The sequence below is a fragment of the Cynocephalus volans genome, chromosome 17 (genome assembly GCF_027409185.1).
Source record: "Cynocephalus volans isolate mCynVol1 chromosome 17, mCynVol1.pri, whole genome shotgun sequence".
NCBI classification, from domain to species: Eukaryota; Metazoa; Chordata; class Mammalia; order Dermoptera; family Cynocephalidae; genus Cynocephalus; species Cynocephalus volans.
In genome coordinates, this window is record NC_084476.1 from 25,152,818 (window position 1) to 25,224,906 (window position 72,089).

The window sequence follows — 72,089 nt, forward strand, 5'->3', positions numbered from 1 at the left end:
CAATGATCTTGAATAGCCATACTCAGAAAAGGGAATCAAATCAGTTAACAAAAATGGAAAGACTTAGTTTTACTAGTAGTCATAGGAGTGCAAATATTAACCACAAATTATCATTTGCCTGACAAAATTAGCAAAGTTTGCAAAATTTGCAATAGCAAGGCCTGTGAAAGAGGAAAGCTCACACTTTTCTCAGGGCTGCATAAATTATTGATTGGGATAACTTTTCATAAAGCAATTTGGTGATTGTAATATCTCTAATAGAAGAGCCCAGGCATTGTTTTAATTTCCAGAAAGTATTCATAGCATTTGACTCAACACTTTTCTATATTAAGAAAATAATTTATATCCAGAGGAATGAAAATCATCATATCGAAGGGATTTCTGAATTCCCATGTTCATCGCAGCTCTATTTACAATAGCCAAAATAAGGGACTAACCTAAATGTCCATCGACAGACAACTGGATAAGGAAAATGTAGTATATATACACCATGGAATACTACTCGGACATAAAAAAGAATGAAATTCTGCCATTTGCAGTAACATGGATGAGCTTGGAGAAAATTATGTTAAGTGAAATAAGCCAGGCACAGAGGGAAAAATACTGCATGTCCTCACTCATAAGTGGGAGCTAAGAGAGAAAGAAGGAAGGAAAGAAAGACCACAGTGGTGTGTTGGATTTGCAGAGGGAGAGAACAAACCTAGGGTTGCTGGGGGTGGAGAAGGGGAGGGAGGGAGGTCAGGGAGAGGTTGCATGGGGGATATAGGGAATAATTGCAATTTTGGGTAATGGGCATGCTTGAGCACAGGTGGTGACGGTCAACTTTGTGCCCTATGAATATACATGTCAATTAAAAAAATAAAAAATTTTAAAAACTAAAAAAAATTTAAAAATAGAGAAAAGAATGTTTGCACAAAGATGTTCATTCTGGCACTATGTGTCGCCCAGGCCACACCCATCTAGAGCTTCAAATTAGGTCCACATAATAACAATAAAGAGTAATTATCTAACTGTCCCCATCAGCTCCATAGAGTCTCCAGTTGCCTGCAAATTTTTGTGAAGACCAGTGTGTTCCGTCACCAGGTCATCTTGGCTACTCAGTGGCGTCTCTTCTGCTTCATTCTATGGCTGCATTTACCAAACAGGTTAGCTGTGCTGCCCATGCGCACTGCAGGTGTCATTGTTGCTGCCACGACCGCAGGTACTGATGCTACTGCAAATGTGGCCAGCGGTCAGTATTGAAGGTATTGGTGTGGCCACCATTTTCTGTCTTGGCTGAACTGGAGTGACAGCATACATGCCAGTGTGACTTATGACGGCAGTGATTTATTAAGGTGATTGCTGCTTACATTTTGGGATCTCAAAAACATCAATGATGAAGACAAAGAATTTTCAGCCAAGGGAGGGAAAACTGTGTAGTTTCAATTTACACATGCTGTGTCTGGTGTAAACAACTGAAGGACTTTGTAAATATCCTAATCATGGAAGTTGTAACCCCAAGATTATATGTAATTAATATGGGGAATTATACTTGGTAAGCTAATTTTTTCACTCAAAATGATCAGCTTTGTTTGTCATAGGATAGTGAATGTGTTCACTAACATTGTAATCATCTCTGCCCATGGCCTCTCTGCTTTTGCCTAATTAAGCTCACCAGTATGTCAACTGTATAAGATCTCTTGCCAGACAGGAAAAGTTCTCCAACTGTGAAATCTAGGCTTTCTTACTCGAAGGCTGTGCAAGTAAAATAAAATTGTGTTTATGGCTTAATCATTTTGAACACAATGTAAAAGTCTTGATTTTCTCCAGGATAGAAAGAGGCTATATTAGTCTTTCTTAAAATGTGTGAAAAGAAAATCTGAGGACTTACTCTGTTGAGCATACAAGATGAACCTCAAGTTTTCTAGGCATTTTGTACTGGAAAAGAAAACATGCTGGTAACGATTCTATATCTAACATTCCCATTTGTTTTTCTCTTTGCACAGAAGTATTACTTTCTATCTTTTTCACGTTTTGCTCTCTAAAAGAGAAAACCATCTGGTTCAATGCAAACCTACAAATGCCTCCTTTTCTCTGAAACCCTACAAAAAATTAAAGTTGAAAAACATCAGCAAAGGAGCACAAGAGAGATGTAACTCACACTGTGCAGTTTTACCCTTGTCTGAGTATTCTGAGATCAACAATGTAGATGGAGGCAGAAAATATGGTTATTTCATTCAGTTAATTCATTGGTGGGTGGGGAGGGTGGGAAACTCAGCTCATGCTTCCTCAGTAGTTTCTACTCTGCTAAAATCTTGCTCCAAAATTGGCATTATTTAAGCACAAGTGTTAGAGCTTCTGGCTTCTATTCCATACAGTTTGGCCACTAAACTCTACATAATGTGATTCTCATTCTCCTTGACTTTCTGTTCCAGAACATTACTTGGCACATTCAACCTGAGTTCAGATTCTTCCCCCACGGGAATAGCTCTGCAAAAGTCCGGGTTTAGCACCTGGCTATTAGCAGCTGCTTGTTTTGTCCAACTTGTCCTAGGTCCTCAGCTTCTTTCTTTCCCCAGGACCAACTTTTTTTTTTTTTTCTTTTAAAATTCTGGGTTGGGGAATGCAGGGGTATAAACTATCTTCCATGTGTTCTTTTGCTCTAATGTTTTCTGCAAGCAATTTCCCTCAGGGAAAGTCCTGGTAAATTCAAAGTAGTTACTATTAGCTTTCTGCCTGAAATATCCATCCTCAAACCTTCTGGTGGCCCAACAGCTGTAGTCCCGTGACCATATCTGTCTCTACTGCGTCCTTCTACTTTGAGAGGGAATTCCTAGTGCCAAACCTTTCTGCTTGAATTCATTCCACTCCTTTGAATCCTTCTGTTAGCAGTTTAAATGTTATAGTGGACATTCCTGGCTATGCTGTGCCAGATTAAAGGCCAACCCTCAGTGCCCTCTTCCCTGTCTGTTTATGTAAATCAAAGCCACCTGGCATGTTGTCTGCCTGGGTCTCAGCTGTCCCCCTGAGGTGAGCCACCCATCAGGGAGGGTTAATCTTCAGTTGTGCTTGCAGGGACAAATGGTCAAAGAATCAATTACCTCCTCATTTGCAGTTGGCTGTGTTCTTTTTCCTTTGCCCTGCCTTGAGCTATTAGAAGAGTTGTCAAGCTTTAACATATTCAGTCCTAACTTCTGCACACACACCGTACATTAGCAATTCCATTGGAAAGTTTTCAATATGAACTTTCTCTTAATGACTTCACTGTTGCTAGGGGTTTTACTGGTGTACAGAAAAGTTAACACAGCAGGCCTGAGACTGCTATCCTTAGGCCTCCTTGCAAGGTTGGTCTTGGGCTGAATGTCTGGGAACTTGGATTTGGAGAGTGTCCCCACCACTCGCTGACTGATAAGCATGGCTCATTGTGCCTAGACTGCTTGTACAAACAGTGTGGCTTATGCTGAATGCCTGCTTTCCTTCTGGGGGTCTGGAATTTTAGGACATGCAGAAGTTTATAACAGTCCCTGGCAAAAACTTTGTGTGCTGAGACTGTAATGGACTTCCCTGAATAGACATACTCAGTGCTCGTGCTTGGGGAACACATTTTCATCGCTGAGAGATGAGGGCACTGTGCGATCCCTCATGGGAGGGAGAGAGCATAAGAATGACTGGCCATGGATTTCTCCAGACTCTACCTGAGTCTCTTTCCCTCCTTACCACGTTGCTGTAATAAATCATAGCTGTGAGTACATTGTATACTGAGTCCTGTAAGTCTTTCTAGGGACTCTCTGAACATGGGGGTAATCTTGGACACCCTCAACACAACAAGTGCTTAGACTGATTAATCCCAACGTTTCCAATATGGTCACAGTCTCTGGTGCCATCTACCATCCATGTCAAAGCTTCTTAGTAGCAAGGCTACTCAGTATGTCTCTCAGGAAACAGAGTTTAGTGAGACCACTTGTTTAAGTCTTCGCTTTTTTATTTTATTTTTTTTCTTTCACAGACCCCAAGTTTTATTTTTTTCTTTGTTAGAGTCCCCCCTGGGCTGAGGAAAATACAAGTTACCAACACCAAGCACCTGCCTTTCCCCTTTGGCCGTGAACCACTCACTGTTTTTTGTTAGCCTTGACTCTCTTCTATACAAAACACTTTTATTTTTTCTTTCTTCCCTTTATACTGGCCAGTAGGGGGATCCGAACTCTTGACCTTGGTATTATAAAACCAAGCTCTAACCGACTGAGCTAGCCAGCCAGCCTTCATATAAAGCATTCATTTCCTACAAACTTCTCTGCCTCTCATATAGATATTTTTTAGTGTGAATGAAGAAATCGGGACACCACTGAGTTGCTAAAAAGCTCCTCCTAAGCCTCCTTCAACCTTCTCGATAGAAATCAAGCTTTCCTGGATAGAAATCCAAGTAAGTAATTCATATCAGCAAGTCCTGCTTATCTTTGCTTCTCCCACATAACTCATAAGACCAAGGTGATAAGACCCCAGTGAAGGAAAGGCTTCCACTTTACAGTTCAGCACGACTAGTTGCTGGTATCTAATCAATGCTCCCAACCTGGCAAACGAAACTCAAATATAATCCAAAGCCAGCTGCGGGTGGCCCTTCTGCCCTTCAGAAGCTGGCTTAAATCCTAGTTCCGTGTTGCAGGATAGTCCAGAGTCCTCCCACAATATCTGTGAGCTCCTTGGGCTTTATCAGCAAGCTCTATTTTTTCCCACGATAACTATGATAGGATATTCAGCCAGTTTCCACAAAAAAATGAATTATTCCAACATTTAAAAATTTTTTATAATTTTTTTTATAATTATAAAAATTTTTTATAATTTTTAAACATTAAAATTTTTTTTAATGATTAAGGGATCTTGGGAAGGGATTCCATTATGTAACACAGAGCCATTCTCTCCACTCTTTTCTTACTCTTTACTTCTAAAATGGGGAGTTCCAACTAATTTTTTTCTCTTTGGCAAAGCAGTTTATTTCCTTCCCTGAAGTTTTAGTATCTGCTGACACCCATTTCCAGAAGGAGCTCAACTCTTCAACCCCATAAGTAGTCTTTGTAAGAAAAAAGTATTCCAGCTTGTTATACAGGTAGTGGGGATTTTTGTATAGGGCCCCTTGGCCATATACAGAATCAAAACCAGTTCCTCTTAAGCCCTTGTCAAGAAAAACCATGGTTCCATTGAAACTTCAGCACATCTGCTTATGAACTAGGAGAGCTGGTGTAATGCTGAGAGATCATGTGCTCAATGAGTCTGAATTAGGAGCCTTCTGTGCGACAGGCCCTGGGCTGGACACTGGTGCACAGTGGTAAACAAGACAGATGCTGTTGCTGTCAAGGAATATGGGGTCATAGACAATGAACAAGTAACCAAATAATTAAATAATCACAAACCATGGAAGGGTGTGGAGACAGAGTAAAACCGGGAAGTCTGGGACGGACTCTGAGGATTAACATTTAGGCTAAAACCTAAGGGAGGAGAATGAGGAGCCAGGCAAAGAGAAAGAGAAAGAGTATTCTAGGCAGGACGAACAGTATGTCCAACGCACCAAGGAGGTTTGAAAGAGATTACTCGTCTGAAGACATGAATGAAAGCCATCATGGCATGAGTGGTTGAGTGGGGTGGGAGGAGTGGCACAGAGATTTGGAGTCAGCTGGGGGCCGTGGAAAAACACTTCAGAATATATTCTAAGTGCTGAGCAAGGGAGGGCGCTGAAGTATTTTAAGGAAGGGGCTTACATGATTCAGTTTCTGTTTTTAAAGTTCCTTCTAGCTGCTAGTTGGTGAAAAGATTGGAAGGAGGCAAGCGGAGATGCAAGGGGACCTGTAGAAAGTTATTTTGAGATATGATGGTGACTTCGAGCAGATGGCAGCAGGGGTGATAAAGACAAATGCATGATCAAGAAATGTTTTGGAGGAGATTCACCAGTACTTGCTGATAGATTGGACTGGGGGTGGAATGTTGGGAGAAAAGAATGCCAGATGACTTCCAAGTCTCTGGGTTTGGGGATGGAGGTCCCAATTACTGAGAATGGGTTTAAGTGGTGTATAGCTAAGACTTGGTTCAGCTGCATGCAACAAAACATCTGATATACATAGTGGATTAAACAAGTAGAGGGTCATTTTTCTTATGTAACATTCCAGAACTAATGTTGCAATCTCACGATAGTATTTGTTTCCCAGGATCCTTCTAACTTTTGACTTTTTTACCCTTAGCCTGTGAACATCGAGGTTGCTCTAAGAAGGAGGGTTGATTCTGCCCACTTTTAAAAGCTTTCCTGGAAGCCCTATCCAGTAACTTCTGTTTATATCTCAGCAGAATTGTCATGTGATCACCTCTAACAATAAGGGAGCTTGGCCAATGTAATTTTTAGCTAGGCCTGTTGCTGTGCCAAACAACACAGGGATTCTCATTAGTAAGGAACCAAGAGAGAAAGCAAGTAGAGAAATCTGTCCCAGGCAGAAGTCAAGAATGCAGTTTAGAGCATGTTAAGTTTCAGATGCCACGGGAAGATGTCCAGGACACTCTTGAACACATAATATATGGAGATTGGAAGACGGCCTGAGCAGGAGATATAAATTTGGGATCCTTCAGTCTTCAAGTGGTTTTTGTCTTTTTACTTGCAGTGGAAAGCATTCTGGTTGGTACAGAAAAGGTTGATTATTCAGGGGAAAAGAACCCAAGTAGCCAAAGAAGGTTCAAAAAAATGTGATCCAAGTACATCAAGCTTTGGTAGGAGGAGAGACATTTCCTCCCTTATCACAGGCAGTAAAGAGAAGATGGGTACAGATGGAGAGAAGTCTGTAGTTTTGACCTTGGAAAGACGAGGTCTCCGGTCTAATGGCTTCTATTCTCTCAGTGAAGCATAAAGTAGGATCATCTGTGGTTGAGGGGTGAGGTCTGAGAACAGAAGCAGAAGTATGGAACTGTTACCAAGTTGTAAAAAAGCAAATTTATTAGAGAGTTTCTGTGGTTGCTGGGCAGCGTTGAGCGTGCCTATATGTTGTTTGTGATCATTACAGTAAAACCAGCCAGTCTAGTTATGCAGTTTTCTCCAACAATGCTCAGCTGCCCATGAGAAAGTGCAGATAAGGCATCCTTTGCTTTTATTCAGAGTTAAGGTTAAGCCAAGGAGTGACTGTTGGAGGAAGAGAAAAACAAGAAAGCTGAAGGCATTTGCCAAGGAGTAATTGTAATGAAGCAATTGGAATCATCTCTGAACTAAATTGAACTGAAATTCATACCTACTCTGATAATGGTAGTAAAAGGCCAGAAAGTCAGAGTCAGGGGAAAGAGAGCACAGAAATAAAAGACCCATAAATTGCTAAAATTGAGCTCTGTGCTCCATCAACTCGGCCAACTCCTCATTCCTGATTCCTTTCCTGGCAAGACACTTTTCAGAAAGCCTGGCAAGTGCGTGGGGGATTAGCAAACACCAGCATTGCATTTCAGCTCCAGGCAGAACCAGCAAGCCCAGAAGTGTCCAGGCAGAGCCCTCAGCCTCTGCTATGGGGGCCCAACCAAGAGATGTTTCTTCTTTCCAGACTTCCAGAAAGATCAAAGCATATAGACCGCTCACATGCTGATTCAACTTTTCCTGGCCAAAAGCTCTTATGGGATTAGAGGCCTAAAAGATCTCTTACCCCTTCCACCATGTGAGGACACAGAAGGTATCATCTATGAGGAAATCGGACATCACTGGACATCAAATCTGCAAGCTCCTTGATCTTGGACTTCCCAGCCTCCAGAACTGAAAAATAAATGTTTGTTGTTTGTAAACTACCCAGTTGATAGTATTTCATTATAGTAACCTGAACAGACTAGGATACCCACATAGAAAGCTTTAATACAGTTCTTCTCAAACTGTAAGATGTGCATCAGGAGGCTGGCCAGTTAGATCACTTGGTAGAGTGTGGTGCTGGTAACACTAAAGTCATGGGTTCAGATCCCCATACCAGCTGGTTGCCAAAAAAAATGTGCATCCGAATTGCCCCCTGGATCTTGTTTAAAATGTATATACTGAATTAGTAGGTCAGACGTGGGATGTGAAATTCTGCACTTCTAACAAGCTCCAGCTGGTCCCATGTTGCTGGTCGAGGGACTACACTTGAGGAGCAAGGCTCTATTCATTTAAGATTGATCATCCCCAGGACAACCATTCCTCTATGTCCTGGGCCTTGCCATAGTATTACTATGAGTTCAGCTTCTCCTGAATAACACTCTCTTTTATCTATTCTGAGGCCCTGTGTATGAAATGGGACCTCACTGAGCATGGCATGGCAAAGGATGGTAAAATGCAGGGTAGATACACTTGGGTCCGTAGGGCCTTGAACTGACAACTTCACTTTGAAATAATCCAAGACACCGTCCTCCAGCTTCAGGCTTGGACATAATGTAGGTCACAGAGGGAGAACCAGGCAGTGTTTTACCACTTGGATTTTCTCCCTGGAGCTAGTGCCAGTCATCATACTTCTAATAGTGTTTGTCCTCCCGGAGGGTTTCCTGGGTGTCCTTCTTGGTAGCTTGTATTTCTCTTAGGAACAAGTCAGCCATCAGGATGTCAGCAGTACTGAGTGGATTGAGGAATTAATAGGGATGAAACTAGCTGCTATGAAATGGGGTATTCTGCAAGAAGATGTTGGGAATTATGCACAGATGCTGAGATGGTGAAGATAGAGACCAATTGAGGTATTGGAAAACTACAATAATGGAAAATTATCTCCAACCTTCTGTGGCTCTATCACTTGGCCACTGATTAATGGTTTTGGGTAATGGACAGATAGATTTAGACTCCAAAGGTCATTAATAGTACTCTCCAAACCAAGAGATAAGCTGAGCACCAAGGCTGCATTTGGGGAGAGGCTGGATGTTGCATGGTTGTGCATTAAGGTAATTTTGAACTGAATCCTTTTAAGTATTTAGAAGTGAGAGTGAAAAATGAAATTACTTTTTAACTACTTTTGGCTGTCAAACTGTAGTTCTTTAAACAGACTGCATACTTTTGTATTTTATAATTGTTAAGAACTGTGAAGTGGCTGAGATTTTTACTTTCATTTGCAGTCTAACTAGTCAGCCAGCCACAGTTTTGTGAATGCTGGCAGAAGACACGAGACTCCTGGGTCAGAGACAAAGGACTTTACCACTTATGGCACAGCAAACAGCATGATATTCATGCTCATGCTGGTTCTCCTTTGTACCCACAAGTCCACAGAGGCAACACAGATGGGCAAGTGAATGATCTGTATGCAGTGGATTTGCACCACAGCTGAGGAACACTGAACTTAGAGAACTGAATCACTTATAATAGGTTACAAGCAAACCTGCCTGACCTTTGCCTCGAAGAGAGATTTTATTACACTAGACAGTAAACAAACCTACCCTCTGCTCTGGAGGGAGACACTATATCTTCCAAGGCTGGTTGTTCACAAATGTCCTGGAAAAGATGACCCAGAACAAAGGTGGTCAGTGCCTCTGGTCACAAGATGTGCAGAAACATGGAGAATTGTCTCCCAACAATAATAGGAGTAGCTACACTCACATAGTGCTTACTATGTGTTAAGAACAGTTCTAAACGCTTTAGAGCTCCATATACATTATCTCACTTAATCCTCACAATAATTCTGCAAGGTTATACCCATTTTACAAATTAGAAAATGGAATTTTATAATGACATAGAATTGCAGAGAGTCTATAAAGATTCAGATCAGTAGAAACTCTGACCCATGAGGTCTGGAAGGAGCAAGATATTTATTTTTAACAAGTTATGCTATGATTCTGATAGACACCAAAGCTCAAAAATCACTAATTTAGAAGGTGAGCATCACCTTTTTAATTCTCTAAAATACTTAGCAAATATTTTGTCTTCTATATTTATGCCTACCTAATAAGTCAAGAATTTTGTTTCCTCTTAAGACACAGAAATTTGAGTTCTTACTGGGTAAGAAAGACTCAGAATCAAAAGAAAAGGAAAAATTGTTTGCAATAAAGATTTTTAAAAGAGAATACAGGCTTTCAAAGGACTGGTTCATTAAAGGAAAAAAATACAATATATATTTAAATGAAAAAAAATTACAAAATTGCCAATGTTGCCAAGTTTACATTTAGTATGTTCTTAGTGGAAAAACATACTCTCACATGGTTTCCATAGTTATGAATGTTGCAGATTCACAAAAGGTCATCACTGAAAATGTCTGAAATGAAGTTGCTTTTGTTGGGGAGTAACTTACAAGAAAAATTCAAGGTTCATTCATTTCGGGGACTAAAAGTATACAGAGTGATCACCCTGTATTTTCTTTTCATTTGCATGTCAGAGTGCAAAACATTTCTTTATATGATTGAGAGATGTGATGTGCATATTTACCCACCATGGTGCCAGGGCAAGGTGTCATTTACTTCTATATGCCTTTTTTTCCTGGGGTGGGGGGGAGATTCCTTTTCTGATTTTCATTAATTTAAACCGTTTGTCTAGAATATCCTTTTTACTGATTTTCTCTTTCAAAATCAATGTGCTTTCAACTCTTTTGTTTGTTTACAATACTCATAAATACATAAGTTAATCAAACTGAGTAGTCTCCCAGCAGGAGACAGATGACATGCCCACCCAAAGGACGGTGTGCAGGGAAAAGGGAAACCAGTGGAATCTGGAAGTCGTCCTTGGGCCTGAAGGGATGCAGGGGGAGGTATGCTGAGGGGCAGCCTGAAGGAGCTGTGGCTTTTGCTGGAGGGACACTGCCAACCTGCAGTAACTACAGGGAGAATGAACAGCAGACCTCCACCAAAACCAAGCAGAAGCTGGAGCCGGAGGGCAGGAGGCCGGTTTATGTTGAGCAGGGTGGAGAGTGGACGTGGAGGGCAAGTGGAGAAAATTGAACAGGATCAGCTGCTCCTGTCTCTCCTTGGAAGTTGTATTTTTCTATCACAGAGCACTTTGGTCACTATATTAATGATAATAAACCCTTATTTGTATAGTTCTTTGAAGTGGGAAATTGTTTTCCTATACAGATGCTCATTGACTTATGATGGGGCTACGTAAACCCATCATAAGTTGAAAATATTGTAAGTCGAAAATGCTTTTGTACACCTAATCCACCCAACACCATAGCTCAGCCTTGCCTAGCTTAAACATGCCTGAACACTTACCTTAGCCTACAGTTGGGTAAAATCATCTAAATCAAAGTCAATTTTACAATCAGATGTTGAGTATCTCCTGTAATGTATTGAATTCTATACTGAAAGTGAAAAGCATAATTGTTGTATGGGTACTTGAAGCGTGGTTTGTACTGAATGCATACTGCTTTCACACCATCATGAAGTCCAAAAACCCAAAGTCGAACCAGTGTAAGTCAGGGACCATCTGTACATTGTCACAACTCTGTCAGGCACATGAACACATATTTATTATCCTGTGGTAAGATGAAGCAATGGACCCTGAGAAAGGAAGTGACCCAAAGGCTAGCACTCAAATCCAGTTTTTCTGCTCTTCCCACCACAAATACAAATACCTGCTGGTCTTGCTGCACGGTCCTTACTGAGAAAAGTACACATTATTTTCATACGCTCACAATTTAAAGCAAACAAATTAAGAAGTCAAAGGTGGTTGGGAAAAAGAAAAACAAACTTGGTGAACATGATTCCTGATTTACTCTCTAAATGAATTTCTTTCATAAAAAATTGTCAAATCAGAGTGTGCTTCAGAGAGATTTTGCCTGCACTTGATTAGAACCACAGGGAGGCTCCCAATTTAAATTTACCTTCTGTTCATCCAGCAAATGCCTGATCACAAAAACCTAGTTATATTATTCATTTTATGTCATTTATTTTAATTCATTTTATTTTATTTTTTAATCAACAAGTAAAAATTGTTATATTTATGGAGTACCACATGATGTTTTGATATACGTGTATACCTTGTGGAATGGCTGAATCAATCTATTTAACATATGCATTATCTCTGAAGGGGTTAAAATAGGCTATTCTGACATATTGACCACTTAAGTTCAAGGCACTTGAAAGACAGCAAGAGCAACATGCTGTTCTTAAAAATAGGAGTGAAATTCCTGTGTGAAAGATGCAACATTCTTATCCTCAAGGAAAAGAAGTTGAGATGGACAGAATTCCATACAGACCTTATTAAAATAACTCTTGTCTTTTAAGCCTCTCCACCTCATTTAGCGGCTTCTCCACGACTTCCTGTTCTTTGCCCAATTCAGTATGTGAGTAACTGACTCTAGCTGCTTCTTTGGGTCTTCGTTTTCTTATCAAGGCTCCCGAACCATGTAAAATTTGTATTAAGTAAATTTGTGCGTTTTCCTTCTGTTAATCTATCTTAAGTCAGTTTAATTCCTGGACCCAGCTGGGACCATAAGAAGATGGAAGTGGACTTCTGCCTCCCCTGCACGTCACGTACTTATCTTTTCTGTAGTGAGGATGCTTAAAATCTTAGCAATTTTAATAACAATATGTTGTTATTAACTGTAGATGTGTTCAATAGATTTCTTGAACTTATTCCTGCTGTATGACTGAAATTTTGTGTCCTGTGACCAACATCTCCCCAACTCCCCTAGTTACCCTCAGGCTCTGGTAACCACCATTTTACTCTCTGTTTCTACGAGTTTGACTTTTGTTATGTAATTTGTAATACTATAATAAGAAAAAACAAGTTGCTACTGTATAATCTATGAGCTCTCTATCACTAGTAACTTCAACATGAATAACAAGAGCATTTTGAAAATATTTTGCCTTCCCCCAGAGTTCTTTTGGATTAAAACAAACTAAAGAAAATTTGGGACAGATTTCATTCTACAATAATGTGAATTAGGGCTGATTTGAAATGTCTCTTATCCCTGCTTCCTCATCTTCCAAATATGGGGTAATTTTTTTCCCCCCTCTTTCTGACTCCTTTCCTCCCTCCTTCCCTCCTTCCCCTCTTCTCTCCTTCCTTCCTTCTTTCAGTCCTTCATTCCTTCATTCCTTCCTTTTTTATTTTCTTATACCTACTCTTGGGACACAAGTTTTCCTGTGAACTAGGTGGATACATCAAACGTTCCCATTGAAAGGTGACTCATAGTAATCAATATAATAGTAACAATCTATGATCTGTATTTTTCTGATTATTTGAATGAAAATTCAAAACTTGGGGTTCCTTTTGTCCTGCGCTCTCACACTTCTCTCTTGAATTCATTTGTACTCCAAAAAATTGGTGGAAAAATTAAATTTAAAACAATAGAAAATTTTTATAACCTTTTTGAAGTTCCCTTGTATATATTTTCCTTTTGGGAATGTTCTAATCTTTGGCATTCGGGACTGCCTTAAGGACATTTTGGTATATAATAGAGACTATAATGAAACCTTAATGTCTGATAAAGCTGTCAGTCAATCTTGCCTTTGACAGCCACTGTTTTAAGCACTTTTTATGGGGAGATATTTTTGAAAATTTAAATTCAAAGAACCACCTATTCTGAAAAGAATTTGCAACATATCAATTAAATATGAAGAATTGGTAATTTTAAAAAAGAGAGAAAGAGACAGGAAAGAGGAAAATGTAACTAGACATCTTGTGGCTTGGTTACTTGAATCTAAGTTTCTTGGCTTTAATGTAAAGCAGGAAATCATGTCAGGTTTTGTTTATTTATTTTATTTATTTTTGTTGGCAACTGTCTGGTGCAGGGATCGAATCCTGGACCTTGGTGTTATCAGCACCACACTCTAATCAAATTGATCTAATCAGCCAACACCCATGCCAGGTTTTATATATGTATGTGTGTACATGCATGTGTGTGTGTTTTCTGTTTGTTTTTTCATTTTTTTAACCCACCCACCTACTCCTCCCAAAAGGAAAAAGATCTACAGATAACATCTTTGCAGAGACTAACTTTGCTGGAGTCTAATAAAAATTTATTGCTTGGGAAGACAATATTTTCAACTAAAATTTTATAAAAGTTCCAGAAAAGCCAGTCAGTAGTAAGTTTCTGTTATCAGTCCACTGTAAAGATTGAGTTTTAACATTTAATCCTTATTGTTAAGATTTTTTATTTTGATGTAATTATGATAATTGCACAAAGAACTTCCATACTTTTTATTTAGATTCACCAATTATTAATACTTTCCCCATTTGCTGATCATTTGTGTTCTCTCTCTATGTGTATGTGTTACACATTTTTCTGAATCACTTGAGAGCAAGTTACATTCATCATGCCCCTAAACCCCTGAATACTTTAGAATGTATTTTCTAAGAACAAGGACATAATCTCTAATAACCACTACAGAATTAACAAAATCAGGATATTTAAAATAGATCCTATGCCATTTTCTAATCCAGGAGTCAGCAAACGTTTCTGTAAAGTGTCAGAGAGTAAGTATTTAAGGCTTTGCCAGATGCTTTCCATCTCATCTACTCAATTCCACCATTATAGTGCTAAAACAGGTATAGACAATGTACAAATGAATGAGCATGGCTGTTTCAATAAATCTTTATTTATGGATATTGAAATCTGAATTTAATATAATTTTCATATATTGTGAAATTCTCTTCTGATTTTTTTCAACCATTAAAAATGTAAAAACTGCATCAATGGAAACAATCAACAGAATGAAATGCAACCTATGGAATGAGAGAAAATGCTTGCAAATCATGTATCTGATAAGGGGTTAATATCCAGAATACATAAAGAACTCCTATAATCAACAACAATAACCCAATTAAAAAATGGGCAGAGAACTTGAGTGGACATTTCTCCAAAGAAAATATGGAAATGGCAAACAAGCATATGAAAAGATGAGCAACGTCACTATCACCAGAGAAATGAAAATCAAAACTACAGTGAAATATCACCTCACACCCATTAAGATGGCCACTCTCAGAAAATAACAAGTGTTGTCAAGTACGTGGAGAAACTGGAACCCTTGTGCACTATTCGTGGACATGTAAAGTGGTCCAGACGCTGTGGAAAAACAGTGGAGGGGCTTCAAAAAAATTAAAAATAGAACTACCATATGTCCAGTATCCCACGTCTGGGTATATATTCAAAAGAACTGAAGTCAGAACCTCAAGAGATATTTGCACACCCATGCTCACTGCTGCATTATTCACAATAACCAAGGGTGGAAGCAACCCAAGTGTCCATGGATGGATAGGTGGATAAAGAAAATGTGTTGTATACATATAATGGAATATTATTTAGCATTAAAAAGGAAGAAAATCCTATCAAATGCTACAACATGGATGAACCTTGAGAATATTATGCAAAGTGAAATAAGCCAGTCACAGAAGAACAAATACTAAATGATTCCACTTATATGAGGCAATCTTAGAAACAGAAAAGTAGAATCACGCTTGCCAGGGCTGGGGAGAGGCAGGAGAGGGGAGTTATTGTTCAATAGGAATAGAGTTTCAGTCATACAAGAAGAAAAAGTTGTAGGGATTTGTTGCACACAGGTTGAATATAGTTAACATTACCAAACTGAGCACTTAGAAATGGTTAAGTTGGTACATTTTATGTTATGTTTTTTACCACAATTAAAAAATATATATATAAAAACCATTCTAATCCTGCAGGTTGTACAAAAATAGGCAGTAGGCTGGATTTGGCCAGAGGGCCGTACAGTTTGCCAACTCCTGATCTCATCTATAGTCCATATAAAAATTTCACCAGTTATTTCAAACATATCCTTATCGTTATCCTCCCACCCACGCCCCCCCAAAACTAATTCACATTCATCTAATTGTCATGTCTCCTTAGTCTCCTTTAATCCCAAACAGTTCCTCAATTTTTCTTTGACTTCCATGACCTTGATGCTTTTAAAGATTAAAAACCAGTTAATCTGTAGAAAGCCCCTCAGTTTGAGTTTTTCTGCTATATCCTAATGATTAGATACAGGTTATGCATTTCTGTCAGGATAGCAGAGAATTGCTGTGTCATTCTCAAGGCATAACAATGTTTTTCTCATTAGTCATTATTTTGACATTGACCCCTTGTCTGGCAGGTTTTTCCATTGTAAACTTACCTTTTCTCCCTTTGATAAATTATTCGTGAAGAGATACATTTAAACTATGTAAATATCCTGTTCCTTATCAAGCTTTCACCTACTTATTTTAGCTTTCGTGATTCTTGCTTGAAATAATTATTAATACAATAGTTGCAAAATGGTGACAGTCTAATTTCATCGTTCATCTACATTTTATTTTTATTTTTCTGAACCTGCTGTGCTTCTGATCTATCCACATTTATTAGTTGGCATTCTACTGCAAGGGAAATCTTTTCCTTGTCTCTGCATTTATGAACTCATGGTAACTTATTTTATGGGTGATAAAATATGCTAATCATTAACATATTAATTCTTAATTGTATGGGTGCTAATAGGTTAATTTTATTATTTGTTTTGATGTTCAAATTGTCTTAGATTTGGCCAATGGGAGCTCCTTTAGGGTGGCTTTTGTGTCCTTTTGACATGTCCCCTACCATTTTTGTCCCCATCATATTTTGCACACTTTTTCACTTACTGGTACAAAAAGATGTTTCAGATTCTTATACTTTCCCTGCCGCAGTCCCAGCCCCAGTCATCATGAGGCAGAAAGAAGTCCTGACACAGAATTACATCAGACACTAGCCAAGTGGAGATGGGAGTGTGGGAAGAAAGACTAGAACGTGAAGACAGGGTGAGAGTATGATGTGCAGCATATTTGCATGTCAGAAATAATGACCTGGATAGTAGTTTACAGAATCCCATAAGTATGATTTTCCCTAAGTTTGTTATTAACCTATAGTAGGAACCAACTTCACCTTTATTGGGAGGTAGAATGGAACAGAGAAAAGTATAGAGATTTGGAGTGCACTAACTCAGATTCAACCCTGCTACCGACTAGCTCTGTGACCTTATCTAAGTTATTTTACCACTCAGAAGTTCAGTTTCCTGAGACTCTGAGGAAGATAATAATACTATGTGCTTCCTTGAATTGTTACGAGGACCAAATATTCTAGATAGCAAGCGCTGCCCTACTGCAAGTTCACAGCTGGTGCTGTACCAGCTGCATCTCATATGTGCCATGGGAAGAGGCATAATCATTTTCTCTCCAAATGTAGTGTCCCGCAGGCATTAAGGGGCTCTTGCAATTATGGGAATAATATTACTATTCAGTTTTTTAATTATTTTGCAAGCATTATTTCACCACACCAATGAAATGAAAGTTGTAGAGAAGAAAGGATGCATTGCCACAGAAAAACATCTGGAAGAAATTCCCACCAAACAGATAACAATGACTTTTGCTTTTTATAGTGTACACATCTGTATTGTCTGAATTATTTGATAAGAAACATTCTTTTATTACTCGTGTGATTTTGTTAAGTGAATTGGTCCCTCAGGTAGATATATCAGAGCTCATTGGAACCTAAGGTCAGAAGACAAGATTAAAATAAGGTTTGTCTCAGAGCAAAGAAAAGGAAAATCTTTTTTTTTTTTTTTTTTTTTGGATCCTTTATTCCAAATTCTAACTCTCTGTGTGTGATTAAGTAACAGCCATCACTTATCCTAATCACCATGACTTGGCAAACTGCAGTTATCAAGACTGACTGAGTCACAATGATTGGGAAAGAGATCTTGTTTGACCTGACGTGGCTAAATCTTATCCACACCTTCCATTTAATGTCAAGTGAATTAGTATTTGAGGCATTCTGTGTTCCTGGAACTTTATTTCTATAATTCTGACTTATTTTGCAAAGATTTTTCATACTGCAGTTTTGCCAGTTCTTCCAGTATCCAAAAGAAACAGAAGGAGGCATGAAACCCAATACCATTTCTATACATTGAAAATCTATGCCCATAGTGCACATTATGTAAGAACATGTAAAAAAAAAAATCTACCTACACATTAAACACATCACAGTAGTTTCCTGTAGTGGGAGAAGGAGAAGAATAGGGAATGAGGATTTTTTTTTTTAAGGCATATAAATTAATGAGAGACAGAGAATAAAGAGAATTCAGCAGGCCAGTGGTGATAATGTGCCATAAATTCTGATGAGTCCACCCTGAGGTCCAAAATCAAGTATGAACAGTGAAGAAAGTATTCTCACGCAGCGCTGAGTTTTTAGGATCCATCCAAGTTGCTATACGTACATTGAACCCAGTGCTTCTGCTTGCTGCATGTACCCACGGTGTGCATCTGCCACATTTCGCCCGTACACTCTGTTATGGGCTGAATTATGTCTCCCCCTCCCCAATTCATGTGTTAAAGTCTCAACTCCCAGTACCTCAGAATATAACTGTATTTGGAGCTAGGGCCTTTACAGGGGTAATTAATGTTAAATGAGGTCATATCAGTGAGCCCTAATCTATGTGACAGTACAGTCATGCACTGCTTAAGGACATTTCAGTCAACGATGAACCGCATATACAACTGTGGTCCCACAAGGTTATGATGGTTATACCACATAGCCTAGGTTTGTAGGAGGCTATCCCATCTAATTTTAAGTACAATCTATGATGTTCACACAATGACGAAATCACCTAACATCGCCTTCTTAGAACGTATCCCCGTTTAAAGGACACATGGTGTATTTGACGATAGGGCCTTCAAAGAAGTGATTACATTAAACTGAGGCCACTGGGTGGGGTTCTCATCCAATATAACAGGTAACTTTGTGAGAGAGAGAGACACACACACACACACCAGGGATGTGCACACAGAGAGAAAAGGCCATGTGTGGACAGACGCTGCAAGAAGGGAGCCATCAGCAAGCCAAGGATTGTGGCCTCAGTAGAAACCGCACCTATTGACACCTTGATGTTGGACTGTCAGCCTCCAGAACTGTGAGAAAATAAAATTTCTGTTGTTTAAGCCACCCAGCCTGTGGTATTATGTTATGGCAGCCCTAGCAGACTGATATACTCTCTTTCAGAGACACCCAGATTTCTTTCAGCTCTTTTGTTGAAAAGCTTTTGAAGTCAAGAAACAACCTTTACTGCGAAACTGACGATACTGTACAGCTAACATCTGATTATTACTTACAGCTATTGAATGGAGAAAACTAAGAAGTCTGTCTCTCGGAGATCTAAATCTTTCACTCAGCGCCTTGTTAATTGAAAGCCTGGCAAGGAGAAAAGAGGAATCCTATCCCCAATGACACATGATTGGTTTAGGTGACCCAGGCATAGACTCCTCAGCCTTTAATTAGCCAGAGATTAGTTTAGAGACAGTCCAATCAGAGAGAGTTGGCAGACTTTTGCTAGGAATTCTGGGACATGGATATTTTTCTCCTTTTTCTCTTCTTTAGGGTAGTAAAGCTGCTGCAGCCTTTTTGGCACCACGAGGGAAGCAAGCCTTAAGGATTATGCTGATGCCATGAAAAGCAGTGTATAAGGATGAAATAGACAGGTCTTAATTGAGACCAACCCTGAAGACAAGTCTTCTGGATTTTCAGTCACATGAGCCAATAAATCTGCCTTCTTTTGTAAGCCAGTATGAGTCTTCTGTTACTCTCAAGAAAAAAATATCATAAATGATACACGTAGGTGCAAGAGTACAAATGTGAATAAAGTGAGGGCTCAGCCCTTGAGGGGGTGGGGTGTATAAGCTCATTTGCACTCATCAGATGGGCAAAAAGTAAAAGCAGCAATAACATCAGTCCTAATGTGGGCTTTAAGTAACAGGAACTGTCATAGATTGCTGGTAGAAATGTATACTGCTACAATATTTTTGGAAACCAATCTGGCGATATATTAGATTTAACCTTATTGCTGTTTCTTTAGGTCAAAGTGATTGAATATCAACAGTTTCAGTTGATTCAACCAAGTACATTAAAAACATTCATTCTTTGACCCAACAATCTCACTTTTGGGAATCTAGCCTGTAGAAATGAAAGCATTAGAATGTGAAGCTCTTCAAACAAGGATACTTATTGCAGCATCGTTGATAGTGACAAAGTGAAACAAAACTAAAAACAACCTCAACATTGGGGAATAAATTCTTGTACACCCAAACTATAGAACATTACTCACAACTATTTAAGTAATGAGTTATGTCTGTACCTGTTCACTTGGAGAGATGTCTGTGATGTTAAATCAGAGAAAAGGTGCAGAATACTTTCCTTAGAATGATCCCATTTTGGTAAAAAATGGAAAAAACAAAAAACAAAAAGAAAAAAGAACCCCCCCCAAACCCCAAACCTCCTATATGTATATGTATGCATGATTATGGAGAAGAGAGTGAAGGGTAAATACTGCACTGGTAACATCCGCTACCTCAAGGAGCGGGTAAAGGAGGAGATTAAGGGGAAGTTTTTAAAGTTTTTAAAATATCTGCCTTGCTTTTCTATATTACATGACTGACAAGGATTGGGCTAGGGGTTGAGGAGTTATAATTGAATTAGATTCAGTGTGGGGTGCCTGGGACTTAGGGCCAGTGGAGAGGTCAAAAAATTGCTACTGAGAGCTAGGTTTTGTTAAATATTTACCACGCGCCTGTACTAGTCTAAGCACTTGACATTTAATAACTTTCTTTAAATTTTTTTATTTTTTTGGTGGCTGGTGGGTATGAGGATCCGAATCATTGACTTTGGTGTCACAACACCCATTTTATTCCTTAAAAAGACATTTACCCCGTACCAGCCGGCCACCACCAAACAAACAAACAAAACATTTAATTTTCATAATAACTCTAGGGGCTAAGCACTATTCTTATCACCATCTTGCAGATGGGTAAACCGAGGCAAGGAGAAGTTAAGTAACCCCCTCCAAGCTACACCACTAGCAAGTGGACATGCATGCTTGAAACCAGAGGGGTGTAAAACCAGAGACTTCTCTGCTCACAACCCCTGCCTTGACGTCCTCCCCTCGCAGGAGCCCGAGAGGCCCTGCCAAGGGCTTGTCGTTGCAGGGGTGTGATGGGTGGGGTGCCTCTGAGGCGGGAATCTGGGAAGGCTTCACAGAGGAGATGGCCTTTGAGTTGGCTCATGAAAGGTGAGTAGGTATTCAACAGGCAGACCGGGGTCATGCAGGGAGGGGGTCAGCAGCACGCGGGGACAGACTCAGGCCGCGGCTGCTCCGGACCCCTGCCTTGGCCCCTTCCGGCCTGCGAAGCCGGAACTGGTTCTCCCCCAGAGCGTCTTTCCGCTGGGGTCCCAATTAGGACGCGGGGCGCAGGCCGGGCTCCAGGAGGGGCTCTTAGAACTGGGAGCACCCGCAACCCCCTCGCGCGCACACACACACACACACACACCCTACACACGCATTCCTCGGACCCTGATTTTCCGTCCTGACACACACACACACACACACACACACCGCACACACACATTCCTCGGACCCTGATTTTCCGTCCTGCACACACACACACACGCATTCCTCAGACCCTGATTTTCCGTCCTACACACACACACACACACACACACACACACACACACACCGCACACACACATTCCTCGGACCCTGATTTTCCGTCCTGCACACACACACACACGCATTCCTCAGACCCTGATTTTCCGTCCTACACACACACACACACACACACACACCACACACACACACACACACACACACCACGCACACACACACACACACACCGCACACACATTCCTAGGACCCTGATTTTCCGTCCTACACACACACACACACACACACACCGCACACACATTCCTAGGACCCTGATTTTCCGTCCTGCACACACACACACACACACGCATTCCTCAGACCCTGATTTTCCGTCCTACACACACACACACACACACACCCCACACACACATTCCTAGGACCCTGATTTTCCGTCCTGCCGCCTCCTGGGGGCCGGGCCTCCCACACTTGCAAGTCTAGCTCCGCCCCAGAGCCGCCCCGTCCCCCCGGCCCCGCAATAAACCCAGGCCCCGGACGCATGCGCGGCGCACTGGTTGCCGCCGTCGCTGGCTGTGGGACCTCGGACCCCTGTGAGTATCCCCCGCTCCTGTCTTTCCTTTCTCCCTCTCCGTCTTTCCTCCTGCCGGGTTTAGACTACCCTGTTGAGGAGCCTTTGCGTGCAGCCTTCCCTCTTCTGCAGTACAGCCTCTGGGTCTTGCACGTGGAGACTTGGGAGCAGATGTCCCGACGCCTCTCGGTCCCCGCAGATTCTTGGAGAGGTCGGAGACCGGTACTGGAGAGAAGGACAAAGCCTGGCCGCATTTCCAGGGCCCCCATGGCTACTGCACGGGGGCAGGGCCGGGCCAAGGAGCTTGCGAGACTGCAAAACTGGGACAAGTGTGGCAGAAGAGAGAGGGGTGGGAATTCGGGCACGAGCACGGGGCGCGGCGCGGAGGTGGGAGCCCGGGGCGCGCGGGCACCGCACCAGGGCCCCTTCCTCCGGTCGTGGTACCCGCCGGCACCGCGCCTGCCTCTGCCGCCAGACCCCTCCACGGGGCTTCTGGACTTGGGGCGAGTCCACAGTTCCCAGCGGCTGCCTTTTTTGGAAGAGGGACAAGAAAATGTGGAATCTAAAAAAGTCGAACTCAAAGAAGGACAGAGTAGAGTGGCGGTTACCAGAGGCTGGAAAGAGGGAGTGGGGAGTAGTCGGTCAAAGGGTGCAACGTTTCCCGTAGACAGGAGGAATAAGTTTTGAGATCTGTCGCACAGCAGTGACGATAGTCAATAATAATGGATGGTATGTTTTTAAATGACTAGGAATTTCAAATGTCTCACCATGAAAACGATAGGTCAGCGAGGGGATCGATATGTTACTTAGCCTGCTTTAATCATTCCACGTTGTATACATATATCAAAACATACTGTACCCCGTAAATGTGCACGATTATGATTTTTCAATTAAAAATAATATTAATTTAAAAAAGAAAAAGGAACAGCCGGTGTGCGGATTGGTCTGTCCCAGTGTCCCCCCAACTTGCAATGCGTAAGGGTCCTCTCCAGGCTACAAGTGTCCTCTGTCCCCGGCACAGGCCGGGGGACAGAGTGAAATCGCCCGCCGCTGCGGGCTCACTCCTGGGGAGGCGCGGCTCCCAAGTGATGCGGGGGGCTCGGTCCGAGCCGAAGGTCTTGAGCCGAGAGCTCAGGGCAGCCTTTATCATCTCCTCACGGTTTTGCGCGGGGGCAAGTGTAAAACTCAAATCCTTTATTTCCCCGCTGGGGTCAAAGAAAGTTCGCACCTGAAAATGGGGCGGAGCAGCGGCGCCACCCGGTGGTTTTCTGGTGTCCCTAAGGCTGTGTGCCTTAGAACGCGTGGCTCTATGCATCCGAAAGAGGTGCCTGGACTTCTTTCTATTCGGTTATCTGATGCTTTTTCTTGGGATTCGCTTCATGCGAGGTGAGCAACTGGGAATATTGGCACGCCCTGTAGCTATTCAGTGCCCTAGAAAAACTCTAGCAGAGAAGTGGCTGTGAAGAATTCGTGTGTCAAGTTACATTTTTTCCTTGCCTTAAAGGTTTCTTTAAGCCTAGGCTTTCTCATCTGTATACTGGTGTATTAGTCCTTTTCTGTTGCTTATACCAAAATACTTGGAACTGGGTAATTTATAAAGAAAACTACATTTATTGCTAACAGTTTCAGAGGCTGGGATATCCAAAGTCCGGGGAACACATCTGGTCAGGGTCTTGGCGGTGGCGACAGTGACCCAGGGGTCTCACATGGCAGAAAATGGTGGAGCAGAAAGAGACTAACCTCTCATGTACTCTCCTTTTAAAGCCCTCAGAACCATGCCCCTGACCACCATTATTAATCCATTCACTATGGCATGGTCCTACAATCTAATCATCTCTTCAAGGCCCCACCTTTCAATTACCGTAATAGGATTTCCCACCCTCATCAGTTACAGTGGAGATTAAGTTCTGGGAGGACATTCAAGCCAAGGCAATTGGTAATGACAACAATGCCTACCTTACAGGGAAGTTATGAGGATAAAATGAGATAATACATATGAAGTGCTCAGAGCAGCACCAGAAACATAGTAAATACTAAATGAATGTGGTTGGTATTAAATGATAATGATGGGAAGTATTATGGCGGCGCTGTCTGGCCTCAGTGCAATGGCTAGGGAATGGCAAGAATCCAGTCGCTTCATGGCAGTTGACTATATGTTTACTGTGTTCCAGGTGCTTCGAGATGGTTCGTGCTAAGAGCTGGACCCTGAAGAAGCTCTTTGTAGGCAATCCTACTAGTAGTAACTTTGAGTTGAAGACGACTGAGCTCCCACCTTTAAAAAATGGAGGTAAGTCATACTAATAAGATTTCATAGTTGGAAGGGACCGTATCAACCTTTGCTGCATAACAAACTACCCCCAAAGTTTAGTGACTTCAAACAACAATCATTTATTAGTTTATAATTCGGTGGGTTGGCAATTTGGTCTTGGTTAAGCTGGATGGTGGTAGGTCTCATCTGGGCTAAATGGTCAGTTTAGTATGGGCCTCACTCACGTGTCTGGTGACTAGCAGGCTTTCCACTGGGTGCATGCCTCAGCTCTCCTCTATGTGGCCTTTCTACCAGGCTAGCTTAAGCTCTATTCTCTGTTGGTCCCACAGATCTAGAGCAGCAGAAGTTGACAAGCTCCAATGTGCAAGCACTTTTCAAACCTCTACTTGTATCATATTTGCTAATATCTCATTGGTCAGAGCAAGTCACATAGCCAAGCCCAGATTCAAGGGGTAGGAAATAGATTTCTTGATGGGAGGAGTGGCAAAGAGGCCAGCACACAGGAGTGGGAGGGATTTGTGGCCATTTTGCAATCTGCCACAGAGACCTTTTCAGGATTCTCTGTGTTATGCCTCAATGTCATGTTGCAGGATCCCTCTGCTTCCATTGAAAATTGAAACTCACGCCTAAGTGCATTACTCTTTATGGCTTTGACAGACTGTGGGGAGGATGTCCTCTCTGTCCTGGTGAGCCCAGTGACAGTGGGGTAAGCACTGCCCAGCAGCCATGTGCAGAGTTCAGACTATAAGGGGTGACTATAAGGGGTGTTCTCAGGTAGGTAAGCTTTTGAGGGAAGGGGATGCAAAGGGGTAAGCATGGCAAAGCTTTCGGTCCCGTCTAAGTTGTGATGGCCCCACTTGGGTTGAAAATTGCAGAGAATGTGTGCATGATGCTTATGCATATGCAGCCACATATTCTTTAATACTAACTGAAGCTGCTAATGAAAGCCTATGTGAGCCCTGTAACATAATGCTTATAAATGTAGCTCTGGGCAAGTTACTTAACCTAAACTTAAATAAAACAGAAGCAATAATTGTTGAGAACATCAAATGACATAATCCACGTAAAGCATGGAGTAAGTGCTGAGTAAATTATATCATCAGCATCATCGTCATTAACTGGGCTGGGCTAAATGTGAGGATCTTTCTTGTTTCTTCAATAGAAAGCACAGATGAGAGGGTAACCCTTAAGCAGAAATAGTGTCTGTTTATTTAGAGTGTCAAAAACAGCAAAGGCATCAGGACTTTAGTTTCTAATTGCCTGTGGAATGCTTTATTTTGTAGAGGTCCTGCTTGAAGCTTTGTTCCTCACGGTGGATCCTTATATGAGGTAATATTTTCTCCAAAAAATTCTTATGTTGTGTGTTAGATGCTATTTTGAAGCTTTTAAATTATCCAACTGGGGGGCTGACCAGTTAGCTCAATCAGTTAGAGCAAGATATTATAACACCAAGACCAAGGGTTTGGACCCTGTACCAGCCAGCTGCCAGAACAAACAAACAAAATATTTTTAAATGCAAAAAAAAAAAAATTAAATATCCAACTGATTCAAAACACTGCCATTTTCCTTTTGTGTTTCTCCCAGCATAGCAGCACTGATGGGATTCATGGATGCTCATTTTTTATAGGTGAAGGTCTGAGAAGCTTGGTGAGGGAATCACCTTGGTCCTTTTATTTTACAACCATCTCCTATCTGCTGTGCACGGTTTGCCTTTCATTGCTCACCAAAATTGCTTCCAGAAAAAAATTAAAAGAAAGAAAGAAGCCAAAGCCCAATTTGTCCATTTTACTATTAGCAAATAATTTGGATAGAGGAAGATGCTAAGACTAAAATCAACTTTTCTTGCCCTCCATTTACCCGTATTCTTTTAATTCAGGTAGTCTGCACTTGACTCAAATGTGTACTCAGCAAACAAGTCAGGGAGGGGAGGGAATAAAAAGCCTTCACGGGCCACTAAGTCCTTTGTAATCTTTTGCCTAGGTAAATATAGCTGTCATTCTTTTAAATACTTTTTTCATAACTAATTGATAAATATTCAAATTTCAAGTGAAAAATACAGTTTAAAAATGTTGATTAGCATCCCTTTTTGTGTGGCCATTGTTTTGGGTAACGTGTATCCATGTTACCAGACTCGGGTCTGGCTGCCTGCCCCCTTGAAAAGGAAAGCAAAAAAACTCAGAAGTCAAACGGTTGGTGTTAGAAGAGCAGATGTATTCAGCTGAAGGAGATGGTAGGCTATCCCATCTCAAAGATTCACATTTACTGAGGGGTTTTTAAAGGAAGGGTTGAGGGAATGGAATGTGGGAGGTGAAAAGCAGGAGAGCAGGAGATGTGTTATTAGTGGTCCATTTCTATGGGTCAGGTACAGGATCTTGCCAAGTCCTCATCTGGTTTCTGTTCTCATCTCTGCTGTTATCTCAGGACCCTGCAAGATTTTGATTTGTGCTGGTGTACCTGGCTGGTGCCCAAGGTCAGCTTCCAGTCATTTGGCCTTTATCATTTCTCAAAGCTCTACAAGTCTCAAAGAAAAAACTGTTAGCTTTGCAGAGTACTAATTAGCTTCTTGGCCCTGTTTTCCTACTTAGCCAGCAAGATACGAAAGTCAGGGGATGGGAAGAAAGAGTGGAGAGAAAAAATTGTCCTTTTTAAAATCCTCTCCCCCTCTGCAGCCCAGGCAGCTTTAGGTCCCATCGTGGCTTCAGTCCTGTTCACTACAACACCCAGTGGTGCCTGGGTTATATTTTTAAAGTCATTGGTAGAAACTCATCTACAATTGAACATGCTGATAAGATTCTCATGTTCATTCATAGAAAAATACTATCGAGTGATTCTTCCGGGGTCACAGACTACCCCTAGCAGCTTTCCTTCTACATTTCACCTAGTTGCATTGCCTTCTTGCTTCTGGGTTTTATTGCTGCATCTATTTATCCAGTGGATTTCCTTTGGCTTGAAAGGCAAGACAATTTCCCCCAGATGTTCTTGGGTATAAAGAATAGAATTTTTTTTTTTTTTTTCAGAGTGGCGGCCAAAAGATTGAAGGAAGGTGATAGGATGATGGGGCAGCAAGTGGCCAGGTAATTATTTCCATTTGTCCCAATGCTTGGAAAATATGCCTCCCCTTTACCTCCTGCTGGTCACTGTCTCTCTCCAGTGATCCTACAATTTCTTCAAGCTTTGTGGTTCACTCACTGTTTGATCTTAGAAGCAACTTAGGAAATCTGCCCGCTTCCTAACTAATTAGGAGGGAGGGAAGGATGTGAAATTGTCATTTCAGCCTCACTTGGCCATTCTTACTTTTAATTACTAAAAAAATACATATTCATCCAGTTCATGATTATTGTAAAAATCAAATAAAACAAAAACTTTTATCTTGGAAACTGAAAGTTCCCTCATCATCTGAACCTTAAAGAGGACTGTTTTTAGTGTATTATTATTTCAAAAACTGGGCTGGCTGGTTAGCTCAGTTGGTTCGAATGCAGTGTTGATAACACCAAGGTCAAGGGTTCGCATCCTCTCCAGCTGCCAAAAAAACCCCAAAATTGTTCAGTGCACATACCTTTATATATATATATATATATATATATATATATAAAAAGATGTCCATAACATAGTGAGAAAAAGCAATTTGCTGAAGGGCACACAAGCCCACTAAATATATATATTTAATGGGATATATATATATATATATATTATATATATATATATTTTATATATATATATTTAGTGGGCTATATCTATATATCTATATATCTATATATATCTATATATATTTATATATATTTAGTGGGCTTACTATGTTATGGATATCTTTTGTTAACAGTACATAAATATACCACCTACCTTTTAATAGCTGCAAATTATTCCATTGTATTCTGCCATTTAACTAATCTGCTACTGATAACTGTTTCCACTTTTTTCTACTACCAATAATTCTTCAAGGGTCATGTATGTATCTACATGTGTGTGTGTGTTTATCCTTTGCCCACTTAGATGAGTATTGCTTTACATTAAATTCCCAGAAGTATAAATTCTAGGTCAAAGGATGTATTAGTCCATTTTTGTGTTGCTGTAGCAGAATACCTGAAACTGGGTAATTTATGAAGAAAAGAGGTTTATTTGGCTTACAATTCTGGGACAGCTGCATCTGGCGTGGGTCTCAGGCTGCTTCTACTCATGGTGGAAAATGGCAGGGCAGCCCGTGGGTGAAAGGAGACCACATGATGAGAGGAAGCAAGAAAGAGAGGGAGGGGAGGTGCTGTGCTTCTTTTAACAACCAGCTCTTTAGGAAACTAATAGAGTGAGAGTTCACTCACTACCACACACACACACACACACACACACACACACACACACACACACACACACCTAATTGAGAATTCACTCACTACCACACACACACGTGCACACACACAGGCGCACACACACACACACAACCAATAGAGTGAGAATTCACTCACTACCACACGCGCGTGCGCACACACACACACAACTAACTGAGAATTCACTCACTACCACACACGCGTGCACACACACAGACACACACACACACACAACTAATAGAGTGAGAATTCACTCACTACCACACACACACACGTGCATGCACACACACACACACACACACACACACCTAATTGAGAATTCACTCACTACCACACACACACGTGCACACACACAGGCGCACACACACACACACAACCAATAGAGTGAGAATTCACTCACTACCACATGTGCGTGCGCACACACACACACAACTAACTGAGAATTCACTCACTACCACACACGCGTGCACAGACACAGACACACACACACACACACACAACTAATAGAGTGAGAATTCACTCACTACCACACACACACACACGTGCATGCACACACACACACATACACACACACACACACACACACACACACACACACACACACGGAGTGCATCAATCTATTCATGAGGATCTGCCCCTCATGACCCAAACATTTCCCAATACTGCCACATTGGGGATCAGATTTCAACATGGGCTTTAGGGACAACATATCCAAACTACATCAAAGAAGATGCATATTTTAAATTTGAAAATATGATGACAAATTTCTCTTCAAAAAGGCTGTATGTATACTTGGACTCCCACCAAGAGTACTAAAGAATCTGTTTCCCCCTATACCTATCCCATTGTTTACCATCATTCTTAGAAATCTGAGATGAATGTATTGATACTCCCTGCTTAGTTTAGTTTGCATTTCTTTCATTGTTAGTGAGGTTGACTTTTTTTTTTTTTTTAAAGATGACTGGTAAGGGGATCTTAACCCTTGACTTGGTGTTATCAGCACCACGCTCAGCCAGTGAGCGAACCAGCCATCCCTGTATGGGATCCGAACCCGTGGCCTTGGTGTTATCAGCACTGCACTCTCCCGAGTGAGCCACAGGCCGGCCCTGGGTTGACTTTCTTTTTGTAAGTTAATTATCAATTTTCTTTTGTGAATTATCTATTTATGTCTTTTGCCCTTTTCCTTTACGTCTTTTCATCCGTTATATTGATTCATAAAAGCTTCTTATACTTTAGAGATACTAGTATTGCAGATATTTGGGTGTTTTTTTAATCTTTATCTTTCTCCTGTGTGCAGTCACAGTTTAAAATTTTCATGTGATAAAATTAAAAATATTTGTCATTATGGCTTTTTGTTGTTTTTTTTTTAAAGATGACCGGCAAGGGGATCTTAACCCTTGACTTGGTGTTGTCAGCACCACACTCACCCAGTGAGCTAACCGGCCATCCCTATATGGGATCTGAACCCGTGGCCTTGGTGTTATCAGCAGCACACTCTCCCAAGTGAGCCACGGGCCGGCCCCGGCTTTTTGGTTTTATCTCATGCTTAGAAAGGCTTTCTTGCCTCCAAAATTGCTAAAATATTTATTCATGTTTTCTTCTGTATTTTATTTTATTTTATTTTTTTAAATTTTTTTATTTTTATTTTTTTGTAGTAAGCAGATAATTTTATTTCAACACACATTTATGTCTTCATTCAATAAACCTTTTTTTTTTTAATTAATTTATTTTTTTAAAAATTTTATTTTGTCGATATACATTGTAGCTGATTAATGCTCCCCTTCTTCTGTATTTTATAGTTTAATTTTTTACATTTAAATTTTTTACTTATTTACTTTCTATACTGGAATAAGGAGTGAGGTATTTATGTCTGAATTACTAGATTTCATTTGTTGAAATCTTATTTGGATTTTTATTGGGATTTCAATGGCCATATATATTCATTTAAAAGAAACTGGCATTTAATAATTTTTCTCTCAAAACACAAGGTTTACCTCTCCATTTATCCACTTTTGTCTTATTAACAGTTTTCTCCATATAGGTCTTAGGCTTCTTGCTAACAATCAAAGAAATGAACGTGTATTTGTGTCTGCTGAACTGGCAAAGATTTTTAAAAATATAATACCCAGTGATGGAGATATGATATACTCATACATTAATGGTGGAAGTACACCTTCTAGAAAGGGATTTGGCAATATGCAGCAAGAGTTATAAATGTTTTAATACTTTTTGACCTAGTGATTCCATTTATAGAAATATTATCTACAGCTTCGTAACACCAAGGTCAAGGGTTTGGTTTCCTGTACCAGCCAGCTGCCAAAAAAAAAAAGAAAAAAAGAAAAGAAAAATAAACACTGTCTAAGGAAATAATAAATTCGTATTTATGATTATTAGTTAAAATGTAATTTACATTAGGAAGAATACTGGAAATAACATAATAATGGGGGAATAATTAAATTCATTATAGTTTTTGAAGGATTCTTACTCAAAATGGAAAAAAGTGTAAATTACACAAAGTATAATGAAAGAAAAATTAGGTTACAAAACATATAACGTTACTTCATTATGTAAGTACATATAATAAAAGGGTGCTTCAAAAAGTCCATGGAAAAATAGAATTGAAAGAGAATACAAATCTTTCCATGAACTTTTGAAGTACCCTCATATACATTTTAAAATATATCATTAAGATTGCCATCAAATACCGCAAATATTAGTAGCTATCTTTGTATTGTGGGATTAGAACTGTTTTTTTTTTATTATACACGTTTTAAACTTTCTAGAATAAACGGGTTATATCACTTTATGATCTGTGGGGAAGACAATACAGAAGGGTAAGAGTAGGAGAAGATGAGACAAAGGGAATCAGTAAATGGGACAGAACAGGGGAGCTTGGATGGGGAAGGCAAAAAACCAGCAGAGATCAGTTTCCTGGAAACCCGTGGGGGAAGAGTTCTGGGTGGCCTACAGTGTCGAACAGAGTACAAAGGTAGAATCGGATAATGATTAAAGAATATCCAGTGGATCTTGCAATCAGGAGGTGGTTATGACCTTAGTGCCACGGTGGGGGTGGCAGGCAGGTTGCAGCGTGTTCCCTGCCGAGTGAATGGGAAGGGAAGAAGTTCCGCTGTAAAGGGAGGAGGAGAAGGGAGGAGGAGGGGAGAGGACAGGATTACAGAATGGCAGACCTGAGGGTGCTTGTGTGAAAAGGGACAGGGGAGAGGGGGGCTAAACGATAGAGGGAGGCCACTGAAGAAGCGACGAGGCTCATGCCCAAGGCACGTTGAGGCAGAGGACGGAGGTCTCTTGCTTAAAAAGAAGAGAAGCGAGTGAGAGCAGAGTCTGACACCAGACCGGTAGGGAGGGTTCTTTTCTCTGACGGCCCCGATCCAATGGCTCAGAATTAAGATGGAGAGATGGGGTAGGGTATCCGTCATGGGATATCAGCCTCGGTGCCCTTTTGTGGACACTAACCACATGGCATCCCGACTCCCTTGAAAGGGAAGAGTGTCACATGCTTCCTGTGCTTTATCTTTCAGAGTTGTGGAAAGTAAAAACTCAGCCTTTCCGACAGGAAGTATTGTACTGGCTTTTCCAGGCTGGACAACGCACTCCATTTCTGACGGGAAAGAACTGGAAAAGCTGCCTGCAGAGTGGCCAGATACGTTACCACTGTCTGTGGCTCTGGGGACAGTTGGGATGCCAGGGTGAGTTTCGTGGGTACATTTCACCTGTTTGAATGCCTGTCACTCTGGTTTTCCAAAATGGTTTGGCCGACAAGGAGAGACTTGAGGCATTATAGGCTCAGGGGCTTATTAGAGGGGATGGTAGGACTCAGAAGGGAAGATCAACCTAAGTGTCCGTCAACGGATGAATGGATTTTTTTTTTTAAAAAGTGGTATATATACACAATGGAATAGTATTGAGCCTTAAAAAAGAAGGAAATCCTGTGTTTGTGACAACATGGATGAACGTGGAGAACATTACGGTGGGTAAAATAAGCCTGGCATAGAAAAACAAATACCACATGATCTCACTTTTATGTGGAATCTAAAAGCTGAACTCATAGAAGCAGAGAGTAGAGTGACGGTTACTGGGAACTCATGACATGGAGGGGACCTGGGAGTGTTGGTCAAAGGATACAAAATGTCAGATAGGACGAATAAGTGCAAGAGTTGTATTGTACCAGATGGTTGTTATAGTAAATAACAATATATTGTATACTTGAAAATTGCTAAGACGGTAGATTTTGAGTGTTCACACTACAAAAATGATAACTACTAAGGTAACACATATGTTAATTAGCTCATTGTAACCATTCCACAATGTATACATACTTCAAAAAAATATATTGTACCTGATAAACATATATATACAATTTTTATTTGTTGATTAAAAATAAGTAAATCGAAAGGAAGAATGGTGGGCTAGAGTTAGCCTAGGGCTGAAAGAAAGGGGTAAAATCAGGTCAGAGGCCCTCAGGTACAAAGAGAAAGAGACAGTGAGAAGCAGCACAGGCCATGTTCCCTCCCAAGCAGCAGGCAAGTAGTAACAAAGGAACCAGCTTCTCCTGTCCCTGGAGGCTCTTGGCTTCCCTCGTCACTCTTTTTTTTTTGGTGGCTGGCCAGGGATCCAAGCCCACGACCTTAGTTTTATAAGGGTGCACTCTTACCAACTGTGCTAACTGGCCAGCCACCTCAGCACTCATTTCTGCCTTCACTTCAGAGTTAGACGGAAGGAGAGTTCAGTCTGCCTTGCCTTCCTGTACTGTCTCTCCTTCTTCACCTTTCTCTGTACACATCTGAGCTTCCTGAGGAGTAAGGTGATCTGAAGTTTAAATATTGAGATGAATCATAAGTGTGGTTGTACAGTCACTGAGCTTGGTACACATTTAAAACATTCAAGCTTCTCATGGCCTTATCACTCAGGAAGGCTCTGGTCAGTTCATCCTGTACTCTCCAGTTCCCAACTGAACTTTAGACTTCAAGTTTCCTCTTATGCCCTGGAGAAGCAAGGTCATTGCCTTTGGGGTCCCTAAAACTTTCCAAGCCTGGAATGTATTTCCTCTGTCTAAGTTGTGTAATCTTTTTTTTTTTTTCCTTCGTTCTTTCTTCCTATCCTCCTTCCCTCTTCCTTTTTTATACTTTGAAGGACTTCTGAAGAATGAAATGGCAATACATAACTGCAAATGATCAGCCTCTAATGAAAACAACTCCCATACACCCCAAGTTCATAAGCCACTTAGAATTTGATCACCTCAGAATTGCCACTGCCAAGAGACATTATTATTGTGAAATTAGAAGGTGCTTAATATCTTCCTATGTTCAACTAGTGGACACTAAACAGATTCACAGCACTTCCTGGTCTTGGCTGCCTGCCCTGCACCTTGTGCTGGTGAGGGGACTTCTTTTCACCTTGTTACTCACCCATGCCTCTCCCTGGATTGTGACTCAGATATGAGAGAGTAGAGATGAAGGGAGACATGAGGAATCCTGAGAGCAAGTCTCCTGTGACTTAGTTGGGGAGATAGTTATTTGTAAAATATTAGGAGATCCTGACTAATAAAAGAGAAGGTAATTTATTCATTCATGTATATTTCTGCTTCATCTGTTCCAAGTCCCTAAGGAATGCACCTTTTACTCTAAATAATCAGCTTTATACCAATGGTTCTCAATGACTGTGGGGGAAGAATTGTGCCATGCCTGTTTCTAAGCATCCTCTAGCAACACATCACCCATTCTTTGAGACTTCCTGCCATTACGAGTCACTTACCAATGGAATGGGCCACCTTTCAAGAATGCTGGGACTTCTGCTATAGACTGTAAAAGAAGTTGGACTTCAGGTCTGGCCAGTTAGCTCAGCTGGTTAGAGTGCAGTGTTATAACACGAAGGTCAAGGGTTCAGATCCCTGTACTGGCCTGCTGCCAAAAAAAAAAAAGCAAGTTGAACTTTGAAATCTAACGTGACTTTCAGCAACCCAGGTTTCACAGGTTTAACATTGGCCCAAAGAATTGCATCATATCGTTCAATTAAGTTGGAGGAGCTCACGTGTTTTGCTCTCCAAGCTGTTGATTTTACTAAGTTCCCATAGTCCAATAGGATTTCTGTACTGTTGGCTTCTTAATCTTATCTCCATTTTATTTTTAAAAGGAGGTAATGTTTGGGAAAGGCCTTGTGTATCTTAGGTCAATATGTCTAATTGAAAGCGGAAATACTTAGAAGGTAAATGTGGGTTGTTGTGGATAGAATAACAAAATCAGAAAATGTACACTCTCTCTCACTCAGGGTTAGGCTACCCTGCCTAAAGAACTCTGGTATCATCATTCATTAAGGCAGTCATTCTCAGCTGCTAGCATTCATAAGAATCACCTAGATACTTATTAAAATTCAGATTTCCATGTCCCAGTCTTTCTGAATCGGTGGATCTAGGGTGAGGCTTGAGAATCTAATTTTTTAACAAACCCTCCATCTGACTCTAAGGCAGGTGGTGCTGCATCCATCTTTCAAAAAACAGCAGGATAAGGGAGTATTATGTATTTGGATCCTCAGAACAAGTACTGCCTGTGTCTGTTACTGACTTCCCTTCAATGCCCAACTCTCATGGGCTCCAACTATAGTCAGAGGCTGAGTGAACTGAAGTTATGTTTTACATAGAAATAACTTTACATGAATTTGTCTGAAAAGTTTGCAAGTGGCTTAACAATCACCATAATGTGTAGAGGATTCTTAAAGCAAATGTACTTCACAGGGCTTGGTTTTCCACAGCCTTGCAGTTTCCAATATTGACCTTGCAAAGGACAGGAAATTTTCCTCAGGCTATAAAGTCTCTGGTGTAAGATAAAGATTTGTAACACAGCAAGGTTGCTGGCTCAAAGACAGACTAGTTACTGACTGATATGTATAGATACTGGGAAGCTGCTGGAAGGAGAAGGAGTGTTTGCTAAGATCAAGTTTTTGTTAATGGATCACTTAATTGCCTTACTGGAATGTCATCTGACTTGTTTCACTGAAAGTTATGAGCCTATATTGTTAAACTGTAACCCCACCTATGTCTCTTGCTGTGACTTCCTGGGCTGAAGAATAAATGCAGGAAGAAAACCCCAGTTCGGGGTTAATTTCCCAAGGAAGGGATGCCTCTTGCTTGAGGGTTCCAGGGAAGTTAGCCACTTCACGGCTTCTCACTGCTCAGAAGAGGTAGGGTTTGAGTAATCCTTTGTGGCTCTGTCATGCAAGGGAAGTGGGGTGACAAATACGTGGGGGGCAAAGCAACAATAATGGTTATAGGTTTCATTGGCTTAGACTCAGAGATGCAAAAATGTAACTTCAAATTTTCATCCTATTGAGCTTCATTTCTATCTCAAGCCCTCATTTTAGTTGGTATAGTAAAAAATAACCACAGTTAAATTCAGTGACTTCTCACATCATTTCAGGTTTAAAACTCAGGATTTTCTTTTTCTTCTCCCTAGGATTGATGCAAAGCTCCAAGGGCTAATACAAGTTCACTGTTGGTAGATGGGGGACAACACTTCTTGATCTTGATCTCTATTGGTCTTATGCTGGTCTCCTGCTCAGAGTGTAACTTTCCCCATTGAGTCTTCAACCACATCCCCTTCCAAGCTGGCAGTCCACTGAGCTATGGTGGTGTCTTCACCCAATTGGTCCCCTTTAGTACTGGCTGTGCTGCATATTTATAGGCCCAGTAGTTCTTTCCCTGCAAGGTGACTTTGACATCCCACTTAGGGTAATAAAAGGAAATTTCGGAATTTCTTCCATACTGCCTTGGAGCCATAGAAAACCCAAGAAGCTCTCTCTAACTCTCTCATGCCCGGCCATATCATAGCATTATATCTACCCTGTGGCTATGGCACCGTGATAATGTGGAGGCTTTCTCCATGAGGCTCATTGTCTCCCTAGGACTTCCATGAGAATGAGGCACAAGCTCTCTATTCTTGGGTCCCCAAAACTTAAGAGGGATCTATCTTATTTTACCCCTGAGACTTGACCTGGGCATGCACAGGATGCAGCCCCTTTCCAGCCAACTCTCCATTTCCTCTCTAGTTCACATCTTCTTTATTCCTATCTGTGAGTAGAGAAGGAGGAGGTGGGCCAATAATGGCTGGAAATATTCATTTCCTATATTGTTTATCTTTCACTTAGACCCATGGCACTGGGCTGCTGAGAAGGCCTTTAAGGTATATATGACTGAGTTATAGGGAAAAGAAACAAATCTATTCACATATCCTTGATTTTCTTCCCTTAGCCTAACTGCCTACTTTGGCCTGCTTGACATCTGTGGTGTAAAGGGTGGAGAAACAGTGATGGTTAATGCAGCAGCAGGAGCAGTGGGCTCTGTCGTGGGGCAGATAGCTAAGCTCAAGGTAAGTGTCTTCCTCCAGTGACGCACATTCATTCAAGATGCACAGTTTGCATTGGCAAGGTTGCAGACCTTCTCCGGTCACAGGGAGCTTACAATCTAGTGGATCTTGTTTAGAAGTTGGAGGTTGAGAAATGGGGGGAATAGGGAAAACGGTGTAGCAAAGATACACTAAGCATTGTTATTTGATAAACTAAACATTGCAGGTATCAAGTCAGGAATGGCCTATGTCTATAGTAGTGAGTTTGTAGGAAGTAACTATTTTCATAGGTTTTGCTGAACATTCTTTCACTACTGCTTCATCTCCTTTTTTCATACTTGCCCCCAGAAATAGAAGGAGGAACTTGAGATTAGCCAACCAAGAGTCATTGTCTTCATGGCTCCATTCCAAAGTCTGTTGCACTAGAAAGTGATGGGCAGTCAGCCCAGAGCCGTAGGGCCATGGCTTAGGAACTGACTCCTGGGAGGTACCCAGGGCACAGAAATGTTGGCTCTGATTTGGGCAGATATCTGCTCAAGGGACCCAATCTGATGGTGGATGTACAGGGCAGCAGGCAGCTCAGACACAGTCAGGGTTTCTCATCACATAGTGGGAATGTTCCAAGTTGACCAGGCTTGGCTGATCCTTTATCAGAGGCTGGGATGCAGGATTCAGGACCTAGTTCCTAGGGGACAAGTTAGGTGGAATACAGATAAGTACAGGGCTATATCTCCAGTACTAATGGGAGCCTGGAATACAAATATGAGGCTACCATTGAGACTGAAGAAATAATTTATTTAAATAAGTTAAATAAATAGGAATAAATGTAGAATTTTACAAATCCCATTTTAGCATTCATCATATTAACTTTGTAGTTAACAAATTATATTTGTTTTCCAATGTGAAACCATTCTAGCATTCCTGGAATAAGCTTTATTTACATATGGTATATTATAGATTTACACTTTTGGAATTGACTTGATAACATTTTAAGTATGATTTTTATGTCTATAGTCATAGGTGAGTTGGTTTAAAGTTTTCTTTTGTTCTGAACTTATCAATGTTTAGCTAAACTTAGTTTATGCGAGACTTACAAAATGAATTAGGAATATTTCTGATATTTCAATTCCAAATGTTTTTTTATTACAAATCTCTTACAAGAGATTTTTTTATTCCAAAAATTTGGTAGTACTATCCCTTAAACTTATTCTTTCATATTGAACTTTTCTGTTCATTTTCTGTATATTTTGTGTAAACAGCAGATAGCTGCATTTTATTTTTACCCCATCTGAAAGTCTCAGTGTTTTAATAGGTAAATTTAAGCCATTCATATTAATCATCATAACTGGAATGTTTAGTCATATTTATACCATCTTATTTTGTTTTCTGTTTATTGTTTCTATTTCTGTATTATTTTCTTTGTTCTTTTTCTTCTGATTACTTAGAATCCAACTTTTATTTATATTCTGCTAGTGTTTACCTTTTTCTCCAATTATTTAAAATCTGTTATTCTGCTAGTGTTCATATACATGTTTTGTGTACAACAAACATATATATCTGCATATGAAATATGTGTATGAACTTCTGATATAATTTTACACCTTTATTCTACCCCCATATCCTAGATTTTGTTTAATTTGTTTAAATTTTATATTATTATTAAAATTTTTGGTTATGACATCTGAAATACCTTTTAATTTTGCTGGGGATAGGTTTTCAAGGATCTAATCCCTTTACCTCAGAACTCTGTAAAATTACCCCATTTTTTTCAACTTCCATTTAATGTTGCAAGTGAGACCTTCAAAACCAATCCGATTCCTTTGTAGGTAACTAGATTTTTCCTTTAGATGCTTGTAAGCATTTCTTATTGTTCTTTGAATTTAGAAATATCGCCAGAAAATGTCTATATGTGACTTTGCTGGTTTGTTTAATCCTGCCTGGAAGTTAGTTAGCCATTATAATCTGAAGACCAAAGTTCTCCTTCAAATGAAGAAAAGTTTTCCTCTGTGAGTTATTTAATTATTGCTTTTTCATCTGCTCTGTTTTCTCCATAGGGAATGGTGTATGTTCATTGTCTTTCTCCTGGCACTATTCTCATTTGAATTCTGCACTTCTTGATTTGGTCTTCCACTGACCTACTTGACTTTTTGCAGTATCAGTTTTACTGTTCGCTGTCCCTATAAGTTTCACTTCGGCAGTTAAGTTTTTCACAGCTAAGGATTTTCTTATTCTGGGATTGCTCCCTTTCCACAATAACTTGCCCTTGTTAACTAATGCAGTATCCTTTTGAATTTCACTGAGAAACTTCAAACTATATGAACACATCTTTTAGAATATCTACTCTTCCCTGTAGAAATTCCACTGGGGACTGCCATGCTGAGGAGTTTGTGCTCAGTCCTTACAGGAATGACATAATTAGTTCTGCATTTTAGAAAAATCATAAAGGCCTTCCTTGGTAGAATAGTTCATAGGGACACAATACTAGAGATAAGAAGTCCAATTTAGGAGGCCCCGACAATAATTCAGATGAAAATTGTGATGTACCGATAGTGCAGATTGGAAGTCAGATTCAACTTTTAAGGATATTTGGTAAAAACTAAAAGAATAAAACCTGGTGATGGGATTGGACAGTAAGAGAAAGGAAAGCATCTCCTATGAGCCACACGTTTTGGGTTTGGATAATTGAGTGGTTTCATTCACTATAACAGAGAATAGAAAAGGAACAAGTAACAAACAAGGAAAAAATATATATTTTATTTTGGACACATCGATTATGAGGTACCTACAAGCTATCTAAGTAAAGACGTCTTACAGGTTGTTAGAAATACTTGGAACTCAGGAGAGGGACATGAGCTAAAATTAATAGATAAGGGAGTCATCTGCGTGAAGGAGGCAATGAGGTCCTAAAAGCAAATGAGATCATCCTGTGAGAGTATATACGGTTAGGAGGGAAAGGACCAAGGATGGAGCTCTGGCAACATTGTTTTTCTTTAATCATGAAGGAATGGAAAAAGTATATGACCATCACTGTTTGTACAGAGATACGTGTGTGAACCCAAAGGTATTTCCCCAATTGAAAATGCTCAGTGGCTCATATTCTGGTCTTGATACATTTCGAGTGTAAGAGAGCTTCCTCAAAAGCTACTTTCTATGTACCAATATAATTTCTAGTCTCATCCTGTATTAGTCAGGGTTCTCCAGAGAGACAGAATCAATAAGATATGTTATAATTATATGAGAGGGATTTATTAGGGGAATTGGCTTATGTGACTGTGAAGAAAAGTCCCATGATAGGCCGTCTATAAACTGGATGCCGGTAGCATGGCTCAGTCCAAGTCCAAAGGCCTCAAAACCAGGGCAGCTGATGGTGTCCTTAGTGTAAGTTCTGGAACCCAAAAGCTGAAGAGTCTTGACATCTCATGTCCACGGACAGGAGAGAAGAGTGTATCCCAGCTCCAGCAGATAGAGAGAGAGAGCTTCACCTCTTTCCTTTGTCTTTTGTTCTCTCAGGACGCCCAGTGGATTGGATGGTTCCCACCCACACTGAGGGTGGGTCTTCCCCACCCAAGCCACTCAGACTCTCATACTAATCTCTGTGGGAAACACCCTCATGGACACACCTGAAAAGATTGCTTTACCGGGTTTCTCAGCATTCCTTCATCTAACCAAGTTGACACCTAGAATTAACCTTCACACATCCTAAAAGTGTTTTTCAGAATGCTCTCTATTTCCTCTGTGATTAGGCTGCATCTAGTTCAATGCTTTGGACCAAATCAAAGAATAAGGGGGCAGTTACCAGTAGAATCTATGATATGGGAGTCACAAAGCTGAGCCAAAATAATAATGTAAAGAACCAGTGCACCAAGAGATAGCATACACATCAATGGAAGAGAAGAGAAGCCCCAAAATAAAGAATCAGGGAAGCCAAACAAATATGAACTGCAAACCAAAAAAAAAAAAAAAAAAAAAAAAATGGAGAAGGGATCTGTGGTGGTCAGAGGCAAGCTGAAGTTGAGTTATAGCCTGGTTCAGGGACTAATTTCACCTTTAGGGTCTGTTAGCCCATTATGGTGTTTCTCACAGATGTGGCTTGGAACACTAAAAGGGTATTTTGGGGGAACCTGACCATACTAGACTAGGAAAGTGGAGTTGGTCCATGCTTGTGGCTTATTAATGGTTTCCATTGTTCTCCCCATTTAGGGCTGCAAAGTTGTTGGAGCAGCAGGATCTGATGAAAAGGTTGCCTACCTTAAAAAGATTGGATTTGATGTTGCCTTTAACTACAAGACAGTAGCGTCTTTGGAAGAAACTTTGAAAAAAGCCTCTCCTGATGGTTATGATTGTTATTTTGATAATGTAAGTACAAACTCGACTTAATATCTGATATATTAATAAAATACTGTATAAGGGAATATATTTCTAGAGTTTCCATCTATAATATATGAAGAAAGTACATATGCATTTGTTTAAAAAAAGCTTTATTGAGATATTCACACACCATATAATTCACCCACTTAAAGTATAGAATTCAATGGATTTTAGTACATTCACAAAATTGTACAACCATCACCACAATCAGTTTTACAGCTTTAGAATATTTTCATCACCCCAGAAGGAAACACTGTACTTATTACATTTGCAGTCCCCCCACCCCGACACACACACATTTTCCCCCAAAACAGTGGTCTTTTGTGACTTGTTTTTTTTTTCCCATTCTGGAAGTATATTTATTTATCTATTTATTTTAATTGAAACATGATTGAATATACATATTTATGAGGTACAGAGTTGAGTATTAGCATTTGTGTATAATATATGATGATCAAATCAATATTGTTCGCATGCTGATCATTACCAATCATAATTATTCTTTGCACCCATTACCCAATTTCTCCCTAACCCTGCTCTCCCTCCCCCTTTTCGCAGCTCCAGGAACCATAGGTCTGTTCTCTCCTTTTGAAAATTCATTGTATTATTTTGGTCTTTCCTTCCCTCCTTCCTTCTTTCCTCCCACTTATGAGTGAGGATGTGGTATTTCTCATTCTGTGCCTGGCTTATTTCACTTAACATAATTTTCTCCAAGCTCATCCATGTTGCTATGAATGGCAAAATTTCATTGTTTTTTTATAGCCGAATCGTATTTGATTGTGTAAGCCAGGTGCCAAAAAATAAAAATAAAAAATGTGATTGGTTTTTCGACTTAGCAAAATGTTTTCAAGCTCCATCCATGTTGCAGCGTTTATCAGTAAGTGCTTCATTCCTTTTTGTGGCTGAATAATATTCCATTGTGTAGATATACCACATTCTATTTATCCACTCATCAGCTGATGGGTATTTGAGTTGTTTGCACTTTTTAGTTATTATGTAGAATGCTTCTGTGAACATTCATGCACAAGTTTTTGTGTGGACACGTTTTCATTTCCCTTTGGTATACACCTACGAGTGGAATTGCTGGGTCATGTGGTAACTTCACGTTTAATGTTTTGAGGAGCTGCCAGACTGTTTCACAAAGTGGCTGCAGCATCTTTCATTCCCACCAGCCATGTACGAGGGCTCCAATTTCTCTGCGTCCTCACCAGCAGTCATTATCTTTTTGATTATCTAGTGGGTTTAAAATGGTACTTCATTGTGGTTTTGATTTGCATTTTCCTAAAGCTAGTGATATTGAGGATCTTTTCAGGTACTTATTGGCCATTTGTGTATCTTCTTTGGAAAAATGTCTGTTTAAATCTTTTGTCTATTTTTCAACTGAGTTATCTGTGGGGTTGTATGAGTTTTTTATATATTCTGGATATAAGTCCCTTATCAGATACAGGCTCATCTCATTATTTGCAGTAGTTAGGTTCTATAAATTCACCAGGCACACTGAACCATTGCTCCTAGGGGAAATATGTACATATGTGTACATATCTCCATTTATTGTAATCTTAAATCCTAAAAACAACTCATCCTAGTAGCTTCTATCTTCCTTATTTTACAAAGGAGAAAACGAGGTTCAGAAATGTTAAGTGGCTGGCTGGTTTCTCAGTACGTTAGAGCACGGTGCTGATAACACCAAGGTCCAGGGTCCAATGTACCAGCCAGCTGCCAAAAAAGAAGTGTTAAGCGACTTGCCTGCAGCCCCACTAGCTAATCCCTCCAGAGCTGGGATTCATACCGCATCCCACTCTCCCCAGAGCTTCTTTTTTTCCTTTTCTTTTTTGTGCAGTATGGGGATCCGAACCCATGAACCTTGGAGTTATAAGTCTAACCAACTGAGCTAACCGGCCAGGCCCAGAGCTTCTTGAATTACACTACACTGCCCCCTATTGTCTCCATCCTCTGGTTATCTCTATATGAGAGCTGAAACAAGAAGGCAGAGCATAGATAGCCTTGTTCAGCCTCAGCTGGGAACACTGAGTCTTTTTTGCTGCTCTGTGCGTGTTTGCAAATGACCAGGGAAAGCTCTGAGAGTATTGATTTTGAGGTTACAAATACATTTTAGTTGTGGAAAACAGTATGGAGGCTCCTCAGAGAACTGAAAATAGATCTATCCTACAAACCAGCTATCCCACTACTGGATATATACCCAAAGGGAATGAAATGAATATATCAGAAAGACACCTGCACTCCCATGTTCATCTCAGCACAATTCACAATAGCCAAAAGAAGGAATCAACTTAAATGTCCATAAATGGATGAATGGATTTAAAAAACTGTGGTATATATACACAATGGAATACTAGTCAGCTGTAAAAAGAAATGATATCATTTGCAGCAACATGGATGGAACTGGAAACCATCATGTTAAATGAAGTAAGTCAGGCACCAAAAGACAAATACTGCATGATCTCATTCATATGTGGAATAAAAAAAAAGTGGTTTCATAGAAGTAGAGAGTAGAATAATGGTTACCAAAGGCCGAGGGTGGGGTAGGGGTGGCAGGGAGAAGTGGTGAACTAATGGGTACAAAACTGTGCTATCTACCCTAAGTGAATCATCGTTCAGTAAATGCATGTATTGCAACAATACACTGTATCCCCCAAATATATACAAGTAAGTGTTAAAATATTTTGAATGACTTTATGAATAAGCACAAGCAACAGAAGAAAAAATAAATAAATGGGATTATATCAAACTAAAAAGCTTCTGCACAGCAAAGGAAACAAATAACAGAGTAGAAAGACAACCTATGGAATGGGAAGAAAATTTGCAAACTATACATCCGGTAAGGTATTAATATCCACAATATACAAGGAACTCAAACAACTATATAATAAAAAAACCAAATAATCCAATTAAAAAATGGGCAAAGGAGATGAATAGATACTTTTCAAAGGAAGACATACAAATGGCCAACAGGTACATGAAAAAATGCTCAGCATCAGTAGGCATCAGAGAAATGCAAATCAAAGCCATATTGAGATGTCATCTCACCCCAGTTAGACTGGCCATTATTAAAAAGACCAAGAATAACAAATGCTGGCGAGGATGTGGGGAAAGGGGAACTCTTCTACACTGCTGGTGGGACTGTAAACTAGCACAGTCATTATGGAAAACAGTATGGAGTTTTCTCAAACAACTACAAATAGAGCTACTATATGATCCAGCAATCCCACCACTGGGTGCATATCCAGCTCTATTTACAATAGCCAAAATATGGAACCAACCTAAGTGTCCATCAACAGATGACTGGATAAGGAAAATGTGGTATATATACACAATGGAATACTACTCAGCCATAAAAAAGAATGAAATTCTTCCATTTGCAACAACATGGATGAGTCTGGAGAAAATTATGATAAGTGAAATAAGGCAAAGAAACAGAAATACCGCATATTCTCACTCATAACTGGCTGCTAGGAAAGAAGGGAGGGAGGAAAGAAGAGAGGGAGGGAGGGAGGGAAGGAGGGGAAAGAGGGAGGGAGGGAATTGAGGAAGAAGGAAGGAATGAAGGAAAGAAAGAAAGAAAAGACCACAACAACACGTTGAACTTTTGTAAGGAGAGAACAAACCTAAGGATACTAGAGGTGGGGTGCAGGGAGGGAGGGGGTTGGGGAAGTGATAGGTTGAGCAAAGGGCATAAAGAAGTATCACGATTTGTAAGAATGAATATGCTAATAATAAAAAAGTCAATAGCAATAACATGAGATGTTGACAAAAAAAGAAAATTTAGTATATGTGCTGCAGAAGTGAGCACACAAAAACAGAATATTTAAAAAATGACATTAAATTTTAAAAATACTGAATTTTAGTAAGTAGTCCAATTCATAAATGTGGAATTCGCTAAAAATGAGAATCAACTATATGTGGTTTGCAAATATTTTTTCCTAATCTGTGAGTTGTTTTTCACTTTCTTGATGGTTATCTCTTAAAGCAGAAAAGTTTTAAATTTTGTTGAAGTTCAGAGTTTATTTCTTTATTTTGTTGTTTAGGCTTTTGGTGTCATGTCTGAGGAAGCTTTGTTTTACTCAAGGTCACAAGGATTTTCCTCTATGTTTTCTTCTAAGAGTTTTATAGTTTTAGCTCTTAATTCAGGTTTATGGTGCATTTGAAGTTAATTTTTGTGTATGGTATGAAGAAGAGATCCCGTTTCGTTCTTTTCCTTGTGGTTATCCAATTGTTCTGCACCACTTATTGAAAAGAATTTTCCCCCCTATTGAATTGTTTTGGCACTCATGTAGAAAATCGATTGATAGTAAATGTAAAAGTTCATTTTTGGACTCTAGACTCAGTTCCATTGATCTACATCTCTTTTCTTACACTGTCTTGATTAATTTAGCTTGTAGTAGGTTTTGAAATCAGAAAGTGTGAATCCTCCAACTTTGTTCTTCATATGCCTTTTGAATATTTTTCTATACATTTAGATTATAGGGCAGTGAGGTTATTGGACTGATCAGAAAACCCTAACATAACAATAAAGTAAAATTTATAAGTAATATAAGGTATGTTCCTAGAGTTAAATGGAAATGCCCATTTCTAATATCTTTTTCTAATGGCAATTTTGACCCTATTTTGCTAATTCAATCAGTTTTGTTACTGCTAAAACAAGCACTGTATTGTGAAATAATGATCATGACTCAATGGTTCTCTCGAATCTTCTAGTGTTTAGATTTTTTAGGGGTATTTTGTCTTTGTTTTCTTCCTGTTTAGGTAGGTGGAGAGTTTTCAAATACTGTTATCCTCCAGATGAAGAAATTTGGAAGAATTGCTATATGTGGGGCCATCTCTGTATATAATCATACTGGTTCACTTCCCCCAGGTAATGAACTCATGTACAAGATCACAGATGTAGGAAGACTGGACAAGAGGAAGATTTACAGATATTTTACAAACCAGCGACTAGCAAAATATTAGAAAGAGGGCTGGCCGGTTTCTCAGTATGTTAGAACGTGGTGCTGATAACACCAAGGTTAAGAATTCGGATCCCTTTACTGGCCAGCCACCAAAAAAAAAAAAGTGTGTGTGTGTGTGTGTGTGTGTGTGTGTGTGTGTGTGTGTGTGTGTGTGTGTGTGTGTGTGTGTAAAGATTTCCTGATATTGTTGATGAAATAGTATTTATTAAAATAAAAACATATTTTGTGCTAAATCAGCTTATATTAGATTTAGATAGAAATAGCATGGTCCAAAAATATGGAAGAAACACTTATAGCTGTTAAAAGTTTTAGTTTTTTACCTATCATTTTTGGCAAAGTTGTAAAAAGACAACCGTGATTTGATTTAGAAACAGAAACGGTCTGGCTGTTAACATATTAGGGTTCTACAGGATATTAGAGAGATTGCTGGCAGTGTGGGGACAGATAGAGGGGAGGGTGACTCAATATGGGTGAAGGGAAGGGCTGGCTGCCATGTCCTTCAAACAGTCTTGGGCAGTGCTTCCTAGTACATTTCCCTTCAGTTCCTTGACTGGCCTTGTTCTGTTTCTCCAGTGCCCTGCCGTGCCCTCCATCCCCCACTTCTCCACTCTCTTATGCCAGAACTGCCTCCTCCCCCCTTTCCACTCACAGAGGTCCAAAAGCAGTATCAATCAGAGAACTACACTGATTAAATCCCAATCCTGAGAGATGTTGTATAGGCCTCTTGTTTTACCAGTGGGGAGATCAATAGCTGAGAGGACCAGAGACTCCTTAAATCCAATTAGCGACAGACTCAAAACAAAGACCATTTTCTGAACTCCTCATACAGAGCTCTTTTCAGCAACAATGATTCTGTGCTGTTAACAAGATTACAGATTTATCTGTGGTCCCCCCAAAAAGGAGAAAGAAAAACAAAAAGGAATCTTCCAGACTCTAACCAAGATCTCGGCGACCATGAATCATTGGCTATTCATTCTGTGATGGGCTTGACTAATGGGAATGAAACCTTAGGGCCCCACTGGATGACAACACCACAGCTGCACTGAGGCGAGGCAGGCGGACTAGAGTGGAAGGGGCTGAGGAAGGACAGCTTGTAGATTCTCTCTCAGGCTGTGAAAAATCAAAGACACTACCTTCTCCAAGAAGGAAACTCTAGATTCACGTGGCAATCTTACTGTTAGGGACTTTTCCCCCCTATGTTTTTCAAATTGATGCTAAGCTAGAATCATGGGATATCATCGCCCTGCCAGTTGAGCAGTCTATCTCCAGGATGCATTTTCTTGACCATAGTCCAGGTAGGTCCAGCCAAATATCTTGGAAACAGTAACTTAATTTAGTCGTTTTAGCAATTAGTCTTTGGAAGTTCATTTGTTGATTTTTTTTGCGGGGGGGGGGGGGGGTGGCCAGTATGGGGATACATACTCTTAGATATTGGTGTTCTAGCACCGCACTTTTAACCAACTGAGCTGACCAGTAAGCCCCAGCCTTTGGAAGTTCAGCTGCTCAGATAGGTCTTTGAGACATCAGTTAGCCTTGTCTATCCCATTGTAATCAGATGGGATTCTGCCCTACCTCTGATGTCCAGAAATCCTAATATATTTTACCACGAGAATAGCTCAGAGGCAATTTCCACCAACTTTAATGCCACAGTTGCTTTTTCACTCTTAATAAACCAGTATTCCCATCAGGATTAAAAAACCCAGAAACAGTATCTCATTCTCATCCAAGATGAGGAAATGAAGATTCAAATCATTAACCCAAAAAGAAAAGGGACTGGTGGGGCTGGCTGGTTAGCTTAGTTGGTTAGAGCACAGCCTTGCAACACTAAGGTCAAAGGTTTGCTCCCCATATGCGACAGACGCCAAAAACAAACAAACAAAAAAACGCCAAAAAAAAAAAAAGAGAGACAGAGAGAAAGAAAGAAATGTGGTTGGTGCAGGTCTTCTGAAGAAGCACTCTTCTGCAGGACCAACCTAGTGTTGGATGTGCCACTCTCTTATGTCACTCTCATATCTCACTTGTCTTGCATCAGTTTTTTCTGGTTCAGGGCAAAGCTCCATTTTTCTGACTGCTAATGTTACTTTCTTCAGAGTAGTGAGTGGAAACTTTAGACATGAGTGATATCAATAAAGGGCACTGAAGATAGATTCTACCACTCACCTTGGTTCCTCTGGTCCTGATATTCCCTAGGCATCTTTTCCAGACTTCCTGGAACTTGTCAGACTATTCTCAGGTATCATTCCCTCAGTTTCTGGCCACTTAGGATCCTTGGTAAAATAAATCAGGTGACCAATATAACCTTTTCTCTCACACAGAAGAGTAGTTCCTTCTTTACAGGCTGTACGGGAGCCTGTGCTTCTTCCTAGGATGGTGGTATTCAAAGTGTAGGCCCAGGACCAGCAGCATCACCATCTCCTGGGAACCTGTTAGAAATATACATTCTTGGGGTCCACCCCAGATCCACAATCAGAAATTGGAAGAGGGCCCCAGCAATCTCTTTTTACAAGCCCTCCACGTGATTCTGATACACACTGAAGATTGAGACCTGCTCTCCAGGCTAACTCTTGGCATCCTGTAGTGGTGAGGGCAGGCGCAGATGTGGAAGGTGCTGAGTCTCCTTATCTAGTGTCTTTTACTGGTTCTAGCCTGGGGGTGGACACTGGTTGTTTTGCATCTCCCTTGAGACTAGAACAGAAGGAAATGAGCTTATGCCATGGAATGACTGCATTAAACCATAAAGAACATGCTAAATATTGGAAATATCGGGGGATCCATTCTTGGGTAGCACAGAAAATGTTTCATATGTTATCTTCAGGGCCTCTTTCTGTTCCACAGAACTGTTTGGAAAATTCTTGGTGGGTCTTGCTTCTGGCATGTGAGGGATGAATGCTCCCTGGCTGCCTAGCCTGTACGAGAGCTCCGAGTGTGTATTTGTTTCCTATGGCTACTGTAACAAATTACCACAAACGTAGTGGCTTAAAACAACACAAATTTATTCTACAGTTCTGGAGGTGAGAAGTCTAAAGCGGGTCAGCAAGGCTGCATTCCTTCTAGAAGCTCTAGTGGAGAATCTGTTTCCTTGTCTTTTCCAGTTTCTAGAGGTTGCCTGCCTTCCTTGGCATGTAGCCCCTTCTTCCATCTTCAAAGCCAACAGCATATGATCTTTATCTTTCTCTCTCTCTCTCTGATCTCTGCTTTCATCCTCACATATTTGTTCCCGACCCTGACTTTCCTCTTACAAGGGTCCTTGGGATTATATAGGGTCCACCTGTAAAATACAGAATAGTCTCCCCATCTTAAGGCTCTTAACTTAATCACATTGGCAGAGTTCTTTCTGCCATGTAAGGTGACATATTCACAGGTTCTGGGGTTTCGGATATGGATGTCTTTGGGTCCATTATTCTGCCTACCACAGAATGCATGCTGATCAGTTGGCAGCCCCATGGATCAGAAAGGAGTGGAGGAAATGGATGGGGGAAGCCCTAGGAGAACAGTGACAGGGACTTGTACCACTTGTGTGTTCACTACGGCCACCTACCTGTACCCTGTTGCTCAATTGTGCCCTCCTCTTTGCAGGTCCATCCCCAGAGCATATTATCTATCAGGCACTTCGCCTAGAAGGGTTCCTGTATAGCAACTGGCAAGCAGATGCCCGCCAGAAGGCTCTAAAGGACTTGCTGCAATGGGTCTTGGAGGTAAGGGGCTCCAGAGCCATCCCCTCTGATTGTCACTGGATCTCATTCTCTTTTGTCACGCAAGACTATCATTCTACCAATTCTTCCCTCTCAGCTACATCATCAGCTTCTCCCTGTCTATTAGATCACTGCCTTGAGACTACAATGAATACAAACATTCTTACTTTTCCCATCTTAAAAAAGGAAAACAAAACAAAACAACCCTCTCTAGACCTCATTCTGCTGCAAATACAGGTCCATTTCACTGCTCCCCCTTTCATAACAAAATCAAAATACCTGGAAGTGTTGTCTAGGTATTTCTCACTGCCTGCAGTTCTTCTCTCTCCATTCTTCCTTAACCCATGTATCAGGCTTTTGCACTGCTACCATGCCACCAGATTGCTTTTGTCAAGGTCATAGATGTCCTTCATACTGTGAAATCCAAGGGTCGAGTCTTTGATCACTTGGCTGTGGGGAATATTTGACAGAGTGATCACGCTCTCCTGCTGCTCTTGCTTCCCTGGGATTCCCTTGGCTCTTGGTTTTCCTCACTGATTGGTCCTCTGCAGACTCTTCTGCTAGCTCTTTTCTTCTTTCCAAATTAGTAATGGAGTGCCCCAGGGCCTGGTCTTCTCTATCCACACTCTATCCTTTTAATCTTTTTTATCCAGGCTCATGGCTTTAAATATGATCAGTATGCTGACAGCTCCCAAATTTCTGTCTCCAGCCTGGACCTAGACTGGCATATCCTGCCGCTCAACAGCTCCACCCGGATGCCTAATACACATTTCTGACTTAAAATGTTGAAAATTAAATATATTTTGATCTTTCCTGTCAAACCTGCTCCATATTCAGACTTCATCATCTCAGTTATTCTACCCGTCTAGTTGCTCAGTCAAACACCTTGGAATCATCCTTGGTTTCTTTCTCTCTCTCATACCCATGTCTAATCTGTCAGGAGATTCTGGTGGCTCAAAATATATACAGAAATACAAAATATTTACCTTCAAAATATATACAAAATCTCACCACTTCCACCTTCTCTGCTTCCACCCTGGTCCAGGCCACCATCCTGTTTAGCCTGGATGTTTGTAGTAGCCTCTGCCTGGTCTTCTATCCTTGTATCCCTACAGACAAGTCCCAGCATAGCAGCCAGAGTGATCTTTTAAAGCATAAATCAAACCATGGCACCCTTATGCTCAAAACCCTGCAAAGCCCCCCATTTCACTTAGAGTAAATCCAAAGTTCTTATAGTAACCTCCAGGCTGCACACAGTCTGGCCCCTGACACCTCTCTGATTTCACTTCTTAGTATTCACTCCCTTTGCTTACTCAATGCAGTCCCTTCCTCAACTCCACCCCTTGGTAACTGCTTCCTTAATTCTCTCCCCTCCTTCAAATATTTGTTGAACGAGGCAACTTTTAAAATAACCCTATTTTAAGTTGCACTCCCTTTTCATTACTGATCCTCTTTATCCTATTTTTATCCATAGCCACTAATCATTTTTTAACATAATATATAATTCACCTATTCATTTATATTTATTGTCCATCTCCCTCCCATGAGAATACAACCTCCATGAGGACCACAGTGTTCATGCAATGTTCATGCAATGTTTTCTGATATAGCCCCAGACCCCAGAACAGTGTCTGAATCAATGTAGTCACTAGACAAATATTGTTGAATGAATGAATGTTAGAGAGGTGCATGTATGTGCCATGGTTCTTCCAGATCCCAGATCAGAAAGAGCCTTCTTACAGCCATGTCTTTAGATCTGAAGAACGAAGCCAGTCCCTTGGTCCTGTACTGTGATCACTTTCCCACCTTACAGCATGAGCAGTTTTAGTCAACAGAAATCTGAATAACCAAGGTGCATTATTTCAGGTTTGGGGGTAAAAGCGATTCCTGGCCTATGATCATTTCCCAATTCAAAGAAATAAATTTCCCCTTCAGCAGCCACTGGAGCTTGGCGCTTTTCCTAGTCTAAAGCTTGGAGTGCTGGGCTGGGCTCTTTCCAGGGAGCTGGAAAGAGCTGAATTATTTTTCAGTTCCCAGTGTATAGCCTCTTTGTCCTTGTTGGTGAAATCAAATCCAGTCCATCCAAGATCACAGCTGACAACAAGAAACCACTATGCTGGTGTTCCTATTGCTTCCCTCTAACAAGATGAAGCTGATTATAGTTTTGTTTTAAGTAACTAGTGAGTTGGAATTATTTATTTCTCATCCTCCTTTTTTTCCCTCATCCCCTATTTTTTTTAAATATACTTTTTATTTTAGAAGTTTTAGCTTTACAGACAAATTGAGAAGACAGTACAGAGAGCTCCCATATACCCTGTATCTTATCAGATACCCTGTATCTAATTTCCCCTATCATTAACATTTTATATTAGTATTTGTATTAGTTTGCTAGGGCTGCCATAACAAAGTATGTTAGACTGGATGGCTTAAACAACAGAAATGAATTTTCTCACCATTCTAGAGGCTGGAAGTATGAGGTCAAGCTGTCAGCAGGGTTGTTTCTTGTGAGGCCTCTCCCTGCATCTTCACGTGGTCTGCCCTGTGTGTCTGTATCCTATTCTCTTATAAGCACAACAGTCATACTGGATTAGGGCCCACCCACATGACTTCATTTTATCTTAATTACCTCCTTAAATGCCCTATCTCCAAGTACAGTCATATTCTGAGGTTGTGGGGGTTAGGACTTCAACAGATGAATTTGGCGGGGAGACGCAATTCAGCCCAGAACAATACTCACTGTCTGTTTTTAACCTTTGAACTGGATTCTAGCTTTCCACCCTATCCAGATTATTTGCCTCTTCAAGAGCAGGAATGAGCTGGAACTTTCAAGTCATGGGTTCAAATTCCATCTTCCCTACTTTCTGAGTGATTTCATGCAAATAATTTCATTCATAAATCCATAATGGGTGTTAAACCACCACTGGAATACATTAGGGAAAAAAATGGTGTCAGATAACTCAGGTCTCTACATGAGACCTCTTAAAAAAAAAGATGTAAATCAGTCCTGCTTAGTAGACTGTGCCTTGTAGTATGAAAACCTTCCTCACTAACATGAACGTTTCCCTCCCACATTCCTAAACAAACGTTAGATACGTAGGGAAAGAGCCTTGGCTTGAGGGGGAAACAGTTATTAACTGCTGTGGTGTGAAGGGTGCTTCTCTTTCATCTACTTGCTCCTCTTCTGAGGTCATTACATTATTAAACTGTTCTAGACAATCTACTTAGATATTGTGACATTTCTCACTGTGATCTGACATCTGTTATTAAATTCTTCTTACGTGTACTTTACAATCTGTTACATACACTGTGTATGTGGATATTGCCCCCAATTGACTTCAAGTTTATCACAGACAGAGCCTCCATCTCATATGTTCAAGGTTCCCATGATGTACCTGATAAATTTGTTGCTAGGATGAGAAGCGTATATAATTTGGAATATGAAATTAACTTATTAAATTTGTTGTTGTTTTGATACAGCGTAAAATCCAGTACCATGAACACATCACTGAAGGATTTGAAAACATGCCAGCTGCATTTATGGGGATGCTGAAAGGAGAGAATTTGGGAAAAGCCATAGTGAAAGTATAAAAAAAAAAAGACATAAGGAATCTGGAGATCATTTAGATGTTTACTTAACTTGTTTATTACCATTTAGTAAAAGTGCACACTGCCTTTAATTATCTAAGAAATAGTAACTGTAATGAGTTTGACCTGCCTAATAAAATACATTTAAGTGGTATTAATTAGTGATGGAGAATGAAATTTCGTTCTTAACAACCAGTCACCTCACAACAGTGGCTTTGGAGTCAAAAAATTTACTGCCTCTGTGACCTTGGACTTCTGATTTTCCATCTGTAAAGTGAAGATAATAACATCTGCTTCATATACATGTTATAAATTTACTTGAGACACCAGCATGATGTCTGGCCATATATTAGGAACTCGGAAAATGCTGGTTACCTCCCTCCAGGTATCAGTGAATTTGAAATCATACAATTACCACCCCTATAGCTTATGATTATACCAGAAGAAACAAACATTGGTGATGCACAGGGGTCTCAGGGCCAGCCCACACAGGTTGTGAGTCTAATAATGTAACAGACCAAGGAAGGAATCTGTTATTCACAACAGCTGCAAAAAAGATAACACAGGGGAATGTTTATACACCTACAAAAAATGGGCAAGCTTTATATGAAGAAAGCTTTGTAACATCACTGAGGAACACAAAAGAAGACTTAAACATGTAGAAAGGTACCACGCTCTTGGACAGGAATATCCAATATCAGAAAGATGTCAGTTCTGTTGAACAATTCTGCCATCACAGAGAGGAGGGTTAAATAAACTGCAGTATAAAGAAACAGTGGGGAATGTGTATCTGTATAAAAATTCTGGAGATAAGTAATAAACTACTAACACAAGGTCCTTCAGAAAGTTCATGGAAAGATAGAATTAAAAGATAATACAAATCTTACCATAGACTTTTTGAAGTACCCCAATATGGTTTGTCTTCAGGGAAGGGAACTGAGGACTGCCTGAAGGATAGGAATAAGAGAAAAACTTGATTCTGTATAACATTTTGTACTTTTTGAATTTTGAGCATTATGAACTGTATTAGTCCAAAACAGAAATACCTGGAACTGGGTGATTTGTAAAGAAAACAATATTTATTGCTCACAGTTTCAGAGTCTGGGAAGTCCAAAGTCCAGGGAACACAACTGGTGAGAGCCTTGTTGGTGGGTAGTGAGGCTTCAAAGAAAAGCAGGGTGTCACATGGCAGATGGCAGAAGCAGAAACAGAGCTAAATCCTCACTCCTTTTAAAGCCCTCAGAAACACACCTATGACCACCATTAAACCATCAATGGATTAATCCATTACTGGGCACGGTCCTCACAATCTAATCACCTCTTCAAGGCCCAAACTTTCAATTAACATAATAGGATCTCCCACCCTCTAAATGCTGTCACAGTGTGAAGGATTAAGTTTTGGGGGAACATTCAACCCACAGCATGAACAAATTATTTATTCACAATTACAAATACAGTTAAAAAAAAAAAAAGGCTCTGCCCTTTTGGGTCCTCTTCTCTTACCAGATTATTCAATCCTAAAGATATCAGATGAGGCAGAGCAAGGTGGCTGTCTGCTGGGGTTTGGGGTGGGGGAGCCTCAGTGGCCAAGAGCAGGGTAAGGAGGTCATGCATATGGAGGCTGGCTACCTGGCACAGGGTTCAGAGCCCAATGTGTGCCTGTGCGTGTGTGTGCATGTGTATGCTCATGAGCAGGAAGGGAAGTGGGGATTGGGTTCAAATCCCATCTTCCCTACTTTGTAAGTGAGTGACTTCAAGCAAATAATCTCATTCATAAACCCATAATGGGTGTTAAACCACCACTGGAATACATTAGGGAAATAATGGTGTCAGATAACTCAGGTCTCTACATGAGACCTCTTGAAAAAACTTAAAAATGTAAATCAATCCCGCTTAGTAGACTGTGCCTTTTAGTAGAAAGGGTGGTGTCTTGTGGCATGGCGTGGGGAGTTGGTGCCCAAGCAAAATGACCAAGCAAAAAGAACACAGCTTCTGAGTGGTAGTAGGGTACTCCAACATGGTGAGAAGTCATCAGTGTGGGTTGGGGAGGGAGAGCATGGCTTGATTAAGGGTGTCAGAAACCAACCAGAGTGAGGGGACCATTTGAACAGGATCGCTGCCTGGTGTGAGGAGCCAAAGTCCAAGCAGGATAAGGAGGGTATTATGCATGGGTCAGCCCAGCACGGGATGTAAGAGCCCAGGCAGGGTAAGGAGGAGTGGCCTGGCATGGGGTAGGTGATGCCAAGCAGTTTGAGGAGAGTATCCACATGGGAATGAAAGACCCGAGACAAATGCTTGGATCCCAAGCAAGCTTACGAGGTGCTCATGCATGGGGTAGCCTGGCATGGAGGCCAGAGCCCCAGTGGAACTTCTGTGTGGCAGCGCAGAAAAGCATGAGCGGCTGGAGCATTGGCCACGAAAGAAGAGTATCCACAGGGGGAAGCAAGAGTGGCAGCCAGGGGCAGGATGTCAGAGCCTGAGTGGAATGAAGGAGCACCTGCAGGAGAGAGGGAGCAGTGGTGGTGATGGGAGATGGTTACAGACAGACAGACTGTTTAAACTAGTAAAGATCACGGAAGCCAGAGTTTCTTACTGTCAGGGAAGGGAGTTACAGACATGGGAAGAAACTTGTGGTGTTAGACTGGAACTGGAGGTATTGGTGTGAACTCATGAGTTTCAATGTATATGAGACAGAAAAGTATACATGCAAATGTGTGTGTACGTTATATATAGACACATGCATATGTATGTGTGTATACATACATATATTCCCTAACTCTGTCCATTAAGAGGGCCTGAAAGTAGTGACACCCCAATAGCAATGAGCTTACCTAAATTCTGGATCATGGCCTTTATATACCATTCTCTACTAAAGGAAACCAGAGCTCCTTGGAGAAATGGTTCATTCCAGGACTGGGGTAGGAAAGATACGAGATGAGCCTGGAGCATCGTATACCAGAAAGCAAGGAAACCTCAAAGGATGATGAGGCCATCTCAAAAGAATAGAGAAGCCAACTTTGAGGGGCTCCCAGTAGACAAATCATGGAAAATTTGAGCTCCAAAACAGGTAATGATAATAACAAATTATAACCCACGGAATAAAAAACGGAAACCATAAGTCCATACTGAGTTAAGTAACTGAATAAATTGAAAGCTTGATAAGGAATGGAATATTTACATAGTTTCAAAGTATTTCACTACAGAATAGTTTTCAATGACTAAGTGTAAAGAAGTTTAAAATGAAGAAGCCTAAAAGATACCACCTTAATCAAGTGGTCAAGGTTCACATCATCAGCAACGAGATAAATCAAATTACTGTGGCACCTGATCGAATGCAATGGTCACAGTCTGTTGTAGTGATAGCTGCCGGGCTACCTTTTCTCTGGTGTGCTTGGTTTTGTCTCCCTGTTGTACAGGCCTACTGATGTGGTGCAAGGTGTGGGGAGAGGAAGTGTTCTCTATGACTAGGTCTCAGTCTCTCAGTAAGCCTGTCGTGCTGGGGTGTGACCTTCACAAGTGCTTGCTGGTTTCCCCTCCTTCACGTGGGTCAGGAAGGCTAAAGGATGCTGCGGTTCAGTATTTCCCTTCTCCCAAGTCACTTAGAGTCTGGTAGAATAGTTTCTCTTGAGGGCAAACCTTACTAGAAAGAATAGAATTCTCTGGGATTATTTCAAAATGGCTACTTCTCCCTTCCCCCTGCCAGAATTGCAAAGGCATTGATTGATCTTCCCTGTGAGAACCTGGTAGGGCTCCTGAAGGTAAAATTCAAGAAAGTGTGGGTCACCCCCTGAGAGTGGGCCACCCCTGGTGTTTTTAACTCTCAAACTTGCCCACACTGAGCTGCCAGCAATTCCCTAATTATTGTTTTAAGTTTTCCTAGCCCAGTACTGGTTCCCATGGGTTTTGTTCTTGGACTTCTACTCCAGTAAGTTGTGATTGTCAGTATCTGCCTGTCTGTCTCCCCAGTTTGTGGGGCAGTAGTTTTTTGCCCTATGACATCAGTTCTCTGTTGGATCTAAACGGAGTGGTTAGTTAGTTGAACTTTTTTCTTGTTGTTAGGATGGAGTAATGACTACCAAGTGCCTTTCAGGCCAACCAATCAGAAACCAAAGTCAAGAACATATACATTCAATTTTGGTAAAATTTCTTTTTTTCTTTGGTTAGTGTTTTTTTTTCCTCTCCCCTAAGAAATCTCTGCCTATCTCAAGGTCATGATATTTTTCTCCCATATTTTATTCTGGAAGTTTTGTAGTTTAGCTTTTATGTCAGGTCTGTGGCAAAGCAGGGAGTGGGTGATTGGGAAGAAATGCAAAGAGAAAAAGAATTTTCTTGGGTGATTCTAATATTTTCATGAGATGGGGATTATATAAGGGTAGATATTTGTCAAAACTTATAAAATCATACTTTTAAAATGTGTGCATCTTATGAGGTAAATTATACCCCAATAAAGTTGATTTAAACAAGAAAAAGGGCTGGCTGGTTAGCTCACTTGGTTAGAGCACAGTGCTGATAATACCAAGGTCAAGAGTTTGGATCCCCTTACCAGCCAGCCACCAAAAAAAAAAAAAAAAAGGACACTTCAATAATGTGACAGTCAACATCCCAGAGACACTCAGAGATGAGATCTAGGCAGAATATCACCACTGACAACATATTATCAGCCAAAGTGAAAAAGTTAAACAAAATCTCTAGGGCTTCTAATTTCAAGGTAGTAAAAAATTCTGCCCCTCCGGAAAATCACCCACAACAACACAGAGCACAAAAAACTGAAATACAAACTTCATTTTAAGAAAAATCTAGGGCCGAGCCCGTGGCGCACTCGGTAGAGTGCTGCGCTGGGAGCGCGGCGACGCTCCCGCCGTGGGTTCGGATCCTATATAAGAATGACCAGTGCACTCACTGGCTGAGTGCTGGTCACGAAAAAAACGACAAAAAAAAAAAAAAAAAAAAAAAAAAGAAAAATCTATAGCGCCTAGCAGGATGGCTGTAATTAAAAAGACAAGCAATAACAAGTGACGGTTAAGAGGTGAAAATCTGGGGGTTTTTGTTTGTTGTTGTTTTTGGTTTTTTTACCAATTTCCCCATACATTGCTGGTGGGAATGTAAAATGATACAGCCACTTGTAAAACAGCTTGGCAGTTCCTCAAAATTTTAAACATCGAGTTACAATATGAACCAACAATTTCATTCATAGGCGTATACCCAAGAGAACTAAAAACATATGCCCACAAAAAAACTTGCACATGAATATTCATAATAGCATTACTCATAACAGCCAAAAGAACAGACAACCCAAATGTCCATCAAACGATAAACAAAATGTGGCTGATCCATTCAAAGGAATATTTGAATGGAGCCAAAGAGAAATGAAGTACTGATATATGCTACAACGTGAATAGATATTGAAAATAGGCTAAGTGAAAGAAGCCAGACACAAAAGGCCTCATATTGTGTGGTAGCATTTATATGAAATGTCCAGAACAGGCAAATCTATAGAGATGGAAAGTAGACTAGTGGTTGTCAGGGACTGGGGGAAGGCTTATGATGGCTAATGAGACTAGTGATGGCTGATGGGTATACAGTTTCTTTTCGATGGTGATGGAAGTGTCCTTGAATTATATAGTGGTGATGGGCACGACTTTGTGAATATATGAAAAATCATTGAACTGTCCACTTTGAAGAGGTGAATTTTAGGGTATGTGAATTATATCTCAATAAAGCTGTTATTAAAAATTAAGAGACATGTGTAACCCCAAACAATATGTGAAGACACATACTTTTTAGAAGAAATTTTATTAATTTAGCACAGTGGAAAAAGACACAACTGTCTTCTGACGGGGTACTGATTAAATCTGGAAGGATTTAGGAAATGGAAATGTCTGGTTCTCTCGAAGTAGGGAGGAAATCAGGGGCTAGAAAGAAAAGTACTTGAAAACATGTATAAAGAGCAGTTAGAGCCTGAGATGACACTACCTCATTTGGTCAGATCATCAATCCCTCCACAATCCCACAGGAAAGGAGAGATACTATCTTTTACCAATTAGAACTTGGAAGCTATTAACTTGGGTACCCTGGGCCTAGAGGAGAGCAAAAATGAGATGTGGGACTAAAAACAGATGAAGTGAAAGTCTGTATAACAGAGGATGGACTCTGTCTCACCACACAGCTTTCCTGTGCCTACTCCACAATGGTAATGGTAGGTAGGCTTATATCGCCCGGGCAGATACGATCCTTCTCTGCAGAAACTATAGATCCTTCTGGAAAAGTTACACTGCTTCAAGAAAGGTTAACAGGCACTGACATGTAGGGTCCCAAAGGCAAAACCAGATGAAACTCAAAAGCTTCTAACTGGGAGACCCTAGACTCTTGAGTTGGAAACACTGTTCAGATCAAACTTTGGATTGTCTTCCTTGGGGACAGAAAGTATGTACTGTGGAAATAATGAAAGTATCAGATCAGACTGTGGTAGAAACAAGCTATGTGCTCACCACAATGAGGGGAAGACTTAATTTCCCAACCTCTCTTGCAGTTAGGTTAGGGCTATGTGACTGATTTCTGGCCGATGAATGGAAGAAAGCAGAAGTGTTTTTTTAAGCCAGAGATTCCCAAACTTTCTTGGTTATAGCATCCTTAGTACCATAATCATTTTTCCACAGTGCCAAAAGAAATACCTACCAGTTCATTTGCTAAGTAGTTCCAAACATAATAGTAGTAATTTGTGTTGTGTCCAATAGTTATAGCTGTGTTACCCTCACACCTTTAAAATATCCTGGGAAGTACCTATGAGTTCTCTACAGTGCCCTGGGACACCTTGGCACCCAGTTTGGGACCCATGGTTCTAAGCTGTTTCCAGGCCAGTGGTCAGAAACACTATACAATACTCCAGTTCTTCCTTTCTCTGCCTCTGGGACCTTGGAGGTCACACGTTCCAGGTGGTAGGGCCACAAAATGTTGGAAATCAACAAAATGTTGGCTGCCTGGGAAATAAAACTTTATTGAGCTAAGCTACTTTGATTTGTTGGGTTCTCTGTGGCTAGCATTGCTTACTTTAACTCTGTACTGTCTAATAAGGTAGCCACTTGAGGCTACTGACAACCAGAAATGCAGATAGTGTCACATGTCAAAATTTTAAAAACTGAAGCACAGTGAAATATTTTTCCATTAAACATAACTTTATTGTTTTGATAGAACTATAATTCACCTTCACCACTGCATCGCATAGGACATTGTATTGTAACGCTTGTACAGGAACGTGCATTATTTCTAGTGTTACACATAAACACATCAGTGATCTAGTCAGTATGAACAGACTGATTCAACTCAGATGATTTTCTTCTATGCACGGATATAACATCACGATATGTTTACCTGGACATTTTATATAGATAGCACAAGTTAGAGTATACCTATGCAGACAGCACAAGTTACAGTGATACCTATGTAAATCATAAGCAAAAATTGATACTATTTTAATTATAATTAAATTATTTTCTAGGTAAAAAAATATGGAAAAATATTTAAGTTTTGAACAAAGGCAGATTACTGAGGCAGAATTCAGTGCAAATACAGAAGCTAGTACTACGACTGGTACAGTAAAGAAAAAACATGGTAGAGTACAGTGGATATTCAATGATGAACAGCAACTGCAACTTACTGCAGTGGAGCAAAACGAAAATGCTGTTTGTTGTATTCAAACTGTTAAGACAACACAGTAGACAATACTTAAGACAATATTTAGATTTATGTAATTTTTCAGCAACTTAGTGAGTTTAAGTTAAAAAAGAATCCACAAAATTAGTCATATGAAATGAGAATTAAATTTCCAACAAAAACAACTTAAACAATTTTTAACAGGATCTGAGTTTGTAAACTTGGCCAGCTATAAAATAGCTTGATTCTTGCACACAAACACACACACAAAAGATCTTAGATGGGGAGATAATAAAAAAGAAATTATCATCTTAGCTATCATAATTCATTTAGAAAATTATGTGGAAAAGACTTTAAAAGACATTCACAAAAAGTGAAATTTTCAATTAAACCATTAAACAATTTTGCTCATAGTATGTACATGAGCTAAATATATTTTGCTCACAGAATATACATTTCTAATAATACCAAATATCAATTGGTTCAAAATTTGAAAATTTTCAAGTATTTTTCTTTAGCTTTAGATGAATGGTATAAGACGCTGCCCAAGAAAAACAAAGGGTGTATTGTCTCAAAGAACATCTAAATCTACAAAGAAATGTCAATTCATTGCATAAAAACTCACACTCATGACAGATATTTTTGACAATTTCCTATCTGTTAAGAATTTTGGCTAGAGATAGAAAAATTAGTTTCTATCATGAAGGTGGAACTCCACCTGTTAAGTCAAAAGACCAGAAGTACTGGAATTTTAAAGCAAGAGAGTAACTTTCCCCTCGTTGCTTCATGCCATATAGCACATACTGAAAATATGTGTGTTGTTTTCTTAAGCAGACTCCAAGAAGAATCATGGATACACATTAAAATTCTTCAGTACATATGTACAAATGCTATAGAATAATCATTGCCAGTTTATGGAACTAATGAAAAAGAAGATAATGTATTTAATGATTTTGTGTTGTTTACCAATGTTACTTGAATGACTTACAAAAGAGTTTTATAAAGATTTCCTACACTAAAAAATCCAATTCAAGGTTTCCTTGAAACAAAAGGAGGCTTGCAAAATATTTAATAATCAAAGACAAAAAGTGGCACTGCGATTCATATTTTCTCCCTAATATCACACTGCATGGGAACAAGCTAAATTTGAAGCTCCTAAAATGGAAAAAACTTGTGATCTAGCTAGACAGGTAAAAGAATTTATTTACAAGTGAAAACATTTCATAATATAAACAAAGCATAATGACTTTACATATTTTTCAAGTAAGTCAATATGCAGACGATTTTACACGTAATCAATAACATTGTGTAAACTGGCTGAAAAAATAATCTGAAGAATGATTTGTTGGTATTGATAAACTTAGTTTCCATTTATGCAATACTTCATCAACTTTGATGTTAATAATATTGAGTTGACATAAGAGCTACTGAATTTAGACACAGTTTTGAAACTGATGTTTTTGCTTCAAAATCAAATCAATTATTCTAACAAAAAGCTAAACAGTTTTGTTATGTGGACACAAATATCAAAGGAAATAATTTTTAATACTTTACTCAGTCATTGGAAAATTCAGTATGTTTAGAACAACAAGGTATGTTCAGAAGTATGTGAATCTACTTTTCAACTCCTGTTATGAATCAAGTATTTTAAATGAAAATTTATAGTGTGGATTAAGATGTGCTGCAACTATAAATTATACACTGAGTTTTGGAGGCTTGAAATGATATAAAATATCAAAAATGATATAAAACCTTATCAGTAATTTTTTACATTGATTACATTAATATTATGGGTATATTGGGTAAAATAAAATGTATTTTTAATATCACTTATTTTCTTTTGCTTTTTAAATGCCTACTAGAAAATTTGAAATAACATTTGTGGCTCACATTATGTTCCTACTGGACGGTGCTGAAATAACTTAAACACCTTCTAATCGGTGTTTTAGAGCCCTGTTCTTAATTATGAATATACAGTCAAAGATCATCAGAGGTTTCAGGAATTCCTCCAATGTGAAAGAGAAAGAAAACAGGTAAAAATGCAGAGGAAAGAGAGAATGTGGGGAGAAGAATAACACTAAAAGCCACTATAATTAGCAACCTCAGAGAAAAAAGTATTTCACCCATGAAACAAAAACAGTTATAAAAAAGGAACAGAGAATCAGAAAATATACTTGGAAATAAAAATATGACAACAGAAATAAAACACTTCAAAGATTTAACAGTAGAGGTGGAAGACAAAGTTGACGAAATCTTCCAAAAACGAGAATAAAAAATTAAGACACGGAAGGAGTGACCCAGGAATCCATCTCTCCACCTACATAATTTTATTGGCAGAAAACATCTAAAGTGATTCTTTTGGAATACATGAGTCTATCTGAACACTTGCGGCTTCCAAGGGAAATTGTGACTGGTAAACTGCAATTAATAGAACTGGATTTCAGCCTTTGGTAAAGTAGCAGCTACCCACCCCCAGCCCCCAGCCCCACGGCAGGCAGCTCTGGGGATGGACCCCATGTCTCTGGTTCAGCTTGCTGGAACCAGGGTGAATAATAAAGACCTTTTCCTCCAGTATTGGGGTTCTGAGTTCTGACTGCAGATGATTACTTCTGACCACAGAGGATGAGTAGACACAGAGGCGAGGTGCCATTCTTCCACCTCCATTGGCTAAAGTGGCTTCCAGGGGATTTAAAGGGAAAGCAAGTGCTCTTTTGGACATCTGAAACAACTGCATACATAAGAGAATTTAGAAAGCCACTACCACTGCCCAGGGAAACATGCAGCCTCCAAAAAGAACTGGGAAGACTTTCAGCATTGACCGCAGGCTTCCCCGCAGCAGAGAGAGAATCTACAACAATCAAAAAAACACAATGAACCCTGAGGAGGAACAATCCGATTTCCAGAGATGCCACATCATCAGATTCAAATGTCCAGTTTTCAACAACAAAAAATCACAACACATACAAAGAAACAGGGAAGTAGGGATCCTTCAAAGGAAAAGAATGAACAAGAATGAACAAGGAAGCCCAGATATCAGATTTGAGAGAAAGACTTTAAAACAACTGCTCAACGAGCTAAAAGAAAGTTCTAATCATATTGATGGATCAAGACAGAAAATGAAGATTTTTCAAAGTAGAAAAAACAAAGGAATATGTATTCATTCACCGTTACTTCGGAGGGCAATGCTCTGCTTAGTCCCACTTTACAAAAGGACTATAAACATGTAGAAAATCAATGGGGGACACCCCCATCCCCAAAAGAGCTACAGACACAGTTAGCAAAGCTTGTATATCATCACTCTATAATGGATAAAAATCTGAGAACTGCAACCTAGAACCTCTCAGCATTAAGACTACACAATAAAGCATTCAGGAGAGTTCTCACCAATGTTCTCAACGTGAAAAACTTTTCGCTTGGAAGTTACAACTTACTGAGCACCAGAGGATTCATTCAGCAGAGGAACCTCACAAGTGCCCTCGCTGTGGGAAAAGCTTCCTTAGATCAGACACCAACATAGACACCAACATCTCTACACAGAGCCAAACCCTAAAAAGTGCTACATATTATGGGAAGCAATTTCACAGTGTATTTTAAGAGTCCTACAACTCAACGCAAACAAAAAATCTGGCAAAAATAAAAATAAATGGCAAAGAACTTCAACAGACACTTCTCCAAAGAAGATATACAAATGGTCAATGAACACATAAAGATACTAAACATCACTAATCACTATGGAAATGCAAACCAAAACCACAATAAGATACCACTTCACACCCATTAGGATGGTTATTGAAAGAAAAAGAAACAGAAAGAGAAAGACATGAAGGAAGAAAGAAAGAAAACGTGTTGGCAAGGACGTGGAGATACTGGAACCCTCGTGCAGTGCTGGAGGGAATTTAAAATGGTGTAGCTGTACTTCCTCAATAAATTAAACATAGATTAAACATATGATCCAGCAAATCCACTTCTAGGTATAGACCTTAAAAACTGAAAGCAGTGACTCAAACAAATATTTGTATACCACTGTTCATAGCAGCATTATTCACAGCAGCTAAAACATGGAAGCAATCCAAGTGTCCATCGATGGAAGAATGGATAAACAAGTGGTATAGACATGCAATGAATACTATTCAGCCTTAAAGGGAATGAAATTCCAGCACATGCTACATCATGGATAAATCCTGTAAACATTATGCAAAGTGAAATAAGTCAGACACAAAAAGACAAATATTATATGATTCCATTTCTATGAAGTACCTAAAGTAATCGAATTCATAGAGATAGAAAGTAAAATAGTGGTCACCAGGCGCTTGGGAGAAGAGAGAATGAGGGTTACTGTTTAATGAATACAGAATTTCAGTTTGGGATGACGGAAAAGTTCTGGAGATGGACAGTGGTGATAATTGCACAAAAATGTGAATGTATTTAACACCACTGAATTGTACACCCAAAAAGAGTTAAAATGGTTAATTTCATGCTATGTATATTTTACATTAAAAAAGAATTCTAAAATAAAAAAATAAATGTGTTGACAGAAGCCTTGACTTGTCCTGGGACCTAAAAGAAATCTCTTCCATAGAAACTCATTAAGAGGAAACATTTTAAAAAGCAAGCCCTTTATTTTAAAGTAAAATGTGTTATAGGGCTGCATTTAATACCTATCAGTGTAGACAAGCAGCATAACACTAAATACAGCTCAATAAAAGTAATTCTACTAGTTGTCAAAAGAAATTTAAAATCTTTTGATGATCTGACTTAATCCAAAAATGAATTTAAGTATTCTGGGTGATAGGCCACACTGAATGTCTATCTTTCAGGCAATTATACATACTTAATAAGTGAAAACAAGTTTTTGATAAATACTGTGCAGCAGTGTTTGGGTTGACCTCTGTAGCTAGTACATGGTATTCAGAAAGACCATACTGGATAAAGGACTTGGGGTGATGTTCTAAAACAAGATTATGGTTATGGTTGTGCAGCACAGTAAACTTACTAAAACTCACGGGATTGTACACTTTAAATGGTTTTTATGATACATAATTTATATACCTCAATAAAGTTGTAAAAAAGTTTTATGCTGTAGATTCCCAGCTGATATTGGGATCAAATATCCTCTTATAAACGTTGAGGAATATAATTAGTAAAAGCCTCTTCAAAAGAAGAGTTTTACATATTTAATTCTTTCTATAAATTACCTTTTCAGAAAAAAAACAAACAAACCTTAAACCAGTATGAATGATTCTCATAAGCACATTCTAGTCCTTTCATGACTAGAATGTGTTTGGTTGGACCACTTAGCAATAACTATGCAGGTCCATTTATCACACATTAATATTTGAATTGCAGGCTTGGGGGAAGGGGATAAGGAAGAAACCAAAAACCTTCTGCAGAGGTAGCATTTCAAACCTAAACACAATAAATCACAGCAAATGTTCCTGAGTCTCAGATCAGCATTAAGGATCTCTTAACGTCCATAAACCAAGAGTTTTCTGGTTTAATTCTTGTAGAATCTGCCTCAAATTTCAACCTCAGGAACTTATTTCTGTACCACTGTTGAGTCAGTGGATCTCTTGCAGAATCCTATGACCTAAGACCCAAACCTAACTCATTCAGGGCCTTTAGTTCCTTTTTCAGTTAGAAATTATTACTCAGACTCCACCAATAAAATTTATATGGAATAATCCACCAATACCCGTATAACTCCATTCCTTTAAGGTCTAATTTCACAACATAAAACTTAACTGAAAACTTATTCTGTAACAATTCTACATTCTTTTCCTGCATTTTACTTGTTATCAAGGGGGTCTCTTTAGATTTGAATATATGTATTCTCCAGATGGTAGGGGATTTTAATATCAAATTCCTACAGTGGGAAAGTCAGGATATATACATGAGAGAACTTAGCAAGTAAGAGAGTAGACCCCCCCAACTACAGGTGGCAGGTGCTACCCAGGACTAGCTGAGTCCTCCACAGAAATATGGGCCCAGTGTTGCACTAGCCCTTATAATTTTAACACAAAATCTGTTCTTGTGAAATTCCCTAATTTTTAAATAGTAGCAAGTACATACAAGCATACATGTGCACATGCGCGCGCGCGCGCGCGCGCGCGCACACACACACACACACACACACACACACACACACACACACACACACACACACACACACACACACACACAGACAAATCCCACCACACAGGTCAACTATGACTGAGGGCCCAATCTCACCCAATCTAACAGCTTGTGGCCTCTGTCATACAGAATGTTTAAACTCCAATCGCAGCAAGCTGTACTTGCTAACGGCAAAATTTTAAAAAAATAGAATTCTACTTTGCAAAAGAAAATCCATCCAGAATAGCTCTGTTTTCAGCATGTTTCCTTTCCCCCACCCCCAATCTATTTTCTAGTTCCCATGCTGAAATGATTCAGGTGCAAGCTCTCTGGATTCCCCGTCCCCTTAGTCAATGCCCCAAAGAAAAAGAGGTTGGGGTGCTTTGTCCAATAAAACATTCCCTGAAGGCAAACTTGTTTGAGCTTCCCTGACCAGTTCCTGTTTATAGCATTCTAGGGATTTCTCATCAAGTATTCAAAAAATACACTATGTCCTCACTAAGCTAGAAGTATCCTCAATAAGAATAATTTCTATAAGAGAAACTTGAAAATTCCAATGAATCAAAAATGTCTGACTTATTTTCACAGTCTCAGTGAATATCAGACACAAAAGAAAACTCAGACATCATTAGCCCCAACCCTTCATTCTACTGGTAAAGAAACTAAAATTCAGAAAGGTCAAATAATTTGTTCAAGGTTATACAGTGAGTTGGTTGGCAAACTGGGATAGAACCCAGGTTACAGGTTATCTGACTCCAGTCAAGTTCTCTTTCCATCACACTACATGGTAGTGAAAGGGCAAACTACAAGAGAGGGAAATCCCATAAAGAAAAGAGCTTTTCAAATTCAAGTTTGACCTTTTAAAATCATTTCACACCTCACAACACCTTCTTCACTTACCAAATGACTTTACCAACCCTAATTACTATCTACCAGCAGTTGACATCCTTGAAGAGGGATAAATAAGAAAAAGAATATTTTTCCTAGTTGCCAATCCATCAAAGTTGCAGCTATTGATCAGTGTTGTGATAGTTTGTATCTTAGGTCTTTGATAAGGGGTAATTTTGACCAAATTTCCCCCTACTTTGCTGTATTCCCAGAATTACTCTCCAGAGTGAAATCCCCGATGTCTGATGAGGCCTGAATTACTTTTAAATGTCTTCTCACATTCAGTACATTCATATTCTCTCCTTCCGGTATGAATTTTTACATGCTCTACAAGAATTGAGCTTCGACTAAAGGTTGCTCCACAAAAGTCACATTCATAGGGTTTCTCACCAGTATGAATTCGGTGATGTTCATTAAGAGATGAACTCTGACTGAAGGATTTCCCACACTCTTTACATTTATAAGGTTTTACACCCGTATGAATTCTCTGATGACGGCTAAGGAGTGAATGAGTAGGGAAGGCTTTCTCGCACTGGTTACATTTGTATGGTTTTTCTCCTGAATGAAGACGTTGATGATAAATGACAGATGTAAAATGGCTAAAAGTCATCCCGCAATCATTACACAAATATGGTTTTTCTCCAGTGTGAATTCTCTGGTGTCGAGTAAGGCAAGAATTCTGTCTAAAGGCTTTTCCACATTCACCACATTTATAAGGTTTCTCTCCAGTATGAATTCTCTGATGTTTGGAAAGGGATGAGCTATGACTGAAGGATTTTCCACAATCGTTACACGTATAGGGTTTTTCTCCAGTATGAATTCGCTGATGTTGAATAAGAGAGGAACTATCACTGAAGGCTCTCCCACAATCTTTACATTTATAGGGTTTTTCTCCAGTATGAATTCTCTGATGTTTAATTAGGTGTGCACTCAGGGTGAAACCTTTTCCACAGTCATCACATTTGAAGGGTTTCTCTCCACTATGAGTTCTGTGATGGGGTGTGAGTGACGAACTATCACTGAAAGCTTTTCCACATTCATTACACATATAAGGTTTCTCTCCAGTGTGAATTCTCCGATGTTTGGTAAGTGAGGCACTATAACCAAAGGCTTTTCCACATTTACTACACTTATGGGTTTTTTCCCCAGTCTCAGTTCCCTCATCTTTGCTTAAATCTTTTGAACATTTTTCACATGTAGAGATTTTTTTCTTAGAAAGGGTTGACCTTCGAATAAAGATTATCCCACACCTACTGCACTTCTGGGACCTATCCGCCAAACGAATTTTCTGACGTTTCTGCTGTTCAGTGAGAGATGAAGAGTGACTTAAGACTTTTCCACCTTCGTTAGATTTCCGTGACTTTTCTCCAGCATGTTCTTTGCGGTTCAGAACAAGGTCTGAATGAAAACTGAAGGGTTTCTTGTATTCATTATACCTCCGAGATTTCTTCTTTAAATAGACTCTCAGATGTTTAATTATGTCTGAAGTTTCTCTGAAATTCTTTCCAAAGGGGCTCTTTTCTGGGTCCAAGTCCCTACTCTTACTGCCTCTCCCATGAGTTTTCTTTCTTTTTGAATATCCCTGATTGCTGTGATCCTCCTGGGATCTACCATATTTCCGAAATCCTCCCATCAAACCATAATCATCATCCCTGAGGCATCTTTCTATTATTGTCTCTAAAGTCAATTCTTCCAAAAGAGCTTCATGATTTTGAGCAGATACCAATTCACCTGCAGTCTCACACTCTAAAAGAAATAACAAATAGAATATTTCCTGTTTGCAATAAAGGAAACCTGCTGTATTTGAGACAAATAAAAACAGACAGTGATGACTGTGAGGAATACAGTTTGGACAGTTCTCAAATAGAGCTTTATAAAATAGAGAAGAGAAAGGCAATATAGGGAAACAAGATAAACGTAGGAGTTAGAAAAAATATTGAGGAAGATGTAAAGTTTGTGCTTCATAATTAGAGATGCAAGTTCTCACTTGCATTTCAAATTTCTATAACAGGTTCAAACTATTCTCCCTTTATGCAAATTTTTCTTTTTCCAAACAACATCAGCACACTCACTGAATACTTACCAAAGGCCAGGTTCCACACCAAACACTTTACTTGCTTTCTTTTTTTTTTTTTTTTTAACTTAATCTTGACAACACTCTATGAAGTAGGTCTTAATATTATCCCTGTTTTATGGATGTGACAACTGGGTGGATAGAGTGTAAGGTGACCAAGCTTGCCCAAGGTCACATGTATTATAAGTGGTAGGGACAGATTTTTAACCAAGTCTGAAACCAAAGCCTGTGCTTTTGATCTCTATAACATACCACCTCTCCTCAAAGCAGACAAATAGCACTGATTTTATAGAAGATGTTTATCACATCACAGATATGCAATAATACCACCTATGCTCAATGTTCAACGTTGACCACATTCTGGCCCTATCAACCTTACAGATACTCTAATCAGGCATCTATTTCCTGTCCATCCTACACTGCAGCATTATCAACCCTATTCTTTTGCTTTTAACACTTCCTACCAACTAGAATACAATCCCACAGCACCCTCACTATCACAAACAAATAAACTTGACAGCGATGAGGGTCAAGTCCCACAGTCTCCACAGAGATTTCTCCAATACTAAACTCTCTCGCTGATTGTGCTCTTCCCAGAACTTTGAATTCATTTACTAACCACGTTACTCATCCTGGCTTTTAATCAAGAGGTAACATTTTCACTTTTATAAAACTACTTTTTAAGCAGATAACTATAAAACACAAAATCACTCAAAATCCTATTATGCATAAGTTAACCACTGTTAAAAATCCTGTGTATTTTCTTCTAGAAATTTTTCTATATAGTTTGGAATAGAAGAACTGTACATATAATACATAGTGTTACTTTTTTAGCTTATAATTATTTCCCATGTCATTGGTAATGCTTTATACAGATGATTTTAATCAGTTACAAGATAATCTGAGATAGAGATATATTAGTTTATTTAGTCATTCCCTTATTGATCAAATAACTATTTATCATTTATTATTATTCCTTATTCATCAATCAATACTTCCTCAAAAGAAAGTCATAAAAGTACAATTATTGAACCAAAAGGCAGAAAGCTTACACTGTTTTACATGACATCTGATGAGCAGAAGCACCTGAGTACTCATCTCTGGACAAATTATCTTTCTCTACATCTCTGCAAATCTGATAAAATAGTATTATTGCTTTAAATGTGCACTGAATATTTACCAGTGAATTTCAATATTTTTTTCATGTTCACAAGCTTTTTAAATTTTAAATTTTGTCAGGTATCTACTCAAGTTTTTTCCAACTATTTTTCTTTCTTTCATTTTTTTTTGTTTTTGTTTTTGAGCCTGGCCAGTGTCAGGGATTGAACCCTGGCTGGACCTTGATGTTATCACGCTCTAACCAACTGAGATGACTGGCCAGCCCATTTTTTCACCTATTTTTCTAACAGACTTAAATGTTCCTTATTGATTTGCATGAGCTTTTTACAAATTATGGCTACTGACTCTGCTTTGTCTAAACCGTTTTTCTCCAGTATGTTGTAAATGACTTTTTAAACAAGCTGTAAATCTACATGATGCTTTTTATGTAAGCATCTTGGAGGTAGGGACACACACAAGGATACTTCAGAAAGTTCATTGAAAAATAGAATTAAAAGATAATACACATCTTTTCATGAATTTTTTGAAGACCCTCATATTTACAGCAATGCTGCCAGAATTATTTAAAACACTTTTAGACTCCATTTTTGAAATTACTCTCCAAAATGCTACTCAAACATGAGACAACTATTGTCCTTTACTTATGTAATTATATTGGAAACAACCAATAGGCTTACTAAAACTAATGGTTTAGAAGGTGGAATAGAGAAAAATGGATTATTGTTTTTTTCTTTAAAATGAACATATCAAGGTATTTATATATATAATGATTTTTTAAATTTAAAAATATAAACGTATTTATTGTAAAGTTTTAAG

At 39.7% G+C, this 72,089-nt stretch overlaps 2 protein-coding genes across 2 annotated transcripts in view; one reads left to right on the plus strand and one right to left on the minus strand.

The window, feature by feature from the left end:
* The first annotated feature begins 21,846 nt into the window (after positions 1–21,846).
* PTGR1 (prostaglandin reductase 1) lies at positions 21,847–53,608 on the plus strand. The gene is made up of 10 exons (XM_063082340.1): positions 21,847–21,899; positions 24,049–24,164; positions 25,430–25,475; positions 27,164–27,220; positions 32,005–32,172; positions 36,726–36,843; positions 41,020–41,175; positions 45,952–46,060; positions 49,731–49,849; positions 53,324–53,608. The coding sequence occupies exons 2-10, from the start codon at positions 24,059–24,061 to the stop codon at positions 53,432–53,434; spliced, it is 990 nt and encodes a 329-aa protein (XP_062938410.1). The 5' UTR covers positions 21,847–21,899; positions 24,049–24,058; the 3' UTR covers positions 53,435–53,608.
* A 14,686-nt stretch (positions 53,609–68,294) lies between these two features.
* ZNF483 (zinc finger protein 483) overlaps positions 68,295–72,089 on the minus strand; it is a 10,480-nt gene continuing 6,685 nt past the window's right edge. The window contains exon 5 of the mRNA XM_063082647.1: positions 68,295–69,781. Coding sequence (XP_062938717.1) covers positions 68,295–69,781 — 1,487 coding nt within the window. The remainder of the gene's footprint in view (positions 69,782–72,089) is intronic.

Bases quoted from the DNA above. Each gene is read 5' to 3' on its own strand.
- PTGR1 (XM_063082340.1), top strand. From the start codon at position 24,059: ATGGTTCGTGCTAAGAGCTGGACCCTGAAGAAGCTCTTTGTAGGCAAT. The intron at 27,221-32,004 runs GTAATTATTTCC...TTTATCTTTCAG, and splicing joins ATGGGGCAGCAAGTGGCCAG to AGTTGTGGAAAGTAAAAACT. The intron at 36,844-41,019 runs GTAAGTGTCTTC...CTCCCCATTTAG, and splicing joins GGCAGATAGCTAAGCTCAAG to GGCTGCAAAGTTGTTGGAGC.